The following is a 72,089-nucleotide window of genomic DNA, read 5'->3' on the forward strand; positions in this document are numbered from 1 at the left end:
ATCAATAAAAGAGGGATATTGGCCAAATGAGCAACATTTACATGTCCATGTCCTTAAAAACAGCCTTTAACAAATTACAAAAACACTATTCCTTGTGTTTCGATGTGTAGCATATACAAAATTTTATAGCCTATTTTTTATTGGTTTTTACTTTCATAAAACAATAATTGTCCACCTCACGGTTCAGCTGTCAGAGATTGAGCACTAAATGCATTAGGGCATTGCATGCATAGGCCACTGTATGATATTAATATTTTAAAATATACAGTATATATATAAAGGAAGAGAAGCTTAGGCCTAGCCCCAGAGAGATAGAGAGAGAAATAGAGATATGCCGGCAGCATGCTATGACACCGACATGAATTTCTTTATGTCAGATGGCTACTGCATCTGCTATACAGATAGAGGCATACAGAAGGAGGCTAATTCGTTAATTTTCTATACGAATATTTTGTATAAAGATAAGCATTATATTGTTAGATTATAGGAGTAACTCTGGTAGGCCTGAAACATTCTTCCTCACCTCAAGTTCAACTGTCAGAGTCAGTTGGAGAGCCGGGGCACACTGCCTTCATATCATAGGCCTGCAGTAGCTAAAGGTTAATAATAGCCACACCATACTAAACCTTCACAAATGTTTCTAAACTTTATTAGAGTAATATCAAAAGTAAGGCCAAACATTTCTCAAAATGAATTCAAAGGCACTGTAGACTAAGCCTAATAAGGCATTGTTCATTTAATTTGTATTTAATTCTAAGTAAGTCACAGCCTATATGCTCAATGTATAGACTATAATGATTTAATACAACAAAATGTTGTTTAAATGCTGAGCGTTTTATGTCCCTACCAGCCTAGTGTCACACTCGCAAATGCATCGCAATGTATTTTTTTGTAGGCTAAAGCCTTAATATATATAATAGCCTAATATAGCCTATAATATAGCCTAAATAATTGATTTTTGTTCCTTCTTAGGCTCCCTGTCTGGCTGCTGACCTATTTAGAGTTTATATATGCTGTTTAATGACATATAAGCTATTTGAAATGATGAACGCTTCTTACCTAACCAATTCATGTTTATTTTCATTCAAATCGTATGGTTAGGTTTCAATACTTCAAAACCAAATGGTAGGTCCAGGTAGTCAGAAAAATAGATGGGTGTTAGTTAAATTCTGATTTTAATGAATGGAGCAAATTCAGAGCTGCAGTTTTTTTCCTGTGAGCGCAGAGTGGTTTCTTAGCAGAGCGGTAAGAATGTGAAGCACCTCTCCATGATTGATGAGCGGGATTTCCGACAGCTCAACTCCACTCACATACTCTGGTTGAGAGCTATTCAAAATCATGAACAACATAGCAACAAATAAAACATAGCCAGCTAAAATGTTGTAAAACACAAAACACTTGTTATCCATACCTGAAAGTTTCTCCTCCTGTGTCTAACATTTAGTCTCAGAAATCCTAGCCCAAGATGTCAAGGGAAGACAGTTTGGATTTGGCTTCAGGCCAATCACATGACATCAGAAGCCAAACATCATTAATATATAAAAAAACTATAATTTTTGCATCTCGTGTTATTGTCCTCCGGTGATTAGCTAGCGAGCTAAAATCGTCCCTTTCCTAAATTAGCCATTGATGGCGGTAGGGATTTGGACTTGTGGTTTTACTTCTCTGTACTGGCCAATGATTATAATGGTGATTCTGATCCAAGCATAAATTAATACATTGTGCCCCTGGCCTGAGAGAATGGAAGTTCAACATGTAACTAGATGTATGTAGTATGCTAATGTTAACTAGCTGGCCTGGTGCATCGTTGCCCATGAAAGGAAGTTAGGCTAGCGAGCAAGCATTTTAGCCAGGTAGCCTAGAACAACAAAAGCTAAAAGCGTGTACTGTATGACAGAGTCATAGACCGTTTAGGCAACATGAAAGAGGAGGATGGTATTGGTGATTCTCTACAAGTAGGGCAAGTCAACATGGTTTTTCTACTTGCATGCACACATACACCAAACACAAACTGAAATCAGTACCATGGACAGCCACATCATATTTAGCTTACGTTGATTGGACTAAATAGTTTTGGGTATATTTTAGTTGTCACTGTATTAGACTAAGCATAGGTGATTAGATTATGCTGAAATGTTGCAGTTGAAATGGTGATGGAATAGTGGAGGCAGCTCCTGTTTTCTTTGCGACTTGCGGTAACTCTCTGTGGTTCTAAATCAATAGTTGTTTAGTAGTCTGAAAATGTCGGAAACATTACCTTGCTTGACCATGCTGTAGGTCATGTAACAGTTTGTTACATGCAATATGTTTTGTGGACTTCACCAGAGAGATACAGGACTATTAAAGGCCCAATGCACTGCTTTTGTGAAAAAATATTTTTTGCAAAATATATGTATATATATTTTTTATTATGATTTTTCAGGGGGTGCTGCAGCACCCTCTGCACCCATACTTCCTGCTGCTATGGGTCAATGGATACCTGCCGATTGATGCTGGTGAGCATTGCACAAGTGGAGTGTCCTCTCACGAGATAGGGTGTAGTGTCTTTTTTTTGGCGCACAAATACACCAGATTATAATATATTGTTATCTTTGTACAGTTTTTAGAATAGGTTTCACTTAATTAGTTACCAGTTAAACTTTTCCTGTAGTCGCTGTGTTCCGTTGTTTTTGTACTGTAATTATGTTGTATTGCCAACAGATGGCGCTAATAGCACAGTATATAATATATGACCACCTGCCGGCCTTACTGGAAAGAACCAGAGGACCAAAGCCTCACAAGAGCAAAACTCTAGATAGGGCCATTGGGTCATTCATTATGCAAATATGGTATGAGTACCAATATGCAAATGCATGTACATCATAGATAGACAGCATGTCACCTTTACACTATAGTTGACTTCTAGAGCATCGGGATACACCAGTTCCCCTCTTCTTCAACATTCACTTATCTTCTGTTTAGGTGAGTAACCTTCTCCCTATGAACACTCTGAGGGGAGTGCCAATGTGTGAAAGAACAGCACAGTCTGTAACAGACTCAGATCAAAACCTCAGATTAGATTAGATCAGGCTGGGGTACAAAGACGCCAGTGTGAGGCAGTGTATGGGTTTTTGCATGTGTTTCAGCCAGGAAGTTCATGTCAGGGAGAAGTGGCTCCTCTACCCCACACACTCACTTTGATCTGGAGATGAGTCATACATATGACTGACAGCAGGATGGCCATGAGACAACCCCTCCCAACCCAGAGAGAGACAATCTCTATTACATACACTCCAGGTAGATGCAGTGGTGTGTATTCATTGATGCCAAGGGAAGCCAGGCTTCCACAAAAAATGGACTAAGAAAAAAACACAAAATAATGTTTATTTTGTCTCTCTGTGTTTCATAAATGTCCTTCAATTTGCAAGAGGCTGAATGTATCTCACCGGAGAAAGCATCCGAGCGAATGAAACAGCACACCTCTGTCTCAGTATGTGTAGCGTATCAATCTGATACTGTCTGGTCAAAAAAGTATGAAATTGTTGCCGCCCGTAGCATTGAATGCAAGGGAACCCAGCGAGCATTTGGCCTCCCTTGATAAAAAAATTAAAGAATAATAGCCAATCAGTGTTGAGCTAAACTGAGCGAGCTCAGCTGTGAAAGGTCCTGGTGCACCAAAAGAAAGTGTCAAGGGAAGCCAGTTCGGATTTGGCTTCAGACCAATCACATCAGAAGCCAAATGTCATTGACAGAAAATAATTTTTGCATCTCGTGTCATTGTCCTCCGGTGACTAGCTAGCGAGCTAAAATCGGCCCTTTCCTAAATTAGCCATTGATGGCGGTAGGGATTTGGACTTGTGGTTTTACTTCTCTGTACTGGCCAATGATTATAATGGCGATTCTGATCCAACCATAAATTAATACATTGTGCCCGTGGCCTGAGAGAATGGAAGTTCAACATGTAACTAGATGTATGTAGTATGCTAATGTTAACTAGCTGGCCTGGTGCATCGTTGCCCATGAAAGGAAGTTAGGCTAGCGAGCAGGCATTTTAGCCAGGTAGCCTAGAACAACAAAAGCTAAAAGCGTGTACTGTATGACAGAGTCATAGACCGTTTAGGCAACATGAAAGAGGAGGATGGTATTGGTGTTTCTCTACAAGTAGGGTGAGTCAACGTTTTTTCATACTTGCACGCACACACACACGCACGCACAGAAATCAGTACCATGGACAGCCACATCATATTTAGCTTACGTTGATTGGACTAAATGGTTTTGGGTATATTTTAGTTGTCACTGTATTAGACTAAGCAGAGGTGATTAGATTATGTTGAAATGTTGCAGTTGAAATGGTGATGGAATAGTGGAGGCAGCTCCTGTTTTCTTTGCGACATGCGGTAACTCTCTGTGGTTCTAAATCAATAGTTGTTTAGTAGTTCGAAAATGTCGGAAACCTTACCTTGCTTGACCATGCTGTAGGTCATGTAACTGTTTGTTACATGCGATATGTTTTGTGGACTTCACCAGACAGATCTTGCTCTCCGGTTTTGTGATGAAACAAAGGTGTGGTTGAATTTATTCTGCCACTTTGTCTTCTTATTGTCTCGGCCTTAGGCCTATATATCACGGTCGCAAGGTATATGAACTAAGAGGTTATAGAGCAAACAACGCAATTATCACAACACATTGGTTTAATACGAAAAATGTTTAAGAAATGTTTAATACGGCTATTGTTTTTTCTTGGCTTGACTTCCCCAGTGATTTTATCCACTCAACGCTACTGGGTAGAGGGAGCCTATGGGCCTGTATTTATAAAGCGTCTCAGCGTTGGAGTGCTGATCTAGGATCAGGTCCCCCCACTGTCCATATAATCATATTAATTATCTAAAAGGCTAAACTGATCCTATATCAGCAATCTTACTCTTGAGACTGTCTGGGCTGTGAGCACAGATCTAGGATAAGACTTAACATACCCTGTTTCTAATAGTAACCATTAGTGGGTACATGTCAAACTGACCTTAGATCAGGACTTGGGCATATTATCTGACTACTTATGTCACCCAGTTAATCAGCATCTTTCTCTTTTGAAACATTGTGTCAGTGTGCAGTGTTGAGTGTAACCCAAGCATGACCCTTGATAAGGGCCCAATCTGCTACATTGTGCCTCCATGCTCTGTGTAGGAACTCTCTCTGTTGTGCTACAGTGGTGAAATAGTTAGAGGAGTAACCATAGAGATACAGGGCCAGTTTCCCAAATGAAGTCTTGGACTAAAAAAGCATTCTCAATGGAGAATCTACATTGAAAGCGTTTAGAATTTAATGACTAGGCTTAATCTGTGTCTGGGGTACTGGCCCATAATGTTCTAATTTCTATGCGTAGAACTTCCTCCAAAAAACATTTGATTGTTCTAATCTGAAACATACAGTACCCGCGACAACAGGAAGTAACCAAGGTCACAACAGTAGCTTTTCCATAGTGATTGTTTTATTATTCTGTCTATCTACGATCAAAGGAAATCAAATGCTGTGACAGACATCAGGGGTGATCATCATCCTCCCGTTTGAAAAATTAAATGTTTTTTTTCTTCTCCAAATACACACACATCGTGAAATGACATCGTAAAGCAACCATGTCAGATAGATATACATACAAAGACTTTCCAGCATAATGTAAACAATCACATCATCTTAGGTGTCAACCACTGTCTGATACCACTCTGGAATAATACGAGTCAGACGGCTGCAATTGAGTGAACGAGGAAATAAACCATAGAATGATACCTGTAGACTGGTTAAACCAGACTGGAGACTATTGTCACTGAAGTGAATCAATAGTGAGTGCTGAGTGCAGCGTTACGTATTATTTAACTAGGCTTAATGAATGGTTCACTTGCTGGCGACCTTCGCACTGTAATGAATGACTGACTGACCGAGGAGAGAGTAAATATTGACAATGGGAGAGTGCAAGGCTGTCCAGGAACCTAGAGACAGCGTAATTAGACATCAAAATTTTGGACTGGGTCCTATTTATCAGCCCCTTGAGAGCAGCTAAATCTACAGTCTGGTAGAAGACTGAATGCAGCGTTCAATCTGGTTTAACCAGGCAAAGAGTCAACCAGTAGGGTACCAGTCTCAACTCTAAACCTGCAGAAACATTGACCTCTGCAATCACATAAAGTCAAGGGCCAGGAATTTTTCTTGAACACGTGACATGACTAGGAAATACTCCAGATCAGATGGGCAGGAAAATTTCAGGGTCATACATGTCATATGATTGGCTGAGAATTGAGACACACCTGAAGTATATACACAAGTCTCGTACAGACAATACATACACACGTCACATTTTCGTGCTTTTTTTGACATAGTGTGACATACTGAACTTTGAATGGGGGGGGGGGCTTTGCAACAACAGCAAGATGACACATAGCAGGCTACAGTTCATACCGGATCCACATAAGCAAGGTCTCCCCTGCCCTTGCATTCTCAAACACCTGCAAGTCAATCGGAGTATCAGTTCATTGGATTGGCTCATTGCAGTTCATTGCAGGCTAGAAATAACATTGAAAAACTTGCATGGTCCACTCCCTGCATATTCCCTTCAGACCTGCCTCTTCGTGTATTTCAACCATTTCACTTCAAATGACTAAAATGTAAGAAACCAAAAGCATAAGTGTAGATGGGGAATAACAAGCAGAGTGAAGGAGAGATAAGATGGAATTTCTTGCATTTGAGGTCCTCTTCAAGATTCTCAAAAGGTCCAAAGTAGAGAGTTGTGGACACAGAGTTCAATAGAGGTCAATGACCCACCCGTTGCGCTTGTCGTCCTGATGTAGAGTCAGCATCGTTGGTCCTTTAATCTCTTTATCAAGATGGAGGATTCCATTCTGCCTCCGTCACAAGCAGACACTGACTGAAGGATAAATAGTTAAGATGTTGCCCAGATCAAGCACTTATATTGGTCTTCATGACAATTCATGTCCCCTCTTTCAGGAAATGCTAAAACTATATTTTCTGTGACTTCTTTTCACCCGCTGTCACAAATGTCCCCCTTTCGACACAAACAAATCGACAGAGAATGTCATTGCATCTAATGTCATAGAATTCCAAAAGCCCTTTTGATACGTTCCATAATCAGAGATACAGACTGGGGATTCCATAAGGTAGCCCCTAACCAATGGCAGGCATGTGTGGAAAATGGAGACATTTCATTGGTCCCCATATCTCTGCGATCTGCCGCTTAAAACCGCTCATTGGTCAACCTGGAGAGACAGAAAACACTAGAGATGGAAAAGGCACAATCCAACTTCAACAGACGCAGGGTGAAATCAGTGACTGTAGCGCTCTCATCTGTACACTATTCAATCCCTTCTTTCATAGAACTGATGATTATAAGGATACTGCCGTTTCACTAGCAATCTCCATACAGAACCCTTACAAGATGATTTAGCTACGTTTAGGTCACATTGAATCAGCCCCATCATCAGTTAAGTCTATTGTTTGCGGGTGGACATAAAACTCTATACCATTGTCTCTGATTTTATTGAGAAAGATGGCTACATTTAAGAATGCAGAAAGCCCCTAAATGTCTAAACGGGTTAAAAAGAAATGACAATTTGTTCCAGCTGATAGCCGAGCTTCCGCTTTCACACCAGAACAAAGTAGAAATCCGGACATTTTCCAAATTAGATTTCCACCTTAAATATGGTTGAAATATTATTCCTGTCTTGAGCGTATTGAATAACTCCCGATCACATGAAAACCATTTAGCTTCTTGTCTCAGAGCCTCTGTGCATGATCTGGGTCATATTCATTAGTGCACAGTTTCAAAACGTAGCAAAACGTTTTGCTACGGAAAACAAAAAACAAGTGTTTCTTATTCAGTTCAGATAGTTCCTCCCTGTTTCGGTCTGTTTCCTTCCATTTGGTACCAAATGAATGTGACAATATTTAGGCCTACAAATAGAGAAGAAATCAAGTAAATGAATGAAAAAAACACACACTAAAACAGGCTCAAACTACAAATATTTATAGATATACATACACATCGAAAACAATAGAATTTCTCTCCAGTCCATGGTCCTTCTCTGAGAGCCCAAAGCTGGGTTGATATCAATAACACACTAGACTAGAGTCTTTGGTCTCTGACATCTTTTTCATTGTCTTTGTCTAATAGACTGAAACATAGGGTGGTGATGTCATGCATAAAAGAAAGAAAACAAAGAACGTATAGGCAGGGAGGCCGTTGCCGGAGTCTAGCTATATCCCTTGTGTTCCTTTGCAATGCTTCTCTGTTCCGTGCGTCTCCCTCATTGCATCAAAGAATCCACAGAGTCAACTGTAGAGTCTAAGTAATGAAATCTGCCCCTCTCTCTCTCTCTCTCTCTCTCTGTGTCTTTGCAGGGTTTATGCTCCTCTTCCCATTCCTCCATTCCTCATTTAGGTCTGTGTTTCTGAAGAGTCCCTCAGAAAGTCCTGAGGGGGTGTAAATGGGCCAATGGGGGACCATGTCATTATTCACTTAGCCAATCAAATGTTTTGGTTGACGGGCGTGACGTAATCACATGTTTTGGTTGACGGGCGTGACGTAGTTGCGCGGGAACATGCCCGTCTGGCCGTGGCACGCCCCTTTCCACCAGTTGGGGTCGGAGTTGTCCAGGACCTGGATGAAGTCGCCGCGTCGGAAGCCCAGCTCGCCATCCTCCTGAGGGTCGAAGTCGAACAGCGCCTGCACATACGTTGAATGCTGGAGAGACAAGAGAGGAGAAACACATTGGTTAGAATATGTGGCGTGTGTAGTCGGGCAGGTCACTTAGAAATGTCCTTGTTTTCCATGAAAACATACATGAAATGAGTTGGAATAGGAAATATATCAAATGCAGTCATTGACAAGGTTAGAAATAATGATTTTTAATTGAAATAATAATTGTGTCCTTCAAACTTTGCTTTCGTCAAAGAATCTTCCATTTGCAGCAATTACAGCCTTGCAGACCTTTGGCATTCTAGTTGTCAATTTGTTGAGGTAATCTGAAGAGATTTCACCCCATGCTTCCTGAAGCACCTCCCACAAGTTGGATTGGCTTGATGGGCACTTCTTACGTACCATACGGTCAAGCTGCTCCCACAACAGCTGAATAGGGTTGAGATCCGGTGACAGTGCTGGCCACTCCATTATAGACAGAACCCCAGCTGACTGGTTCTTCCCTAAATAGTTCTTGCATAGTTTGGAGCTGTGCTTTGGGTCATTGTCCTGTTGTAGGAGGAAATTGGCTCCAATCAAGTGCCGTCCACAGGGTATGGCATGGCATTGCAAAATGGACTGATACCCTTCCACTTCTACCCTGTACAAATCTCCCACTTTACCACCACCAAAGCACCCCCAGACCATCACATTGCCTCCACCATGCTTGACAGATGGCATCAAGCACTCCTCCAGCATCTTTTCATTTGGTCTGTGTCTCAAAAATGTTTTTCTTTGTGATTCCGAACACCTCAAACCTCGATTCGTCTGTCCATAACACTTTTTTCCAGTCTTCATCTGTCCAGTGTCTGTGTTCTTTTGCCTATCTTAATCTTTTCTTTTTATTGGCCAGTCTGAGATATGGCTTTTTCTTTGCAACTCTGCCTAGAAGGTCAGCATCCCGGAGTCGCCTCTTCACTGTTGACGTTGAGACTGGTGTTTTGCGGGTACTATTTAATGAAGCTGCCAGTTGAGGACCTGTGGGGCGTCTGTTTCTCAAACTAGACACTCTCAATGTATTTGTCCTCTTGCTCAGTTGTGCACCGGGGCCTCCCACTCCTCTTTTTATTCTGGTTAGAGCCAGTTTGCGCTGTTCACTGAAGGGAGTAGTACACAGCGTTGTACGAGATCTTCAGTTTCTTGGCAATTTCTCGCATAGAATAGCCTTCATTTCTCAGAACAAGAATAGACTGACGAGTTACAGAAGAAAGTTATTTGTTTCTGGACATTTTGAGCCTGTAATCGAACCCACAATTGCTGATGCTCCAGATACTCAACTAGTCTCAAGAAGGCCAGTTTTATTGCTTATTTAATCAGCACAACAGTTTTCAGCTGTGCTAACATAATTGCAAAAGGGTTTTCAATTAGCCTTTTAAAATGATAAACTTGGATTAGCAAACACAACGTGCCATTGGAACACAGGACTGATGGTTGCTGATAATGGGCCTCTGTACGCCTATGTAGATATTCCATTAAAAATCAGCCGTTTCCAGCTACAATAGCCATTTACAACATTAACAATGTCTACACTGTATTTCTGATCAATTTGATGTTATTTTAATGGCCAAAAAAATAGCTTTTCTTTCAAAAACAGGGACATTTCTAAGTGAACAGTAGTGTATTTGTCTGCAAAATTGCTTAGTGAACTGTCGTTGACTGATAATCGGCTAAGCTGTGTTTTTGCATGATTGCTTAGATGAGATTACGTGATGCAATCTCATTAAATGATTGTCGGAGATGAGGATTTCCCTGGTATTCCGTATGATGTGCAGCGCTGTGTATACATACAGTGCCTTCAGAACAAGTAATCACACCCCTCAACTTTTTCCACATTTTGTTGTGTTACAGTCTGAATTTTAAATTGATTAAATTGATATGTTTTCTTTGTCCTTGGCCTACACACAGACACAATACTCCATAATGTCAAAGTGGAATTATGTTTTCGAAATTTTAACAAATTCATTAAATAAATGAAAAGCTGAAATGTCTTGAGTGAATAAGTATTCAACCCCTTTGTTATGGCAAGCCTAAATAAGTTCAGGAGTACAAATGTGCTTAAGAAGTCACATAATAAGTTGAATGTACTCACTCTGGGTGCAATAATAGTTTTTTTTTTAATGACTACCTCATCTCTGTACCCCACACATACAGATAATTGTAAGGTCCCTGAGTCGAGTGGTGAATTTCAAACAGATTCAACCACAGAGACCAGGGAGGTTTTCCAATGCCTCGCAAAGGGTATCTATTGGTAGATGGGTAGAAAATTAAATAAAAGCAGACATTGAATATCCCTTTGAGCACGGTGAAGTTTTTTTTTACACTTTGGATGGTGTACCAGTCACTACAAAGATACAGGCATCCTTCCTAACTCAGTTGCCGGAGAGGAAGGAAACCGCTCAGGAATTTCACCATGAGGCCAATGGTGACTTTAAAACAGTTAGACTTTAATGGTTCTGATAGCAGAAAACTGAGGATGGATCAACAACATTGTAGTTACTCCACAATACTAACCTAATTGACAGAGTGAAAAGAAGGAAGCCTGTATAGATTTTTAAAAATTCCAAAACATGTATCCTGTTTGCAACAAGGTACTAAATACTGCAAAGAAAAGGTGGCAAAGAAATTAACTTTTTGTCCTGAATACAAAGTGTTATGTTTCGGGCAAATCCAATACAACACATTACTGAGTACCACTCTCCATATTTTCAAGCATAGTGGTGGCTGCGTCATGTTATGGATATGCTTGTTATCGTTAAGGACTGGGGAGTTTTTCAGGATAAAAAATTAACTCAATGGAGCTAAGAACAGGCAAAATATTAGAGATAAACCTGGTTCAGTCTGCTTTCCACCAGACACTGGGAGAGGAATTCACCTTTCAGCAAAAAAAACTGAACAAATATACACTAGTTGCTTACCAAGAAGACAGTGAATGTTCCTGAGTGGCCGAGTTACAGTTGACTTAAATCTACTTGGAAAATCTATGGCAAGACCTGAAAATGGTTGTCTAGCAATGATCAACCACCAATTTGACAGAGCTTGAAGGATTTTGAAAAGAATAATGGGTAAATGTTGCACAGTCCAGGTGTGGAAAGCTCTTAGAGACTTACCCAGAAAGACTCACAGCTGTAATCGTTCCCAAAAGGTGATTCTACAAAGTATTGACTCAGGGGTGTGAATACGTACAATACCAGTCAAAAGTTTGGACACACCTACTCATTCAAAGGTTTTTCTTTTCAAGAGTGTGCAAAGCTGTCATCAAGGCAAAGGGTGGCTATTTTAAGAATCTCAAATATAAAATATATTTTGATTTGTTTAACACTTTTTTCGTTACTACATGATTCCATATGTGTTATTTCATAGTTTTGAAGTCTTCACTGTTATTCTACAATGTAAAAATTGTACAAAATAAAGAAAAACCCTTGAATGAGTAAGTGTCCAACCTTTTGACTGGTACTGTATTTACATGAGATATTTCTGTATTTCATTTTGAATACATTTGCAAACATTTCTAAAAACATGTTTTTGTTTTGTCATTATGGGGTATTGTGTGTAGATGGGTGAGGAAAAAAATAAATGTAATACATTTTTAATTCAGGCTGTAACACAACAAAATGTGGAATAAGTCAATGGGTGTGAATACTTTCTGAAGGCACTGTACATGTATTTGTGTGTGTGCGTGTGTGTCCCTATGTGTGTGTGTCCGTCTGTGTGTGTGTGTCCCTCTGTGTGTGTGTGTCCCCTGTGTGTGTGTCCCTCTGTGTCCCCCTGTGTGTGTGTCCCTCTGTGTGTGTGTCCCTCTGTGTGTGTGTCTCTGTGTGTGTGTGTGTGTCCCTCTGTGTGTGTGTGTGTGTGTGTGTGTGTCCCTCTGTGTTTGTGCGTGTCCCTCTGTGTCCCTGGGTGTGTGTCCCTGGGTGTGTGTCCCTGTGTGTCCCTGTGTGTGTTCCTGTGTGTGTGTGTGTTTGTCCCTGTGTGTGTGTGTGTGTCCCTGTGTGTGTGTGTGTCCCTCCCTGTGTGTGTGTCCCTCCCTCCTCACCTGTGGGACCTGCTCGATGTCTCTGAGGAAGATGGGCTGGTTGCGGGACACAGAGGTGGAACGGTGGTAGTCCACCAGGGAGTTGAGAGAGTTGAACTTGACCACCCACAGGAAGTACTTCCCAGCCCCGTCACGCAGGACCTTGAAGTGCTGCACGTCATTACCAAACCTGGGGAGAAGAAGCATAGATCTATAAGTGATTGGTTCACTTTAAACAAGGTGACCACCCTACTACTTCTATCAATCCAACCATTCCAGATCTGTGATTACCAAACCTGTGGCGGAGGAGGAGGAAGAGGAGGAGGAGGAGGAGGAGGAGGAAAGAAGAAGAAGAAGAGGGAGAGAAGGATAGAATAAACAGAAAGTGAGTGATGACATTTACCATGGTAACCATCTGGGGACAGCAGTGAAAACACTGTTAAATCTACATGACGTGGAAGAGAAGGCGGCCTGTTTTTTGTGTGCACTAGTTTCATAACCATCTGTGTCAGCGCTTCCATTAATGATTTAAGCCCAGTTGGCCCAGTTTCTTTCTCCCCGCATGATAACATGAGTTTGGGATTTTTAGAGAAATACAACGCAGAAGACACACTTGTATAGCCTACTTCATTAGATTGCATTACAAATGCATTAGACAGGGATGGTTGTTTGGTACACAGCTGTGACACTAGGACAACGCAATTGTAGCAGTAGCGACACACACACACACACACACACACACACAGAGAGACAGAGAGCCTGGGACTAGGGAAAGTGACAGCTTGCAAAGCTTTGATAACAGGCAGCAGTGCCCACACCGGAGCTATCTGACAGAGACCAAAGTGCTGTAGTAGCGGATGACTGTTGGTTAGCCCCAGGTGAGTCAGAGATGACACAGCCAATTAACTTGATATGGATCTGTGGATCTGCACAGCGACTTTCCATAAAGACTAGAGTGGGAACAGGGTGGCCAGACACTGCTAGACTTAGAACAGTCAGTACTTCCCAGGTCAAGCTGGCTAGACGCCACCCTGGCAAACCAAGATGGGAGCTGTGCATGAGAAAGCAAGCACTTAGCACAGAGTTGGAACAATGATTTAAACAGAGGACTGATATTGGAGAGAAATGTATGTAATAAAAAGGGAAAATGGATATGATGGGTCGATCAGTGATACAATGATTGAACTGAGTGTGTGCGTGTGACATACTTGACAGAGAGTGAGAAGTCTCCCGGTGCGCTCTCTGACTCTCGGATGAGGAAGGCCCCATCGTGCCTCTGTTTGTTCAGCATCTCCTCTGCCTTCGCCCGGGGGATCTTACCATAGAACCACCTGGGACACAACAACAACAACAAATCATTACAAACCACTAATAACTCATTCAAAATAATATAAAAACAAGTTGCAAGTAACAGTGATAAGTGCTGTTTAACTGCAAATTAAGAAGAAAATACACCCTGCGGGCAAAACTGGTTGAAATAAGGTTATTACATGGTTGTCATTTGATTGTAATGACATTGTTTCAACCAGCTCTACCACACTGGGTGTTTTTTCTTCTTCTTAATTTGTAGGAAAAGCAGCACTTACCAGAATTTGATTGTGGTGTGGTTGTGACAGGTCTCTAGTTAGCGTTGACCTTTGAGTAACCTCAAAGCGTAGGGTCATTGGTATGACTCAATGTCATAGGAACATGGCCTTAAGCAGAGCTTGACCTCAAACCTGACCCCTGTTATTGACCGTTGTAGTGGTTGTTGTGTCTGTTGGGGAAGTGCATAGCGACCAATAACACTACTAAACAATTATATCAAAATCATAATATCACATCTATTTTGCATGCCAAATAGAATGAAATCAATGCAGTAAGTGAGTACCGGTGGGCCATTTAATTTGTCTCTTTGCATTTGTCCTAGTAGGTTGTAATTACAGGGAGGTTCCTGGTCTGATAAAAGAGCTGGTGGAGCCTTGGGTCAAGACAATGACAACTCTGTGTGGTGCCATGCCAAACGCACCTGCTACCTACTCCTCTGGCTCTGACTGGTGCCCAATACCAGCGGTCAGTCACCAACCCCCACAGATACTCCATACAGAGGTGTGTGTGTGTGTGTGTGTGTGTGTGTGTGTGTGTGTGTGTGTGTGTGTTTGCGCACGCGTGTACATTGTGTGGTGGTGTATGGGACCTCCCTTTCCTTCTGTGACTAGTCAGGTGTGGAATTTTACTGTCCAGATAAAGGTGTTATGTCACAATGTGCCAACAAAGGTGTTGCAACACACAATGTTTGCCTCCTCTATCTCCAGTGAAAGCATACACACGCTGAGCTTTATCTATATAGCTTAATTTAGCAATATAGCTTAGCATTACCATATACTGTAGCTTATCTGAGCGATAGCATACCCTTGACTTACGCTTTGAACACACTGACTGCGTCATTGCGCAAAATAGTATGCAGCAGCATCATCTAGATATGTGTGCAACAAAACTTCAACATTCACCTTCTGCTACCATTTCTGTCAACCCGTTTATGCATTCAGTTTGACGCATACGTTCGATAAATCCAACGTATGCACAACACAGAACGCACTGCAACTGCCTCTGCAACACAATGCTGCAAGGCAAACGCAGCGTTCCATTGGAAATGAATGTACTAGTGGTGTACCAAAACGCAATGATGCAGTCGGTGTGTTCAAAGCGTTAGGCAATAGCCATAGCATCTGCACTAGGGCATGGCAGTGCAGGTGAACGCTAGCTCTAAGCCTCTTAGCTTGTTCGTTTGTGAACTCAGACAACATGACAAGACCTGATCAACTCCAGCTGTTCCTCATAAGGGAATGATAATTCAGCCAGGTCTCCCATCCAGTATCACCATCGGGGCAGAGTCCTCAAACAGTGTCACAAGCCGATAGTCATATAAAGATGGCAGATATGAGTAGAACAAGTTATCCGTTTATTACATGTGTATACACATATTGACCTGTTAGGTAACACTAGCATCTCTAAGCCATCGGTTTCAGACCCATATAGGTTTCAACCCACAAGCCTTTAGCATTTAGCAATGCTATTCTTTGTGCCTGGTGTTCACACACAAACAGGCTTAGGGATGACAGAAGTCCAACCCCCTCATCCACAGTGCTCTGATCTCCCTGAGGTAACACCCTGAGGTAACAGTAACACTGTGGGTAGAGAGATAATGTGGATATCCTCCTATTATCCTGGTCCTTCCTGCTTTGTGGTCGAGTGCTGCTCTTTGATGTGGTAGCACTGACAACCACGGCTACAAGGCTTCCATAAGGGAGTCAAAGCCCTTTCCACAACATCGAGCCGAACCAAACCATACTGTGCTGACTTGGATATCTTCTCCTCACATGATCCTTTCCAGCATGATAACAGCAACCATGGTGGATGTAACCAGGCCAAGGCCAGCCCCATAGTGAAGTGAGTACTGTTTTTTTCCTATCCAGCGCCACCATCTGCCTGCTTGCTATCCTGGACCCTCCTCCACCATCTGCCTGCTTGCTATCCTGGACCCTCCTCCACCATCTGCTCCTCCATAGAGCAGGTGATTCCCTCCCTCCTGTATTTAGGCCCAGCTGACCAATCAGTCATAGGAACTTTAAGGCGAATGGACAGTTTCTTCCTGACTGCTATAATAGGGCCCTCTGTCTCTGATTGGTTGCAGTGTGTAATGGGCCTTTCATGTGAGAGCCCTCGCAGCCCTGAGAGCAGGTGGCGATGGTGGGGAAGGCGTTCTCACACAGCTGACGCTATTCAGGACAAAGCCCCTCTTTGCTACTGTGTGCGTCTGTAGAATATAAAGTACAATCCATCTCTATTTAGTGGCTACCTCAGAATAGGATCCATTTAGTAACCTTTAAGAACAGTTTATGTAGAAAGAGCTTCTGTAGGACAGTTACAGTACAATCCATCTCCTATCTGACAGTTACACAAAAGCCCTGTGGCTCTTTACAAAATATAGCATGTTACAAACGGTGCCCCATATTGATACAATAGGGCCTACAGTGCATTTGGAAAGTATTCAGACCCCTTCACTTTATCCACATTTTGTTATGTTACAGCCTTATTCAAAAATGTATTAAAATTATTTTTTCCCCCTCATCAATCTACACACTTCCCCATAACGACAAAACGAAAACAGGTTTTAAGACATTTTTGCAAATGTATTAAAGGCACATGACAGCCCGCTTGGAGTTTGCCAAAAGACTCTCAGACCATGAGAAACAATATTTTCTGGTCTGATGAAACCAAGATTGAACTCTTTGGCCTGAATGCCAAGCGTCACGTCTGCAGGAAACCTGGCACCATCCCTACGGTGAAGCATGGTGGTGAAGCATTATGATTTTCAGCGGCAGGGACTGGGAGACTAGTCAGGATCGAGGGAAAGATGAACAGAGCAAAGTACAGAGAGATATTTGATGAAAAAGTGCTCCAAAGTGCCCAGGACCTCAGACTGAGGCGAAGGTTCACCTTCTAACAAGACAACGTCCCTAAGCACACATCCAAGACAACGCAGGAGTAGCTTCGGGACAAGTCTCTGAATGTCCTTGAGTGGCCCAGCCAGAGCCCGGACTTGAACCCGATCGAACATCTCTGGAGAGACCTGAAAATAGCTGTGCAGCGACGCTCCCCATCCAACCTGACAGAGCTTGTGAGGATCTGCAGAGAAGAATGGGAGAAACTCCCCAAATACAGGTGTGCCAAGCTTGTAGCGTCATACCCAAGAAGACTCGAGGCTGTAATCGCTGCCAAAGGTGCTTCAACAAACTACTGAGTAAAAGGTCTGAATTCTTGTAAATGTGATATTTCCGTTTTTTTATTCTTTATAAAATTTGCAAAAATTTCTAAAAACCTGTTTTTGCTTTGTCATTATGGGGTATTGTGTGTAGATTGATTAGGGAAAAAAACAAGTTCATCAATTTTAGAATCAGGCTGAAACGTAACAAAATGTGGAAAGAGTCAAGGGGTCTGACTACTTTCCGACTGCACTGTATGTTAAGTGGAGAGTATGTAGAAATATCCAAATAGACTAAATTGGGCCAGAGGGCGATTGTGGAGGTCTGACGCAGCAGAAACAGACTCAGGAGTCAAGACTGACGATGCCACTTGATGAGGGATTCTGGGATGCCAAACCGACAACCCAGCGACCACATGGATCTCAGAGACCTATAACCCACAAATCAGCTCTAGAAAGCAGGGCCGCTTCCAGGCTAGCTTCCAGACCACAGCAGCAGCATGAGGAGTCCTTTATCCACCTTATCTTCAGACCAGAGGAGCATTTATCCTAGCCACAGGATTTAGCTAGACTCTGGCTCAAGAGTCTTCCGAATGGTTCTAACCATGGGAACTAGGGAAGCAAAACTGTCTATGAAGTTACTTTTCATCTGATATTTAGCACAATACATTTGACAAACTAGTACTGGAACCTTCCAACATTAAAACCTCACGTTTGATACCCCAATTTTGAGCTCCAGGTTAAACATGAGGTAATTTGGGGGAGGTGAACGTCACCATTTTGGCTCTCCAGTTTCATGTGGACTTGTGGCAGGCTCATATAAGGCAACTGGTATTTAAGGCTGGCTCATACTTACGGGTGTCCCTTCATTTCTATGTAGTTCTTGGGGATGAAGCCTTCCTTCCCATTCAGCTCCGCCTTGTACCAGTTCTGGTCGCATTCTTCATTCAAAACCTGAAGACACAAAACAGAGGGAAGAGAGTTGAGTCAAATAGTCACAAATGGTTTTAAGCATGGTCGTGACAAACATAAGACAACAAGACTACACTACAAAAACCCACTGACATTAGAGTGGGTACATGAAAGCCAACATAATGATGTGGAAACCATTGGAAGAGCTTACCACAAATATTGTTTAAGGAAGTATCATGCAAATCCTTTATATTCATGTATTGCCATGTACATCCACTGACTGTACAAACATTAGGAACACCTACTCTTTCCATGACATAACCTGACCAGGTGAATCCAGGTGAACGCTATGATCCCTTATTGATGTCATTTGTTAAATCCACTTCAATCAGTATAGATGAAGGAGAGGAGACAGGTTAAATAATTATTTTTAAGCCTTGAGACAATTGAAACATGGATTGTGTAAAACAAAAGATTTAAGTATGGTAGTAAGTGCCAGGCGCACTGGTTTGAGTGTGTCAAGAACTGCAACGCTGCTGGGTTTTTCACGCTCAACAGTTTCCCGTGTGTATCAAGAATGGTCCACCACCCAAAGGACATTGTATCACGGTTTTTGTGGCCGAGGCTGCCTCTCTTCCTTGCTCAAGCTTGATTAAGCCGTTCGTTGTCTCAGGAATACTAGCCTGCCACCGTTGCATGTTTCTATGTTCGTTTGCTTTTGTCTAATTGTTGTCACACACTGTTTTGATTTAGTGAATTAGTGTCCTATAAATTTCTCCTTTAGGTTTGTGTTAGTGTTGTGTGTGTGATTGTTTTCACTGTCATTGCTTTGTTGCTGGATGTTTTGACTATTTGCTCGGTAGAGCTGTCCCTCCATAGTTTGGAGGATTTTGTCGCACCTGTCTGTGCGCCCCGTTTTGTTTCGCCCTGCTGAGTTTAAGCCTTCGGAGCCTATTTGGTACTTGCACGGTTAGAATTTCACTAAAGTCTTTGGAACTATACTTCTGCGTCCTGCGCCTGATTCCACCACCACACCCTTACAACATCATGACCAGAATCACACACCGTTAAATGGAATCAGCAGGAGCGAAGCTTAGCGCCAGAAGCGGCAGCTGGAGGACAGGGTCGCCAGCTAGATGACCAGATCCCTGCCGGATGGGGTCCGCATTGCAGAGGTGATCACCACCATCAGAGGCTGGGAGACCGGCCTCCACTACCATCGTCCCTGCCGCGCCATCGGTAAGTCAGCCTCTTCCCGCTCCGGAACCCGGAGGAGTTCGGCTCTGGCTCGAGGGCCTACGATGGGAACACATTTGCCGGGTGTCAGGGATTCCTTCTCCAGGTGGAGCTTTACCTGGCCACCGTGCCAGCCCTCGGGCGTGCAGGCGTGTCCGCCCTGATCTCCCTGCCTTTTCGGTAAAGCGTTGGAATGGGCCCGCGCAGAGTGGAGGAGAATGAACGCTAACACCATCACCTACAGCCTTGAGTTCTCCCTTTCAGGGCGGTGTTTGACCACTCCCCGGAGGCAGGCGACCCGAGGCGTCTGTTCGGCCTCCCGGCACGGAGGAGGAGTGCCCAGGAGTTCGCCTTGGGAATTCCGCCTCTGGCGGCCCAGTGGAAATTGAATGACGGGCCCTCATCGATCACTATCGATGTAGTCTCTGCAATGAGGGCGTCCGTGAGGAGCCGGCTGTAAGGACACCAGTCTCTCGTTCGACCAGTTGGTCGACATGTCCATCAGGCTGGATACCCCTGCTAGCTACCGCGGGCGTCCCGAGGGTCCGTCCATTTCACCCTCCAGCGCTTCCCGAGCCGTGCCCCATGGAGCTCAGTAGGCGCTGGCGCTAGAGAGGAGGGGGGTCGGAATACGAGGGTCCATCTCCTGCACCAACTGTGGTTGGGAGGACACACAGCGGCAAGTGCTGGGACCAGCCTCTAGAGAAAGACGACAGGTCCGCACTGAGAGTCCTTCCAGGTTAGTAGGCGCCCCACTCACCCCAGAGCTCTCTGTTGCACACTTTTGTATACCTGTGCGTTTTCCACAGGTAGCACCTCATTCCTAGCATAAAGAGCGCTGGTAGATTCAGGCGCGGCTGGGAATTTTGTTGATAAGCTTAATTTAGTTTAGCCCTTAGGGATTCCCCTTCTACCTGTTAGCGTTCCTTTTCCCGTTCATGCCCTAGATAGCCGTCCGTTGGAGTGCGAGGCGTCAGGAAATTTACAGCGCCACTTAGGATGTGTGCGCAGGGGGTCATCGGGAAATTGATACAACTATTTCTGATCGGCTTCGCCTGCGTATCCGGTGGTGCTGGGCATGCCCTGGTCCAGTACCCTGTATCTATTCAGTGGCAGGAAAGGCTCAGTGGAGTGGTCTGCTCAGTGTGTGGAGTCGATGTTTGGGCGTTCGTGAGGCTACCTCGGTGGAGAGTCCAAACCAGGTGCCGCGGTGCGTTTCCCCTGAGTATGGGGATTTATTTCAATGCGTTTTAGTAAGTCGAGAGGCGGCGTGATTTGCCAGCCCCATAGGCGGGAGATTGTGCGATAGACCTCCAGGCTTGGAGCTGCGCTCCCACGGAGCCATGTGTATCCTCTGTCTCAGGAGGAGAAAAAAGCTATGGAGACTTGCATAGGCAGTCTGAGACAAGGATACATCACTGACCTCCCACTTCCCCTGCGTCCTCGAGTTTCTTTTTGTGAAGAAAAAGGATGGTGGGTTGCGCCGTGCATCGATACCGTGGTCTCAATCAGATCACCGGTGAAGTACAGTTATCCCACTCCCGCTGATTGCGACCATGACTGAGTCATTGCATGGGCGCGTTTCTTCACTAATTAGATCTCAGGAGCGCGTTACAACAATTAAGCGCATCAGGGAGGGCGATGAATGGAAGACAGCCTTTTAGTACCACCTCGGGCCATTACAGTATCTTGTCATGCCTGCATACGGGTTGATGAACGCTCCGTCAGTTTTCCAATCATTCGTGGATGAAATGCTTCAGGGACATGCAGGGGCAGGGGTGGTTTGTGTACATAGATGACATTTTCGTGTACTCGCCTACCCGAGTCGAAGCATGTGGCCCTGGTGCGCAGAGTGTTAGCGGAGGCTGGTGGAGCACGACCTGTATGTCAAAACAGAGAAAGTGTCTGTTTTTTCAGAGTGGGGTCTCTCCCTTTTTGGGGTATCAGTTGTCTGCGTCAGGGAGTGAAGATGAGATGGGCCGGGTGTCAGCTTCGATGCGTAATTATGCATACCAACCACTGTGAAAGGAGGTGCAGCAGTTTTGGGGTTTGCGTGCTACGTTTATCCGGGGAGTTTTGGACAGGTGGCAGCTCCCATCCGTCTCTTTTGAAGGTCCGGTGCGTCTGCAGTGGTCTGCCGAGGCGGACAGGGCGTTTGGGAGGCTGAAGGACCTGTTTACCTCGGCCCAGTGCTGGCGCATCCGGATCCCTCTTTGCCATTTCAGGTAGAGGTGGACGCGTCAGAGGCGGTATAGAACCGTGCTTTACGCCCGGTCCAGCGGCATACCTAAACTCCGCCCTGTGCATTTTATTCCAGAAGCTCAGTCAATGGAGTGAAACTATGGCGTGAGACAGGAGCTGTTAGCCGTGGTACCCAGGCCCTAAAGGTGTGGAGGCACTGGCTTGAGGGGCTCAACACCTTTCCTCATTTTGACGGACCACCGTAACCTGGGGTACATCCGGGCAGCGGAGGCTGAACCCTCGCCAGAGCGAGGTGGGAATATGGTTTTGACCGGTTCACATTCAAGATCACGTGCATCCCTGGGTCACAGAATGGTAAGGCAGGCACAGCACTGTCTCGGCGGTATGAAACGGAGGAGAGGTCGTGGAGGCCTCCCATACTGCCGGAGTCGTGTCTGAGTGGCACCGGTAGTGTGGGAGAATCAAATGCTGAACTCTGGCGACTGTGCAAAACCCTGGTCCACCTCAATGCCGGAGGAGTCGGAGAGATGCGTTCCCGCTCTCGGAGTTGAGGATCGAATTGATCTGTGGGCTCACCGTCACCCTCCTCATGGACACCCTGGTATCGGCCGGACAGTGCACTGTCTTAGTGTTAAGTACTGGTGGCCCACGTTGCTTGAGGATGTGAGGGTTTATGTTTCCTCCTGCTCGAGTGTGCGCCCAGTGTAAGGCGCCTGGACATCTGCCACAGGGTAAGTTTTTTCACCCTGCCCGTTCCCCAACGACCATGGTCTCACCTCTCGGTGGATTTCTAACTGACCTTCCTCCTTCACACGGAATACCACTATACTGATCGTTGTGGACCGGTTTCTCTAAGGCTTCCTGTCGTTTGCTCCCATGCCAGGCTTCCTACTGCCTGCAAACACGCTGACATATTCACCCATGTGTTCCGGCACTACGAAGTACCGAGATATTGTCTGATCGAGGTCCCCAATTTACCTCCAGAAGTCTGGAAAGCACGTGGCGAGGGTCTCGGTGAGCCTCACCTCGGGTTACCACCGAAGTAATGGGCAGGTGGAGCGTGTGAACCAGGATGTGGGTAGGTTTCTTAGAACATGCACCGCCAGGACCGGCCAGAGGAGTGGGCAAGAATCGTTCCCTGGGCGAAAATGCCCAGAATTCCCGCCATTCCTTCACTAATCTAACCCCTTTTCAATGTGTGTTAGGTTGCCAGCCGGTTCTGGCACCTTGGCAGCAGGGAGCCAGATCGAGGCTCCCTGCGGTGGATGAGTGGGTGCGCGCTCGGGAAACATGGGGGACGCTGCACCGCGTCCACCTGCAGCGTGCCCTCGAGTCATAAAGCGGCGCCGATCTCCGCAGTGAGGACCGGTGTACGCACCTGGTGATAGTCTGGCTCTTACAGAAACCTGCCTCACGCCCCACCTGTCGGAAACTGAGTCGCGGCCCGGCGGTTTGTAGAGACCATTTAAAGTCATGAGAAGAAGGTTGAAACGAGGTGTGTTACAAATTACAACTACCTGTTGAATATAAAAGTATTAACCCCTCGTTCCATGTGTCTCTTCTCAAGGCCGGTGTGCTAGCCACTCCAAGAAAATGAGATCACGGAGGCTCCTCAGCCCCCATTGGACATCGAAGGGCACCGGCGTACTCCGTGCGGTCCATCTTGGATTCGAGGCGTCGGATGGGGGGTCTCCAATATCTAGTGGAGTGGGAGAGTGCGGCCGGAGGGCGGTCATTGGAGTGCCAAGGAGGGACATTTTGGTTCGTCTCTCTGAATTCCATCGTGGGCACCAGGCGCATCTACTCGCGTCCTCCCTGAAATGGCGTCCCGAGGCGGGTGTCAGCGCCGTACGAAACCCGCTGGCGTCAAGAAGTACTGTCCGCAGTTCGGCGAGGCTGCCTCTTCACTTGCTCAGGCAAACCCGGCGTTTGTCTCGGAATACTAGCTGCCACCGTTGCATGTTTCTATATTCGTTTGCTTTTGTCTAATAATTGTTGTCACACCTGTTTTTCGTTGAAACAATTAGTGTCCTAAGTTCTCCTTAGGTTTGTGTTAGTGTTTGTGTGTGATTGTTTTCACTGTCGGTGCTTTTGTTGCTGGATGTTTTGACTATTTGCTCGGTTGAGCTGTCCTCCTATAGTTTGGAGGATTTTATCATGCACCTGTCTGTGCGCCCGTTTTGTTTCGCCTGCGCGGGGATTTCTTAGGGCTATTTAGTGCTTAACGGTTAGAATTTCACTAAAGTCTTTGGAACTATACTTCTGCGTCCTGCGCCTGATTCCTCCCTACACCCACTTACAACATCCTTGACAGACATCCAGCCAACCTGACACAACTGTGGGAAGCATTGGAGTCAACATGTGCCAGCATCCCTGTGGAACGCTTTCGACATCTTGTAAAGTCCATGCCACGGTGGATTGAGGCTGCTCTGAGGGCAAAAAAGGGTGCAACTCAATATTAGGATGGTGTTCCTAATGTTTTGTACACTCAGTGTATTTCCCCCATATGCAATGGGGAAAATACTGCTTAGAATACACCATACATCTCATAACTGCCATGTACCATACATATTTCCCCCCTAACCTCCCATACGTCCATTCACAAAGCCAGGTGAAAGGATATTCCAGACAGACTGCCCCAACCCAGGCCCAATGCGTCCTAGTCTAGGTCAGTCAACCTGAACGTGATCATCTGGAGGCTCCACAGTAGGACCTGACCAGACTGCCACCACACCACACCAGCACTACACCAGACCCAGACCCCCTCCTGTCCCCACAGAGACACCATCTGTCACAACCACTCTGTTTCCGGATCCATCAACATCAATGGCTGGCACTAACACTCCGTAACCCGGGCCTTTGAGAGCTCCCTGGAGACAACGACCAAACACTCAGTGGAGTTAAATGGGTTTTTAGGTTGGATGGAAGAGGATTCGGTTGATATGAATTGGATTTTAGGTGTGGTGGGGAGAAGTTGTGTATGAGTCTTGGTGGAATTGCTCTTTCTGGATGAAGGTTTGTTTTGGAGTGAAAAATTGCTTATATTGTCTATAAAGGCAATCTACCTGGACAGATTAGTTCAAACATATGAACTTACACCTCCACTCTTTATTTCCTTGTCTATGTCTGATGCCAAACCAACTCAGCTTCCGGAGTGGGGCACCTGCTCGTACTCCTACAGTGTCTCCACACTCTATGGTGGATAACCCGTCATCTTAGTGGAGAGAAATGACCTGGCTCAAGCTCTTAGCCTTCACTGGTCTCAGTAAACACCCATTAATCTTAGCTTTCTCTCGTTCTCTCTCTGTCTCTGCCATGGGGCTATGCGGGCCACTCTTCCCCAGGCCACAAAGTGAAATGGACTGCCACTGTAAACACGGGAAACAATGTGCACCGCTAGGGGAAGAAAAGACATGGGTTAGTATTTTAGGCTTACTAATTGTAAAATAAGTAGTGGGTTATAAATGTATAACTTGCAGTTTGATATGTCACATATTGGCCAATTTTTTAAATGGAGCTAACCGCGCTAGTGATTATCTTCATCAACTCTACTCTGGGCAATTTGCGGTAACAGAATGACTCGGGAGACTCAGAATTTTCACTTTAAAATGCGTCAAAGCAAAACCAATGATTGCTAGTTAAACAAACCCTACAACTCTATTCACAAGGAGGGGACTTCTAACAATTTCCACTGAAAATGTTACAAAAAACACATTTACTTGAAGAACAGTGGATGCAAAGTTTGGTAACAGAATGATGAGTTTGTAGTCATCATTCTGTTACCAAACTTTGAATCTGCACTGTTCTTCAAGTAAATGTGTTTTGTCAAATGTTCTGGAATTAAAAAAGCTGTCCTTGTGCAAAGAGTTGAATGCTTTTGTTTGACACATTTCTAAAAGTGAAAAATCGGGCGTCTCAGCATCATTCTGTTACCGGGAATTGCCCACTGTATACCATAGATAGTTTGTTCCAAAAATATCTATAACCTGGAACCAGTGTTGTACTGGCTGACCTCCTTTTCCTGTGGAGGAAATCTGCATATATGCAAAATATGCCCCAATTTCTGTTCTATTGAATTCAAATCCCCCATTGGCAGAGAGAGGGTTTGAGAGAGATAAGCAAGCATACAACACACACCACAGAAAGGCACAGATTATGAGGAGGTGGATACCCCTATTTGTTCTGAGAGGCTTGGTGTGTGTGTCTCTACTGTTGGCCTCTGACTGCGTTCCCAATCTGCCTCACCAATTACCAGCTGTCCCTCAGTCAGTACCTCCCTAGCATGTGGCTACAATGTGTGGCATGCCTCTTTCGAATACTACGGCTGTCCCTCATAAACTCTGCATGACCTCACACTCCAAAACACGGTAATATCCACTCACACAGGTTGGAGAGCGCAGAAGATCACACATACACACACAGAGAGAGAGAGAACACCACACACACACACAGTTCCCACCCCCTCCCCCTTCAAACACACACGCCAGCTGCTCAGTCTGGTGACTCACACAGTGCTCCGTCACAGCCAGTCTGTACCCTGGGGGGCTGTGTTGGCCTGAGGCAGGATTCTAACGTGATAGCTACTGCTAGTGATAAAGAGAGAGTGGTGCTATAAGACCCTGAAGAGTCAGCCTGTGGTATGACTCACTGTGGGCCAAGTGGCTATGACTGCATGCTGCTCATACATGAATCTCTGAGGGAGAGGGAGAGCTAATGTCTCTGTGCCAGTGTAGTGTGTGTGTGTGGTGTGTGTGTGTCTGTGGGAGTGAGTACATCCATTGTGTGTGTGCCTGTCTGTACACTCCATGTCTGTGTGGAAATGTGCAACAGTGTCTCTGTGTGTCTCTCTGTGTGTGTGTGTGTGTGTGTGTGTAATGCCTGTCTATGTGTGTGTGTGTGTGTGTCTGTCTCTCTGTGTGTGTGTGTGTCTGTCTCTGTGTATGTGTGTGTGTGTGTGTCTGTCTCTGTGTGTGTTTTTGTGTCTGTCTCTGTGTGTGTTTGTGTCTGTCTCTGGGTCTGTGTGTGTCCGACTCTCTCTGTGTGTGTGTGTGTGTGTGTGTGTCTGTGTCTGTGTGTGTATGTCTCTCTGTGTGTGTGTCTGTCTGTCTGTCTGTCTGTCTGTGTGTGTGTGTGTGTGTGTGTCTCTTTGTGTGTGTGTCTGTCTGTCTGTCTCTCTGTGTGTGTGTGTGTGTGTGTGTGTGTGTGTGTGTGTGTGTGCGTCTGTGCGTGCGTGCGTTCTGTCTCTCTCTGTGTGTGTGTGTGTGCGTCTGTCTTCCTGTGTGTGTGTGTGTGTTCGTCTGTCTCTCTGTGTGTGTGTGGCCGTCTGTCTCTCTGTGTGTGTGTGTGTGTGTGTGTCGTCTGTCTCTCTGTGTGTGTGTGTGCGCGTCTGTCTCTCTGTGTGTGTGTGTGTGTGTCTGTCTCTGTGTGTGTGTGTGTGTGTGCGTGTCTCTGTGTGTGTGTGCATGTATCTATACGCGGTGTGTGCGTCTGTCTCAGTCTCTGTGTGTGTGTGTGTGTATGTGCAACAGTGTCTCTGTGTGTCTCTGTGTGTGTGTGTCTGTCTCTGTGTCTGTAGGAGGCTGGTGGGAAGGAAATGAGGGAGATAATGACTCCTCTGCGAGACAGGAGCTCCGGCTGCTGATAAAAGTAATTAAGCTAATGCTAGGAAACAAGGAGCTAGTGCTTTGACGAAGAGAGAGAGAGAGAGAGAGAGAGAGAGAGAGAGAGAGAGAGAGAGAGAGAGAGAGAGAAAGAGGAAGAGGAAGAGGAAGAGAAGGATAAGTAGAGAGAGGAAACGACAGAGGGGGAAAGAGAGAGACATGTACACAGAAGTAGAGGGTGTGTCCTGTATGTGAGTGTGTGTGGTTTGGGGGGCTGTATGAGGGTCATAACAGGTGGAACAACAGTAGAGTACTGGACTCTATACTGGAAGCAATGTGGACGCTCTCCCCCTTCATATTAACCCTTCCAACCCAACCATAAGAGTAAGACGTAAGAGAGAGAGTTTCTCTTAAGACACATCTAATCCATGGTCTGGAAGGCTATAACTTTGTTATCATTGTTTTTCATTCCTATAAAGACTTTGAGAGCATGTTATGAAAAAATCAAGGCCATGCATTTGGCACTATAGCAAAGTGAATTTGAGCCAGGGATTTGTAAAAGCCAAATAAAGACAAGCGCACTTCAAAGAATGAGACAATCAAAACAGACTAGTAAAACCTATCTGACACTGCATTGGGACAGTGTCAGTCAATGTCTGTTTTCTGGCTACCATTAACAGTACATTTTGTTGTACAGTACATTGTTTCATCAGTGGCTGTCTAATTCAGTTTGGACTTCCCATAACAGAGGCCGGTAATGTATTTTCAAGCTGGAAAAACATAAAACTGTCGACTTGAAATTAAATGAGACCACACCACTCAGTGCTATAATAGCATCTGCTAGTTTGATCATATCAGGCCTAGGGGCAGAAACAGAGAGGTAGCCTAGCTGTCACAATAGGCTGACTGGCTGGGGCAAAGACATGCACACACATCTGTCTCTCTTAGCTCTTTCTTCCTGTCTCACACATTGATGCATTCTCTCTCTCTGTCTCCACCTTTCTTGATACCTCTCTGTATCCCGATTCATCGCAATCTCTCCCTTTTCTCCTTGTACTACCTCTCCTTTTCTCTCTGTACTACCTCTCCTTTTCCCTTCAGTCTCCACTGCTCTCTCTCTATTTTCTATACAGAAGCACAATGACATGTATAGGCTATGTTATCAGCAACCATATCACAGTGCTAACGGAGGGTGAAGCTATAAGCTCCTGCTTCCCATTCAGCATGCAGAACCATAGACAGTGGCTGTATTGAATTATATATATATATATCAGTATGGTAATCGCCTCACAGAGTGTTAGTGGTCGTGGCTGAGGCACATTCTTCTGGACTGATGTCGTTGCCTTGTTGTAAACCTCTGTAAGGGCATTGAGGCTGTTACATTTACAAAATCAGGCCCCGGAGTCATCTCGTTCACAGCTGCCACACACACACACACACAGACACACACACACAGACACCATCATGATCATCCCAAATCCTCATTCTGCCATCTCCTAAACCAGACGTGATAGTCTTGTGATGGCCCCATTACTGCTGCAGCCACCGTGCCCTGAGGAACTAAGTGTGTGTGTGTGTGTGTGTGGTGTGTGTGTGTGTGTGTGTGAAGAACCACTGTGGTTTTTCAGGAGGAAAGGACACCAGATAGGGCTGTACGTGACATGAGATAAAATGACCTGGGAGGAAGGTCCCTGTTAACACGCTTCACCATGGGAGTGGAACACTCCTGTCAATGGCTGTGGGTGGCAAAACCACATGCATGGATGCATACTAACACACATAGAGACACAAACACACTCCCACAGGCATGCACACGCACGGTTTCGCATTGAATTCACACACACACACACACACACCTTGCACGCCTATCCACATCTAAATATAGGACACCAATGCTACTGCACCATGTTCTCTCATATTTAAATAAAAGAAGGTCTCATACAAGAGCATGAGAGAGGAGGGGTAGAAGGAAGAGAAGAAGACTGAGGGCAGTAGAGAAGAAGGATGGAAGAGAGGGAGGGAGGGAGATGGAAGAGGGGTATTTTGCCACTGCAGAGTGTAGTCCAGAGGGGATTGGGAAGGAATCAAACTACAGGATTATAACCACGGGTGTGAATTCAATCTAGGCAAGAACTCAGCAGACACCATGCTCTTAAATCTAAAGCATATCCACAGGGGGTTCCTCTCCTCGATTCCTCTGCTCCTTCACTCCGTCGACACACTTACTGCCTTCTGCCTCCTAATTGCCCGCACTGGCAAAAACAAGAGAGACTTGTGTGTGGTGTGTGAGTGTGGAGAATTTGTGTGTGTGTGTGTTTCAGTGTGTGTGTGTATGTATACATGTGTTTCAGTGTATGTGTGTGAGTGTGTTCTGTATCCACAACCAGCCAGGAAACAAGGCATTCAGGGCGAATACTGGTTGCTGGTGCGTCATGAATATACATGAGATGGGAGACGAGAAGGAAGGAGAGAAAAAAATAGAGCATAATGAAAGAGAGAAATACAGAGAGAGAGAGAGAGAGAAAGCAAGAGAGAGAGAAATACAGAGAGAGAGAGAGAGAGAGAAAGCAAGAGAGAGAGAAATACAGAGAGAGAGAGAGAGAGAGAGAAAGCAAGAGAGCAAGAGAGAGAGAAACACAGAGAGAGAGAGAGAGAGAAAGCAAGAGAGAGAGAAACACAGAGAGAGAGAGAGAGAGAAAGCAAGAGAGAGAGAAACACAGAGAGAGAGAGAGAGAAAGCAAGAGAGAGAGAAACACAGAGAGAGAGAGAGAGAGAGAGAGAGAGAGAGAGAGAGAAGAGACACACACACAGGAGGCAGGCTTATCTTTCTCCCTGAGAGGTAAACAGGCGAGGTGTCTGTGGAGGCGTGTGGGGAAACAGACGGGCGATACCTGACAGAAAACTTAATGAACTATGTGAGGGGAATCAGAGTGTGTGTGTGTGTGTGTGTGTTGGGAATCAGAGCAGACAACAACATTGATCAACTGCAGAGGGGAACGTGCAAAAGGAATTCATTTATATCTACACTGAACAAAAATATAAACGCAGCAATCAACAATTTCAAAGATTTTACTGAGTTACAGTTCATATAAGGAAATCAGTCAATTGAAATAAATTCATTAGGCCCTAATCTATGGATTTCACATGACTGGGAATAAAGATATGCATCTGTTGGTCACATATACCTTAAAAAAAAAAAGGTAGGGCCGTGGATCAGAAAACTAGTCAGTATCTGGTGACTACCATTTGCCTCATGCAGCGCGACACATCTCCTTCGCATAGAGTTGATCAGGCTGTTGATTGTGGCCTGTGGAATGTTGTCCCACTCCTCTTCAATGGCTCTGCGAAAGTTGCTGGATATTGGCAGGAACTGGAACACGCTGTCGTACACGTCGATCCAGAGCATCCCAAACATGCTCAATGGGTGACATGTCGGGTGAGTATGCAGGCCATGGAAGAACTGGGATATTTTCAGCTTCCAGGAATTGTGTACAGATCCTTGCGACATGGGGCTGTGCATTATCATGCTGAAACATGAGGTGATGGCGGCGGATGAATGGCATGACAATGGGCCTCAGGATCTCATCACGGGTATCTCTGTGCATTCAAATTGCCATTGATAAAATGCAATTGTGTTCGTTGTCCATAGCTTATGCCTGCCCATATCATAACCCCACTGCCACCAAGGAGCACTCTGTTCACAATGTTCCGCAAACCGCTCGCTCACACATAGCCATCTGCCCGGCACAGTTGAAACCATGATTCATCCGTGAAGAGCACACTTCTCCAGCATGCCAGTGGCCATCGAAGGTGAGCATTTTCCCTACAAAAGTCGGTTACTGGGCAGCTGAACTGCAGTCAGGTAGAGACCTGGTGAAATGACAGCATACGCCCAGATGAGCTTCCCTGAGAGAGCATGCAGATGAGCTTTCCTGAGAGAGCATGCAGATGAGCTTCCCTGAGAAGGCACGCAGATGAGCCTACATGAAAAAGCATGCAGATGAGCTTCCTGAGAAAACACGCAGATGAGCTTCCCACTGAGAGAGCATGCAGATGAGCTTCTGAAAAACACGCAGATGAGCTTCCCTGGAGGCCTGCAGATGAGCTTTCCTGAGAGAGCATGCAGATGAGACTTCCTGAGAGAGCATGCAGATAGGCTTTCCTGAAAGGGCTGCCAGATGAGCTTCCCTGAGAGAGCACGCAGATGAGCTTCCCTGAGAGAGCATGCAGATGATTCGCTAGCCTGCCAGATGAAACCCTGAGTCAGTGACTTCCCTGGTGAGCATGCAGATAAGCTTCCCTGAGAGAGCATGCAGATGAGCTTCCGTGAGACGGTTTCTGCCAATTTGTGCAGAAATTATTCGGTTGTGCAAACCCACAGCTTCATCAGCTGTCCGGGTGGCTGGTCTCAGACGATCCCCCAGGTGAAGAAGCCGGATGTGGAGGTCCTGGGCTGGCGTGGTTACACGTGATCTACAGTTGTGAGGCCGGTTGGACGTACTGCCAAATTCTCTAAAATGACGTTGGAGGCAGCTTATGGTAGAGAAATGAACATTCAATTCTCTGGCAACAGCTCTTGTGGACATTCCTGCAGTCAGCATGCCAATTGTACACTCCCTCAAAACTTGAGACGTCTGTGGCATTGTGTTGTGTGACAAAACTGCACATTTGAGTGTGGCCTTTTATTGTCCCCAAGGTGACCTATGTAATGATCATGCTGTTTAATCAGCTTCTTGATATGCCACACCTGTCAGGTGGATGGATTATCTTGGCAAAGGATAAATACTTACCAAAAGGGATGTAAATATATTTGTGCACAACATTTTAGAGAAATAAGCTTTTTGTGCGTTTGGAACATTTCTGGGATCTTTTATTTTTGTTCAGTATATTTCCGAATTTCACGAAGAAGCTCTACATAAACGCACAAGCATCTGCTTTGTCTCCATAACAACTTACAAATAGTTCTTTAAGCTCCGATTTATAGTAGCATACTGTAGGAATTGGTATTGTGAACAAAGTGGTGCATTTCCATGTACAGTACAGTGATTTGCATCCATTTAGACCTCTGAAACAAACAACTATGACATGTCTACAACATTATCCAACCCACTGCTTTATGAAAATAGCAACATTAAGCATTGATGCATACTTTGCATAGTAACATGGTACCTAGCGTGTCTACAACATCATCCAAACTACTGCTTTACATAAATAGCAACACTAAACATTGATGCATAGTATAATAGCATGGTGTACAAAGCAGCGGTGTATGCCCCTTACATCACAGTCACACTACAACATTACACAATCCTCTAGTTGGAATTAATCTTGCATTGCCAGTTGCCACACTTCCAAGACATTCAAGACTTCACTTGGATAAAGTCAGTGGTAATCGAGGTTCATTACGCAACCCTCTAGTTTTCTGGGATTTTGGATGGTGCCAAGAGCCTAGCATGTAGCAGCTGGGGCCTTGCTATCCTGGAGAGATGTGTGCTGTTGTGTCCCTCTCTGCCACTGTCCTGGTCCTGCCCAGTTGGCCCCGGTTCCAGCCTCTGTTTTTGTAGGGCTAATCCATGAAGTCTATTTATCCTGTGTCGGAGGAAGGGATAAAGGGTGCGACAGCTAAACCGCTAATCCAGCTTCAGCCCTGGGACACTTTTAACGATATCCCAGATTGGGGCTGTCTGGATTAGAAAGGAGAGAGAGTCTGTCTGATGTCTAGTCAAACACAATCTGGACTGCAGGAACTCCAGGGAGAGAGAGAGAGAAATAGAACGAGTGTGTGAAAGAGCAGGCCCGCTAGGTTCAGACAGGCAGTCACAACAGAGCCCACTCAGACTAGACTGGAGAGAGGCTCAGTGTAGGGGACAGGGCTCTGAGGGCCTAGTCTGCCCAGATGGCCCCTCTCAGACACTCTCTCTCCCTGGGAGGGCTTTCTATCTATGTCTGCAAACTGTCAACAACAGTAGAGTTTCAGGGTCAGCGCAGAGAGAGAGAGAGAGAGAGAGAGACACACAGAGAGGCGAGAGACAGAGAGGCGAGTGAGAGAGAGAAAGAGAGGCAGGAAGAAGAGAGAGAGAGACAGAGAGGCGAGAGAGAGAGAGAGAAGAGAAAGAGAGAGAGAGAGAGAGAGAGAGAGAGAGAGAGAGAGAGAGAGAGAGGCAAGAGAGGGAAGAATCAACAGGAGCTTTTAGTGCAGGAGAAGAAAGCATACACGAACAAACACATGCACGTCACAAGCTAACCCCTCTACCCTGCTCTCTGCCTGCTTCACTGACAGGTGTAGTGAGTGGTATGACATCTTCTGCTTGTGAAGGAGCGCATGGGTTACTTAGTGGAGGAATGAGTCACTCTGATACTCTGGCTGGGAAGATGAAGAGAAGATGAGTGTCCCTGGTGTATCGCTAACTCTAACTATGTCTCTCGCCTCACAGGAGACACAGTGGGCAGCCGGGCCTGGGCACGTTAGCGCTAACGTAAACAAGTTAGCGCGGTAATGCTAACTGACAAGCAGACGCTACAGAGGTAATTGCAACTGATCCTATTTTGAGGAGAACTATTGAACTAGGCTATGCTTTAGTGCAGGAGAAAGCACACATATCACGATCTGGCCCTGCTCTGCTGTGAGGTATGACATCTTCTGTGGTACTATGCTCAGTGTTTTCCACTAGCGCTGTCTATCGGCTATACAGCCGATTACTGACACATTTTCAGCCGGCTAGCTTAAACTAGTTAGGCTACTTTCAATTCACTAGTCAGAAAAAAAAAGTATGCAGCGCCCTCTCTCGCTACAATGAACGATATGCATCTTCTAGCGATCTATTGATAAGACAGGCAACTGTCAGTCACAAAGTGAGCGATGACGCTGAAACACTGCTGATTTGACAGTCTGCGGTCTGTCCCGCCTCTCGGTACTTGGGTGTGTGTGTTGTGTGCGCTGTGGTTGCAGTCATATTTCTTTACACGGAGGGAGAGCATGAATTTGCATGTCCCATATAATGTGAGTGAATTTGCACATCCTATATAATGTGCTAACGATGAGTCTAAATCCACTTAGCCTATTGTTTTCTTTTAGTGAAAGTGATTTACAAAAGTAAACCTTCAATAGTGAACATACTAGCAATATGCTGGCTACTGTTGATAGTCTGTAAAAAGAAAGCTACAAAAAGAAAACTAGCATTAGCCTTGGCTAGCCTACTGTAGCCATGTCGATATGTCTTTTGGAACATTTGTCTTAAAGGGACAGTGTCCCTCTTCTCAAAATGACACACTTTAGAAACAAAAATGTATGCAATTAATACAATGCAATTCTAAGGAATAGCTTAACGACTTGCATTGCCAAATTATATTACACAGCTTTTTAATACATATAATAACCAAACGTATCCTATTAATAGCTGAATATAAAGAGAAAGCATGCCAACCTATAGGCCCTGCATGACCCCAGTGCATTTAAAGGGATACTTCGGGGTTTTGGCAATGAAGGAAGATGGAGTTAGTTTTGCAAGCTAATGCTAGGTACCAACTAGCATGCTAGCAGTTACCATTAGACATTCCAGCCATTGTACTAATGCTAGTTAGCAATTGCGCTAATGCTAGTTACCAACTTCCTTCAAACTTCAAAAATCTTGAAATATCCCTTTAAGAACTACACCATGTCTGGGCCAGTAGAAATTCTGTTCGGGCCAGTAGATTTTTTGCTAACTGGCACGACTGGGACAGTGAGAAAAAAAGTTAATGTTGGACCCTGGCATGTTTGATATGCAGCCACGGAGTGGTGGCGCATTGGCTATTTACTTTGCTTTGACTGACGAACAGCAAGCTTGACTTGTTTATAAAAGGTGTCCAACTGACTGAATAAATGTGATCTCATATATCCTTGCTAGTCATAAATGATACAACGTAGTTACTGTATATGTCCATGGTATCGGGACAAGTAAACTAAAGATCTCGTTTGTATTTTTGATCTGAAGTCCATCAGGACTGGCAAGACAGTGACGTTAAAGTGAGCGACTCGTCAGTAGTCTACCGAATTGCATCTGTAAGGCCCTCCTGTAGCTCCGTTGGTAGAGCATGGCGCTTGCAACGCCAGGGTTGTGGGTTCGATTCCCACGGGGGGCCAGTATGAAAAATGTATGCACTCACTAACTGCAAGTTGCTCTGGATAAGAGCGTCTGCTAAATGACTAAAAATGTAAATGTAAGCGAGCCATTCATTTGGCTCCCTAATTTCCATACTGATAGGCTTTGAATTGTTTAAAAAGATAATTATACTTATTTTCAAAGATATTGATATACAGTAGGTTTACTGATTTAATCTAAGTATTGACAATGGAGTAGTCAACTGCTGCTTTCTGTGTGGCAAAGCCTATGTTTAACACCTGCTTCATTCTTCAATCATACCTGAAGCCTATGGAAGTCATCAGACTCTTACAGGATTTTTTAAAGGCCCAGTGTAGCCAAAATTAAGTTGTTCCTGTGTTTTGTATCATATTGCACAACAGCTGATTAAACTAACAACGTAAAAGTGTGACAATATTTGATCAGTGTTATTTCCGGATACATTGTATTTTCAGCCAGAAACTATTAGAATGTACCAGTGGCCACCAAAATAGAGCTTGTTCAGCAAAAATGTTTTAACCCGATCCTGGCTTGCTACATTTTTCAATTAGCACTATGCTGTTGTTTAGTGTGAAGGAGCACAGGGGTAACTTAGGGGAATGAGTCACTCTGATCGGGAAGATGAGCAGAAGATGAGAGTCCTGCAGGTTGGGGCTGGTGCCTGCCTAGCATGTTGGCACTCTAACGCCAACTGACTCACCCACGGTGATGACAGAGGCCAGCTGGGGATGAGTCAGCATGAGGCAACAGAGGGTCTACATCGTCCATCATATTTTTGTCCCAACTAGGCAACAAACCTAACCAACTGAGCTAATTGATCAGTTCAGTGATTGACTGAATTTAACACAGCTGGTCTTCCAGGTCAGTTCAATCAAAAACTTGGCACTCAAGGACTAGGGTTGAGAGTCCTGTATGTTGGCACTCAAGGACTAGGGTTATCCCAGAGAGGAAGGCTTATTCCCAATACCTCCCCTTAGCCCTCCCCCTCGTTTTAGAGGGTCGCTCGGTGGAGGAGTGGCACTCGAAAATGGAGCAACGAGTGGTAGGGAGAGCCTAGGGAATGGGACATCACTACATAACTTGCGCACATCAGAAACTGCAAATGGATACCATGCAATTCATTGACGACGAGCCTTGTGTTTTTCACAATGCCTGTACTAGCGGCAATAATAGCTTTCCTTATATTTCTCATGCAACAAATACGTACTTACCATATGAGCAACAAATGAGAACAGCAGAACAACAATATGCACGTAATGTCCCCATCCTCTGGTTGTGGTTCAATGTGGACTACTACTGAAGCAGGACTTTCATTCCTTAGCAGTTTGACATATAACAGTCACATTTCCTTCACTCAGTCATTACCAGTGGAAGTATTGTAACTAGAACAATTAAAACCACTGTTCTGAACTAGTATTTATACCAAACGTTTTAGAGTCCATACACAGATCGTTTACATAGCTACGCTACCTGCATTGGCAAATATTTTCAATCTCTAACGTTAATGTTAAGTTTAGGGGATGTGAAAAAAAAATGAGTAACTTTTAAATGCCAATTTTTGTATCGGTTTTCCGTTAAAACTATTAGAAATTAATACAAAATTCCATGTGAATTCACAATGCAGATGGTCTACATCACACTTCCTGCTTATTGAGAAAATTGGCGCGTGTAGCTTGTGGCACGTGTAGCTTGTTGTTGTCCAATGACAAGTCATCAAACCGGCACTAGGCTACAGTCATAGCTAGAGGCTCCGTGTGGAAGATATCTAGGCTAATCAATGGAAGATGGAATAAAAATGACAGAACTAAAAGTTAAATGAGAAGGACAGGCTACAACACTGAGAGCCAACAGGTAGGCTGCTACTTAATAATCTGAATGGAGTTGTTATTTGCTATAGAAAGGAATGGAAAGCGCACAGTTAAAGTTATGTATAGTCACTTTACCCCTACCCTGCCTGGCTGCTGCCTCTCTCTCCCTCGTGCAGCTCCGGTAAATAAAGTAGCAAAAAATTTGGCTTTTTTCCCCTCCTACTAAATGTTACAGAATTGTTGCGTTAGGTATTTGTTTAAAACAAAAAAATCCCTTTATGGTGATGATCGGGACTTGTTTGTGGTAGCACTGTGAGAAAAAAGCTTGTGAGAAAAGAATTTCGGTTAGGGATATTTTCTTAACATTAACAATCCCAATTTCATTTCAACATTTTAAAGTTTAAACGTTCACACCCCTAGTTAAGTTACTACAATAAAGAACAACGACAAGTGAAATATTTTTTTATGAACAGCAAAACAAGCTTACAAAATTGTACAATCAATTTGCAGTAAATGCTTTAGCTAGCTAGCTAAGCTAGATTCTTTACATCAAGATGACAGCCTGGTTTCCTGGTTTATTCAGGAGTCCCTAAAACATGAAACAACACAAATCACAATTCATACAAATGTCACGCCCATATAGCAAGCTAAATGTATGGCTAGTTGGCTAATGTTAGCTAGTCAGCTTGTTAAATAGCGATTTTTGTAAATTAACTTTATGACCAAAAAATATGCATAATCCTTTTCTGCATTAACATATTCCTCTTAACTGTACATTGTTTTGCATTATTTGTTATGACGTTATAATTACTTACGTTTGCTTCCATCATAGTATTTTTGCCAGCCATCTTCCTGAAGCAACTTTACAGACTTGGGTCGCAGAGCTTCATGGCAGTTCTGATAACCACTCGATAGGAAGTCTGCATGCCAATTCGCTTCGTTTGGAGGGCCAACTACAGGGCTAAAAGGCACTACCCCTCGCTCAAAGTTGAATTGGAACACCACTCCGACTCAATGCGACTCGAGGGATGGTGCAAAATGGAGGGGGAGGACTAAAGGGGAGGTACTGGGATTAAGCCCGAAGAGGTGAAGCAAGTGGGTTTGCTCCACCCAAAATCTGTCCACATTTAGCAGCTCATTAATTCTTAAGTAAGTGAGGAGTTTTTGTATGGGGGGCAATGAGAGAGTGTCGAATTTAGTCAAGATAAAAATGTATTGCTATTGTGATATCTAATAGACATTTTGTAATGCTTAGGTTGTTACGAGTGTACTGACATAAGTGTGATGCACGTGACCACCCGGCAACTTGGAGAAAAAAACACTTTATATCAGTTGTCCCTGTTGGAATTCGTGACAGTCTATGCATATTCATAAGGCTAGCATAGCATCTCTCTACATTGAATACAGGCAGTTGACGTCAACACCCCTCATCGAATATTCAAAAAAGTATTCAATAACGAGATGTATACACCAATCACCAGAGAGGAATAGGCAGGAGCCTGCCATTCCGCTCTGTGGGCAACGAATCCCATTGTTAGGGCGGACACACGCATCCCGTCATTATATCCAGTATCTCTGGTTATACCCAAACTCTAGTCTATACCCAGAGTTTCTGTTGAGGGTTTCTGATGAGTTTTGTGACACCACTGCCTCTTCTGAGAAGTAACAGTTACAATATTGTAACAATCCCATTACAATCGTTTCTATGCCCATTCAAGCCATATGGAAATGACACTTTGGGAACCACATAAGCAAAAGTTATGGGTGTTTTCATGCACATTAAGTTGATGATATTGTGTTCCATCACGACGGCCAAATTACAGGATGGGAGAGAATAGGGAGAGAGGAGATTGGGAGATAAATGAAGCAATCACACACACACACACACACACACACGCGGTTCCTGAAACAATTACGCTTTTCCTGGAGTTGAAGGAAACCAGTAAATAATCCTGAAGTGAGCATTTAGCCTATTCTCTCCATTCCCCTGAAGTATATTTATTGAGCGAGAACGATCAATATCAGGAAGTGGATCTATTGGCATCACAGTAAAGACAACTGAGGTGTGAGAAGGCAACTTGTGCATCCGAAATGGAACCCTATCTTCCTATATAGCGGCGCACTACTTTTGATTGGGCCCATAAGGCTCTGGTCAAAAGTAGTGCACTATTTAGGGAATAGGGAGCCATTTCAGGGTGTTGCAATAAAAAACCCAAAGATTAGGGAGGGAAAACAAAGCTTATAGTTAGAAAGCCATCCGTTTTAAGCTAACAGGCCAGGGTATTGTATTATATGGTTGGTCCACATGGGAGAAGGTCGGTTTAGGTTTAATCAATGGTTAAAGCATTTGACTGGACTTAAGAGATGGATCTTGGAAACAGCACTGGAGAGAGGGTGAGAGGCTGTGTGTGTGTGTGTGTGTGTGTGTGTGTGTGTGTGTGTGTGTGTGTGTGTGTGTGTGTGTGTGTGTGTGTGTGAGAGTGTGGGTGTGAGAGTGAGAGAGAGAGAGTGTGTGAGAGGGTGAGAGGATTGCACTGGGAGAGGGTGAGAGGGTTGCACTGGGAGAGGGGGAGAGGGGGAGAGGGTTACACTGGGAGAGGGTGAGAGGGTTGTTTCCGAGGCATTAGGCAGAGCTGTGTTGGAGATCGCAGCTTTGAGGAAAAACATCATGTTGAAGAGCCCACGCTAGTCCCACTGCGGATTCGTTTTGTGTGTGTGTCTGCGTGCGTGTATGTTTTCCAGGGTGGGCTTCACACAGTTTTGTGTGTCACACACTGTGCATGTGTATCTGCTTGCACCTTTTTGTTATTTGTGTGGGTGAGAGTCAAGAAAAACATTAGCTGTGACAGGAAACCATGTCTTGCTTTTCACACTGTCGGGCCAATGATCACGCTCTTAGCTAAAGAGCGATCTGATACAGGACAGAATAAGTAGCAGTAGGTAGCGTGTTGTGGTGAGCCTCAACTACTGTAGCCCTGGAGCGAATTAAGACTGGGTGAAGTCAACCCATGCAAAATGAAACTCTCTGGCAAGTTGTGAAGTCTGGAAAGTTTTGAGCACACCTGAAAGACAGACACTCTTTCCTCTTCTCCCTCGTTCCTTAGATTTTGTGAAATCTCAGGACATTCCCAACAGAAATGGAGCGAACTCGGCATCTACCATCCCAAACGACACAGGAGGACAAGCAGGAAAACAAGGCTCCAGGATGGCTTCAAAGCGAAGGTCTCTGAACACAGGGCTAATAAGAACAGCCTTTGGCCTTATGACTGGGGACAGTAGCAGTAGTTTTGAAAGCTACAGCTCTCTCTCTGAGAGAGAGAGAGAGAGAGAGAGAGAGAGAGAGAGAGAGAGAGAGAGAGAGAGAGAGAGAGAGAGAGAGAGAGAGAGAGAGAGAGAGAGAGAGAGAGAGAGAGAGAGAGAGAGAGAGAGAGAGAGAGAGAAGGGAAAAAAAAAAAAGGAGTGCAGCCAGCCGCATCTCTCACCTTCATTTCCTCCTTCTGGAGGACAAAGAGAAGGACAAGAGCTGTGACAGAGAGGGGCAGATGGATTAATGATTGTTCTGTTCTTCTCTCAATGGGGATAATCACTTTGGGTCTGTTATTGTCTTTCCTTCCATCGCCCTTGTCTTGACACTCTCTGCATAGGGTGGTGATTTCACCTTGTAATGGGAGAGTTTATATACTGTACATTCGCCCTGTCAAAGGAGTCAGTGTCACCCACACACGCACGCATACACACACTCATAAGTAGACATATAGAAAGGCTATGTTCTAATGGCCTAGCATGCATGACATAAGTGATCCATAGGACGCAGCTTCTGGTGTATAAGGTCCTAAGAAACCTAGCCAGGTTAGCATCTGCCATGGGAATGAGTTCAGTTCACTAGCTAGCGTTGGCAGACGCTGCCTGTCCTTTACTGTACATTCACAGTACATCCCGTTTTAGCTCACGAGTGAGTGAGTCACACTCAAGACATCTTGGTTTTTCTCATGCATTTAGAAGGGCAGGAGAGGAGTCCTCAGTTTTTGCCAAACGGCATTGAAAATGGCCATAGGATTTGGCTATACAGCAAAAAACTAATCTGGGACCAGGCTAAGGTGCTGCCACTTCCCTGAAAACTATTTAACCAGACACAATCAGGTGACTTGAGACCAAAGCTGTTTGTTGTTTCCTTCTTTTCCTTTGTTTGACCAGAGTGATGCTCTATTCTCTTTTCGACTTTTCTGTCAGACACGCAGCCCTTGGCCAGGTTCCTGTCACAGTCTCAGATGGTTTTTCTTTCCACTCCTTGCTTGCAGGCTAAATTTAGACCTGATGCTGCCCGGCTTTTGTGCTGCGGCCTCAGTTGACAGAAAAAATAAAGACAGAGAGAGAGAGAGAGAGAGACGTTGCGTGCCCCAGAGGCATCGTCTGTCCTTCAACAACAAAAACTCCCTAAATAAAAACGGAGGTCTCCTCTCCTACCCTTCTAAATGCATGAGAAAAACCAAGATGTCTTGATGTCTTGAGTAACACAAAAAACAAGACAAGACAAAACTTCTGGCAGTAAGCGTTATTTCTGACATGCTTCTCTTCCTGACAACTCAATTCCAGAGAATAAACTCCTCCACCCTTTGTAAAGTGGGGGATGGGGGAGTTAGCCTACGTATTCAGAGGAAATAATCTCTCATCTTTACAGATTTCTAAAAAATATCCATGAGGACTTAATATCCTCTGTATTGTAAGGGTATCTCAAGAACTTAGCTAAATCGATCATGGACATGGCACGTCACGCATCAGATTTATTCTAATTATCAGCAATTCACCAAGACAGTAGGCTTATTCCATGAGAGCTCAGTTCATCAAGAGAGTAGACCTATTTCATAAGAGCCACTTGACTGAACAGTGCCAGGCCTGAAGCTTTGAAGTGTGTGGTTAAGAAGAGCAGGCCCATGGGCTCCAAGAACCCTGTCAAAGAGCCCCATCCTCCCTCCATCCTCCGTGGTCAGAATTCAATTAGGAACGGGGGGATAGGATCACTGCCGACGTTCCTGAATCCCCTCCAGATTATCCCTCTCTCCTTCCCGCTCTCTCCGAACTCGGAAGAGCCAAGACTGCGTTAATAGCGTTCCCGGCAAGTTAAAAGAACGGAACTCAACAGAAACCTTGCGCAACTCCAGGCGGAGTTCATGCATGCTGCGTTACGCAGAAAGAACCGAGCAGGGAGAAAAAGAGAATAGCCTCGGGGTGTAGTGGGGTTTTTACCGGCAAGCTGTTGCCACACACCACATACCCCATCACACTCTTGGACGATTCATATTTATGTGGTGCCCGCCGAGCGAGCACAGCCTAAGGCCCAGGGGATGGAGCAAGCTGCTTGGCATACTCCCCATCCCCTTCTAGAGGGCTGAGTTTGCTCTCCATTGAGCTTTATTCCGTCCAGAGGCTGTGAACAAATCAGCTAACACAAGAAAGAAATCTATTGATTTGGCTGTTAGAATATAGCCTGGTCCCAGATCTGTTTGTGCTGTCTTGCCAACTCCTATGGTCATTGTCAAGCTTGGCTAATATAGGAGGGACATCCATTGGTTTGGTTGATAGAATGTACTTTATGGATAGTAAAAGGAACTTAGACTAGTGTATACTGTACGCAGTACAGCCTGCACTCACATACCTCCTATCACTGATCGGCAATCGTCCTTCAGATGCTCCTCTTGGAAAATTGCAGACTTGTTAAGTCCATAGGTGCCGTCAGAAATGGCGTGACGAACACTGCCTCACTTTGAAGCGTGAAAGCCGCTGCATGATGAACTGAGGTTGACTCAGGCAACAAATTGACTGATAGCTTTGTTCACCGTTTTCACAGCTCGCGGTCATGTGTTGAAACTGAATCAAAGAGCAGTTTGTTTCAAGACAACAACTGAAAATGGATATTTGACTGATAACTTTGTTTGCTGTTTTTCCTGTCATGTGTTGTATCAGAGAATGTTTTGCTTTCGTTGTGAACTAAGTGATATTTCTCGAGGCCACATGAATGTCCCTGGTCAGATATGTTCCTGTCTCTGGTTTGAACATCTACAACTGATGTTTCTCTTGAGGAGATATGAATATGTGTGTCCTGTCCTGGTTTGCCGGATCTGTTTCTGCCTCTGAACGTGGCGTTGCTGGGGTACATTGCCGGGGTAGAGGAGAACAGAGGGAGGTCAGCCAAGCCCAGGGCCAGACCGTTATCAAAACACCAGCGGAGAGAGGGAGCTAGAAAGACTGCACACAACCAAAACTAGCCGTTTACCTCAGACACACACACTTCACTCTCAATCCTCTTTTTACTGCTTTTTTTTTTTGCATATGGTTTTAACCCGAACTGACACCAGTATCAGAGGATTGCTGGCCATCATGTGTCAGTGTGCAGTTCAGCTATAATATAGCTTTTATAACCATTATAGCATGTCTTGAAGCAGAGCTGTTAAAGTAGAGTTCTGACACTGAAATGAAGGAGCTGTCATAATCCCAGCAAGGGAAGGGGTGTGGTTGTAAACAAACTGCCAGCTCATCCTCTGACTCTCTGCTCTCTTTCCTTCTCCCTCTCCGTTTCTGACTCTCTCTCTCTCTCTCTCTCTCTGAGTGAGAAAAAATGCATAGAAGCCAAGGATAATACTGGAGACTTCCTGTTTCAGCATTATCACATAACCACAGAAGAAGTCCAATATTGCTGAAATACTGAGGATAATGAAAGGATTCAATGGAAGAGCTTAAGCTTAGTTTTTAGCAAACTAGGGGGAGGGTTACTTACTGTAGCATTCTGTCTCCTCTTGTAGCATTTCTTTGACTCTAAAAAGACTTCTCATATAGGCTACAAAGACTAATTTTGGGGTTGCTCATTCTGGTTCTCCACACAAAATGACGACTACGTGTAATATATGTGGCGTACAGTATAGGATGCTTGTTATAGGATATGAGAAAGACAGAATCGTGCCTGCCAAAGGTTACCGGTGCTATCCTTTTCCATATCTGCACGGAAATAATCGCTGAACTTTTCCTTGAAAACATGACACCGATTTCCATATGACTTGCCAGTGGCAAAGACATTAGCTGCCCCTCATTCAAATGTGTTGGAACCAAAGGTCAACACCCCTAAAACATTTTTTAAATTTCTATTATAACAGTTCTATTCCCTCTCATTCTGTAGGCCTATCATAATAAATTGACCTTTGAAAATACTTTTTAATTGAATATCAACCAATTAAAGTGAATTAGAGGACTTATTGTTTACTTAAGCAATAAGGCCCAGGAAGTGTGGTATATGGCCAATATACCACGGCTAAGGGCTGTTCTTAAGCACGACGCAACGCAGAGTGCCTGTACACAGCCCTTAGCCGTGGTATATTGGTCATATACCACAAACCCCCGAGGTGCCTTATTGCTATTATAAACTGGTTACCAACGTAATTAGAGCAGTACAAATAAATGTTTTGTCATACCGTGGTATAAGGTCTGATATACCACGGCTGTCAGCCAATCAGCATTCAGGGCTTGAACCACCCAGTTTATAAAAGTTTTCAGATCATGTCCTCAAAACCAGTTAGTGTGCAGGAGTGTCTAATATGAAGACACAAAATGACACAAAAAAGGTAACAGGCTATTACAAATAGTGTAATAACTAGGCCTAATAATAGCTACAACGGGAAATTATCGTTACTCAGTCAAGAACGTGCTGTCCCTGGCAAATTTCTTAAGAATGGATATAGTGAAACAATGGGCTGCTTACCTTCAACGTCTCTCCACGTTTAAAACTCAACTCATCATCTGCAGTGGCTTTGAAATCGTATTTGGCAATGGCCTCCATGGTGAGGATTGTTGGAACACCTGTATGCGGTGTTGATGAACGCACAAGGACCCTTCTGGAGTCTTTCAATTGAGTTTATTCCTCCAAGGAATGTTGAAAATTATGAACAATGTCAGAAACAAAAACCCAGAAAAGCTCTGGTCCCGTTTTTTCCCTGGTCTGACCAGTCACTCCGAGTAGCGCAAAGACCCTCACTCACTACCCGCCGCTACAAACCAGTGAATAAGAACGCAGATAGAGAACATGAGACTATGTCGCAGCAATGCAACATTAACCAACACCGAAAAACAATTCACTAATATGATAGCGTGTGATGTGATGCCGCGCCCATAGACAATACTAACATTCTGAGGCTCGCGCAACCAGGGGAGGAAGGATATCATCTGATTGACTTTTCCTGAGGCCAACTAGAGCACACCATCTCCACAAGTGACCAATCGGATGTGAGAATATGGTCATATCCAATAGGTGTACTGTAGCTGTGCAAAACCAATGGGATTGCACATTTACACGCCTTGTAGAGGATTTTTGACAGGCAGATGTGGTTGTGGCTGATGACTCAAAACTCGAGCTAAATGTAGAATTTCGACTCAAAATCCTTTTACATTTTAGTCATTTAGCAGACGCTCTTATCCAGAGCGACTTACAGTTAGTGGGTGCATAATTTTTTCATACCCCCGTGGAAACGAACCCACAACCCTGGCGTTGCAAGCGCCATGCTCTACCAACTGAGCTACATTTACTGTCCTCTTTTCTAGCCTTGACATTAGCCTACATCATTATTTTGTATCAACTGCCAGCTCATTTTGTGAAACATTAGGGAGTAAAAACAAAGAGAGCTGCGAGAGTTGTAACAATGTAGCAGATTATTGTTTCCAAGTTTGACACGCGACAGTTAGTTACAAAGTTAAAAAGTAGCCTAGTTGTCACAATAGCTACAAATTACGAAAGGAGACGTGTAGGCCTACTTTAGCTCCGACAGAAGAAAGATGACGAAGATACGACTATTAGGCTATGTTGTGCTAGTCCTACAATTGGCTAATTACACAAGAATATAGGCTACATAATTTCACAAAAGCAAACGATGGTCCACCAGAACTTGCTTGAAGCTGAAGTGCAACTATTCAGGTCTCCGAAGTAGGCTAAGCCTAGTCCACTACATATTTGTAATGTTATCTTGTTTTCTACTTTCTATATCTTGGAATTCTACAAAAAACGTGTTATTAGTCAACTGTGTAGATCGACATTTCGGGAATAGTCTAGTTTGCGCAGAAATGAGCCCACTCCCCTCTTCCACTGCCCCGCCCTCTCTCCCTCTCCCTCTCCCTCTCGTTCTCTCTCTCTCTCTCTCTCTCTCTCTCTCTCTCTCTCTCTCTCTCTCTCTCTCTCTCTCTCTCTCTCTCTCTCTCTCTCTCTCTATCGATCTCTCTCACTTTCTCGTATCTCTTTCTCCCTCTCTCAATTCAATTCAAAGGGCATTTATTGGCATGGGTAACATGTTTAGATTGCCAATGTAAGTGGAATAGATAATAAACAAAAGTGAAATAAACAATCAGAAATTAACAGTAAACATTACACTCAAAGAAGTTTCAAAAGAATAGAGACATTTAAAATGTTATATTTCTGGCTATGCACAGTGTTGTAACAATGTGTAAATAGTTTAAGTATGAAAGGGAAAATAAATAGTTGAATGAATATAGATGAATATAGTTTGTATTCAAAATTGCTTTTTTGCTTCACTGGTTGCCCTTTTGTGGCAACAGGTCACACATATTGCTGCTGTGATGGCACACTGGTATTTCACCTAATAGATATGGGAGTTTATCAAAATTGGATTTGTTATCAAATTCTTTGTGGGTCTGTGTAATCTGAGGGAAATATGTGTCTCTAATTTGGTCATACATTTGGCAGAAGGTTAGGAAGTGCAGCTCAGTTTCCACCTCATTTTGTGGAAACTGAGCATTTCTTAATTTTGGATCAGTCACAATGGTCAGTTATTCTGCCACTGTGTACTACTCTCTGTTTAGGGCCAAATAGCATTCCAGTTTGCTTTGTTCTTTGGTTAGTTCTTTCCAATGTGTCAAGTAATTATCTTTTTGTTTTCTCCTGATCTCTCTCTCTAACACACACACAAACACACACTTCTTTCTGTATGAATATGCATGTGTGAAGAGTAGAAGACAACATTTAGTTTGGCTCTAGACCTCACCTGTTGTAGATGTGTCATAAGGTTTAGGATATACAGTATGTCTGTAGGACTAATAGATGTGTACCTATCCATACAGGGACTACCGCGCCATCTAGTGGTACAAAAGTAGAATATATTGTGAAACGATATAGGATTAAAAAAATATATGCATATCACTTGATAGGCTAAATACAGGTAATTGCCAAAATAATGGAAACATTTGAGTAAATGTGGGATACAAAGTATATCGAAAGCAGGTGCTTCCACACAGGTGTGGTTCCTGAGTGAACATCCCATCATGCTTACGACCCTACTACACTATAGACATCGGGCGTCCAGCATTGCCATCAGCAATCAGCAGTTGAGGAAATGCTTCCTTTGAAATCAATAAAAGTTGCTTCACTGCCTGTGTTGCTCACGTTGCGTCACATCCAATGGCAGCGTCCAAGCTCAATAATCGCCAAGGTTTAATTAAAATCAAATCTAATTTTATTGGTCACATACACATATTTAGCAGATGTTATTGCGGGTGTAGCGAAATGCTTGTGTTCCTAGCTCCAACAGTGCAGTAGTATCTAACAATTCACAACAATACACACAAATCTAAAAGTAAAATAATGGAATTAAGAAATATATAAATATTAGGACGAGCAACGTCGGAGTGGCATTGACTAAAATACAGTAGAATAGAATACAGTATACATATGAAATGAATAAAGCAGTATGCAAACATTTACATTTAACATTAACATTTAAGTCATTTAGCAGACGAGAGCGACTTACAGTTAGTGAGTGCATACATTGTTATTTTATTTTTCATACTGGAATCGAACTCACAACCCTGGCGTTGCAAACGCCATGCTCTACCAAACATTATTAAAGTGACTAGTGTTCCATTATTAAAGTGACCAGTGATTCCAGTCTATGTATATGAGCATCAGCCTCTAAGGTGCAGGGTTGAGTAACCAGGTGGTAGCTGGCTAGTGATGGCTATTTAACAGTCTGATGGCCTTGAGATAGAAGCTGTTTTTCAGTCTCTCGGTCCCATCTTTGATGCACCTGTACTTACCTCGCCTTCTGGATGGTAGTGGGGTGAACAGGCCGTGGCTCGGGTGGTTGATGTCCTTGATTATCTTTTTGGCCTTCCTGTGACATTGGGTGCTGTAGGTGTGCCCCCGGTGATGCATTGGGCAGACCGCACCACCCTCTGGAGAGCCCTGCGGTTGCGGGCGGTGCAGTTGCCGTAGCAGGCGGTGATACAGCCCGACTGGATGCTCTCAATTGTGCATCTGTAAAAGTTTGTGAGGGTCTTAGGGGCCAAGCCAAATTTCTTCAGCCTCCTGAGTTTGAAGAGGAGCTGTTGCGCCTTCTTCAACACACTGTCTGTGTGGGTGGACCATTTCAGATTGTCAGTGATGTGTACGCCGAGAAACTTGAAGCTTTCCACTGCGTTCCCGTCGATGTGGATAGAGGCGTGCTCCCTCTGCTGTTTCCTGAAGTCCACGATCAGCTCCTTTTATTTGTTGATGTTGAGGGAGAGGTTATTTATTTTTCTGGCTCCACTCCGCCAGGGCCCTCACCTCCTCCCTGTAGGCTATCCCGTCATTGTTGGTAATCAGTCCTACTACTGTTGTGTCGTCTGCAAACTTGATGATTGAGTTGGAGGTGTGCGTGGCCACGCAGTCATGGGTGAACAGGGAGTACATGAGGGGGCTGAGCATGCACCCTTGTGGGGCCCCTGTGTTGAGGATCAGCGAAGTGGAGGTGTTGTTTCCTACCTTCACCACCTGGGGGCGACCAGGACACAGGAAGTCCAGGACCCAGTTGCATAGGGCGGGGTTCAGACCCAGGGCCCGAGCTTAATGATGAGCTTGGAGGGTACTATGGTGTTGAAGGCTGAGCTATAGTCAATGAACAGGATTCTTACATAGGTATTCCTCTTGTCCAGATGGGATAGGGCAGTGTGCAGTGCAATGGCGATTGCATCGTCTGTGGATATATTGGGGCGGTATGCAAATTGAAGTGGGTCTAGGGTGACAGGTAAGGTAGAGGTGATATGATCCTTAACTAGCCTCTCAAAATACTTAATGATGACAGAAGTGAGTGCTATGGGGCGCGTGATCAAAAGAATCTCGAAGCATGGATTCCGATTGGTCAGACCAGCGTTGAATAGACCTTAGCATGTGTACTTCCTGTTTGAGTTTCTGCCTATAAGAAGGGAGGAGCAAAATTTAGTTGTGATCTGATTTGCAGAAGGGAGGGCGGGGGAGGGCCTTGTAGGCATCCCGGAAGGTGGAGTAGCATTGGTCGAGTGTTTTTCTAGCCCGATTACAACAGTCAATGTGTTGATAGAACTTCGGTAGAGTTTTCCTCAAATTTGCTTTGTTAAAATCCCCAGCTACAATAAATGCAGCCTCAGGATATGTGGTTTCCAGTTTGCACAAAGTCCAGTGTAGTTCCTTGAGGGCCATCGTGGCAGTGGCAACGCATCATACAGGGCAGGTGGGGCAGAGCCCCACATGTTTAGCTAACAAAAAAGTTTGCAAACAATGTAAAAAAAAGCAATTGCTTTTTTCTGGCCACTCTTCCGTAAAGCCCAGCTCTGTGGAGTGTACGGCTTAAAGTGGTCCTATGGACAGATACTCCAATCTCCGCTGTGGAGCTTTGCAGCTCCTTCAGGGTTATCTTTGGTCTCTTTGTTGCCTCTGATTAATGCCCTCCTTGCCTGGTCCATGAGTTTTGGTAGGCGGCCCTCTCTTGGCAGGTTTGTTGTGGTGCCATATTCTTTCAATTTTTTAATAATGGATTTAATGGTACTCCGTGGGATGTTCAAAGTTTTTGATATTTTTTTATAACCCAACCATGATCTGTACTTCTCCACAACCTGACCTGTTTGGAGAGATCCTTGGTCTTCATGGTGTCACTTGCTTGGTGGTGCCCCTTGCTTAGTGGTGGTGCAGACTCTGGGGCATTTCAGAACAGGTGTATATATACTGAGATCATGTGACATTTAGATTGCACACAAGTGGACATTATTTAACTATGTGACTTCTGAAGGTAATTGGTTGCACCAGATCTTATTTATGGGCTTCATAAGTACATTCTTTATTTCACTTCACAAATTTGGACTATTTTGTATGTCCATTACATGAAATCCAAATAAAAATCCATTTAAATTACAGGTTGTAATGCAACAAAATAGGAAAAACGCCAAGGGAGATGAATACTTTTGCAAGGCACTGTAGGTGTTAATTAAATAAGAACAAACATTGTGGATTTACTGAACATAAATGTAATAATGTTTGTGTATGGTTCAAAACTCAAAACTCATGTCGACGTTCATTATTATTGAAGGAGAATGTGGTTCTTATCCAGTTACATAAATCCACAAGGAGTCAGTAGAAACCATATTTATTTAAGCAAGTCAGCCATAAGCTCCACTGTCGGGACAGTTTTATGTAGACCCTAAAAGTTTGTGGGCACCGTTTGTCACCGTTATAGTGCATTTAATGTATTGTTTAGAGTTGTGTAGTGTCTTCGCTGGCATGCATCAAAAAAATAAAATGGTTTGCCCCACCAAGACTGACATGCTAAAATCGCCACTGCGTCGTGGTATCGGCTTGAGGGGGAATATGCACGACTGTGACTATAACCGAAGAGAATTATCTTGGGAGGTAATACGGTCTGCATTTGATTGTGAGGTTTTCTAGGTCGGGTGAACAAAAGGACTTGAGTTTCTGTACGTTATCACAATCACACCATGAGTAGTTAATCATGAAACATACACCACCGCCTTTCTTCCTCCCAGAGAGTTCTTCATTCCTGTCTGCGCGATGTACTGAGAACCCAGCTGGCTGTATGGATGGGGACAGTATATCCAGAGAAAGCCATAATTCTGTGAAACAGAGTATGTTACAGTCCCTGATGTCTCTCTGGAAGGAGATCCTCACCCTGAGCTTGTCTACTTTATTGTCCAGTGACTGAACATTAGCAAGTAATATACTCGGAAGCGGTGGATGGTGTGCACGCCTCCTGAGTCGGACTAGAAGTCCACTCCGAATACCTCTTATCCGCCGGCGGCGTCTTGGAGCAGCTTCTGGGATAAGTTAAATTGCCAGAACAAAGGATCCAATTCGGGAAAGTCGTATTCCTGGTCGTAAAGCTGGTGAATTACCGCCACTCTGATATCCACCCGATGACTGACGGGCACGTTCATTCTATCTTGTGAATTGAAATAATTTGAAATAAAGTTGATTTTGGTTGCATATGGCCTCGACTATACACCACTGGTTATTTTAGTGAGATTTATGAAGTCAAGAAGCTACTACTATTACTAGCTAGCTACATTGACTAGCTAGGTGCACAATGTAAACAAAAGCAACTTGTGCAATTAGAGGATAATTTAGTACAACCACTAGCAACAATTTAATGAGTACTTGCGAAAAAACTGTACCAAAGCTATTGTACTTATGCATAATCAATGAATATGGTACAGTACAGTAGGCGAAATAGAATAAAGAAGCTCCTCCCCCTCTGCTCCTCTCCGCTCTCAAAACAACGTGCTCTGTGTCAAACGTCACATTGATGCAAAGCTGATGGCAAAGCAATGTGAAGCATATAGTGGAGCTGAAGAGTTAAACATTTGGTGCTTTCAAGACAACTGAGAACTCGAGAAAAAACTAGGTCAAATCATGACATCAGTGATCTTCAGGTTGGAAAAAGTTGGAGCTCTAGAAAGATGCCTGAGTTTCAGACTTGTAATTCCGAGCTGGATGACCAAAAGATTTTTCCCAGTCGGAGCTCATCTTTTTCAGAGTTCCCAGTTGTCTTGAGGGCACTGAAGTCGAAAGTCTGAGATTTACGAGTTCCCAGTTCCAAGTTCCCAGTTGTTTTTAACGCGGCATTAGTGAGGAAGTATGTGATGATTTTAAAAAAGGCTGTGTTTTGTGTAGGTTTACCCTGACGTGACGTTTTGATAACTGTGTAAATCTCTCTAGGACAAGGTGACTTTTATCAATCTATTTGCCTGTATTTACCCCCACAAAATGAAATACTAATTAGCTGTCTACTTTGATGCTAATTAGCATTTTCGATTCTGAGAGTAAATAGAGCCGAATATATTGATAAAAGTCCTTGTCCGAGAGAGATTGACATGGTTAAATTGGGACAACTTGATTGGCAAAGTGGGACACTTAGTTATTTATTGTAAAGAAGGATACATTAGAGAGTATATTAGTAATTTCAATATTTTCATGATAAACTTCAATTATTCATACAAATGAAATGGATTAAAACATTCTTTAGATATTTGTATTATTATTTCTTATTATTATCATTATTGTGATTGTTTATATTATTCTGATTATACTTATTATCATCATACTTGATTATATGATGTAGCCTATATGTAATTGTATAGCCTATAAATAAAATAAAATGAACTTCATCTAGGCCTATCAGCTCAACATTCTCAGCACTCCCCTCTAGTGGACATTTTGTAGATTGCAACCAGAAAGACCTTAGCCCTCAACAATTTCAATGGCTGTTTTATTGTGGCCAGAGTCAAATACAACAACATAAAAATAAATAGTAATAATTTACCTGTATGGTTATTAATATTGCTAGCTAGGATGTTTTATGTTGTTGAGGTAATATATTTTTAAGCAAAATGCAGCTATATTAGCTTTGCTCGCTGATAGCAGATTTGAGGAAATTTTGATTGAACATTTGATCCTATTTAGAAAATGGATCTGTTAAGAAAACATGTATTTCATAATCTCCCAAAATATGTTTTCTGCATTAAAATGGCCTAGAGGAGTGTCGCAGTTTGACAGTCACATGGTATCCCAGTTTGACAGTAGGCGATTGGCATACTGAGACACTGTCAACCGAAAACTTTTTTTCAGTCATTTTGATTTACAATTACATCCCATTACAAAATATGTTGTAATGATACACTGAATATCCTTCATTTTTTATAACCTTTACATTATTTATATGCCATTTTACTTACCATTATGCCTCTAGAGACACGTGTCATTACACGGGATGCCACGCTCACAATGATGACGTCATACCCATTGAACCCATTTTTTATTATCATTTTACATTTAAAGTAATTTAGCAGACGCTCTTATCCAGAGCGACTTACAGTTAGGTGAGTGCATAAATTTTTATTTTTTATTACTGGCCCCCCGTGGGAATCGAACCCACAACCCTTAACTAATACTCACCCTACTCATGAAATTGTTGCTAGTGGTTGTACTAAATTATCCTCTAATTACACAAGTTGCTTTTGTTTACATTGTCAACCTAGCTAGTCTATGTAGCTAGCTAGTAGTATTAGCTTCTTTGACTTCATAAATCTTAGTAAAATAAGCAGTGATGTATAGTCGAGGCCATATTAAACCAAAATCAACTTTATTTCTCATTATTTCATTTCACAAAATAGAATGAACACTCGCGTCAGGCGTCAAGAATTGAGTCTAGGCGATTATTGAGTTTGGACGCTGCCATTGGACATGACGCAACGCAAGCGCAAAATGGGCAGTGAAGCATTTTTCATTGATTTTAAAGGAAGCATTTCCTCAATGGCTGATGGCAATGCCGAACGCCCAATGGCTATAGTGTAGCAGGGCCGTTAGGGTCATGTATAAAAATGCTGGGCAGGCCATTATTTTGTCTACCATGGCTATGCCCCCATAGGATGACAATGTCCCCATCCACAGGGCACGAGTGGTTACTGAATGGTTTTATGAGCATGAAAGCGATGAAACCCATATGCCATGACCAACTCAGTCACCAGATCTCAACCCAATTGAACACCTATGGTAGATTCTGGAGCGATGCCTGAGACAGCGTTTTCCACAACCAGAATGCGAATTACGGGGCCCAGGGCGGTCTTAGACCCGCTGAATCAGACATAAGTCCCCCTAAATGCAACAAAGTCAAACTTAATGTCCCTAACTAATGCTAATTTAATTATTATTCAATTTGTTTAAAATGCCATTTGTACTGCTACAGTGGTAAATATTAAAATTGAAAGCTTATTCCAAATTAAACGAACAAATTAAACAAAAATGGTTTAAACATTTTTGTTCCATTTGGCTGGGCTTATCATTCCCGGACAGTCCCGTATCTCAGCCCCTTTTCAGGTGTTCCAACTTTTCTTTCTACCCAAAAAAATATTTTGTCAGCAAGACGCATCAATTATTTCAGGCTACAAGAGTGTAGTGTAGACCCAATGACAATCTGAATGTCATTACACTTTTTGGTGTTTTGTAACAAATGTCTCTTTCCATTCTCCCGAGTGGCGCAGTGGTCTAGCTGTGCCACTAGAGATTCTGGTTCGAATCCAGGCTCTGTCGTAGCCGGCCGCGACCGGGAGACCCATGGAGCGGCGCACAATTGGCCCAGCGTCGTCCAGGGTAGGGGAGGGAATGGCCGGCAGGGATGTAGCTCAGTTGGTAGAGCATGGCTCTTTGCAACGCCAGGGTTGTGGGTTCGATTCCCACGGGGGGCCAATATAAAAAAATGATGTATGCACTCACTATCTGTAAGTCGCTCTGGATAAGAGCGTCTGCTAAATGACTTAAATGTAAATTTGGACGCTGGAATTATTTTGGAGTGGGTGAACGTAGCCTACTTTTTGAAGTGATATATATATATTTTTTTATAATATTTTATGTTGCTATTTTGACAATACAAAATCATACATAGACAAAAACAATAGACAACTTAACATTTACATACATACATAAAAATAAAAAAATACATTACATCACACTTGTTTTGTAACAAATGTCTCTTTCCATTCATCAAATGACATGAGTGCACAGTGCACTATATGGATGCTGGAATTATTTTGGAGTGGATGAATGTGCGAAGGTAGCCTACTTTTTGAAGTGATATATATATATATTTTTAATAATATTTTATTTAGCTATTTTGACAATACAAAATCATACATAGACAAAAACAATAGGGTGACATCAGCTAAATTGGGCCACTTTTTGGTAAATCGTTTGGGACAATAATACAATACCATATATGCCTTTTCCATGTGTTTTTATGATTAATAATGACTGTTTTTGATAATTTTGTGTTGAAATTATTTAATAAAATATAATTATTTAGGCCCTACAGTTCTTGAAACATCAGCTCTGCCAACATTTGTTGCATGAGCAGTTTCAGGTAAAATGGGCCACAGCTTCAGGTAAAATGGGCCAGTCAAACTCCAAAGGGAAATAGTCATTTATCATCAATTTTAATTTTAAAACACAGTTGCTTATACAGCCACATAACATTTAAACTGCATTAAACAAAAATTCATATGTGCCATTCAAAAAACATTTTGGGTGCAAACCCACATATTCAAATGTGCAATTAAAAAAATCCATTTTGGAACAGCATAGATCAGTGAACTGTCAGTGGTGTGTGTGTGTGTGTGTGTGTGTGTGTGTGTGTGTGTGTGTGTGTGTGTGTGTGTGTGTGTGAACAACACATTTAGAACAAAATGTGCATTCACAAAAATACAAAAATTCACATTCCAAATTATTAACTGATATGTTTGTGTGAAAACTTTTCAAACACAGTCTTTGCAAATGAAACCATCGTCAGCACAGATACCATTGTCTTCACCACAGCTCTCATGAAACCAGGCAGAACATGGAACACATTTTAACCATTCCTCAGTAGCCTTAGGGTCATTTGGGTCACCATAGTGGGTGTTGCAGACTTTGCAAGGTGATTTGCTTCTCTTGCCCTGCTTTTTTTTCCCTTTCGGTTGCTTGCTGCCCGGGTACCAGCTGGCTTGCTTGGCTGGATGCTTGCTGGATGATTTTTTTGTTTGAATATATTCAATGTGTTGCTCACTTGTTAGGTTATACGATGGTGGCTTCACTCTCTTTCTGATGGCCCTCTCCCTTTGCGGCATTGAGATCAAGTCATTGAATGTGACCGATCTCACAGACTGAACAGAAAGAAAATAACAAAAAGAGCCTATATTATTGCAAGAAATAGAATAATTATTTGGTGTACATTTTATATGATTAGGGACTAAATTGTGTGTATGTATGTGTGTGTGCGTGTGTGTGTGTGTATGCACGTACATACACATACAAACACAAACACACACCCTTACACACAAACTCACTCACACACACTCAAACACATGTGTATGTGTGTTTGTGAGTGACACAAATGATGGCCCATTTTAGCTGAAACCATGTGGCCCATTTTACCTCAAGGGGTTAAGGTAAATTGGGCCCCCCAAAAAAGCATCACTTTTTCAAAAAATATGTTCATATACCAAACTAACAACATTATTTCTGATTGATGCCATCAAGACAGATATTATGCATAGTTTTTATGGGCATGTTGTTGTTTTTTACAGATTTATCATCCTTATAATAGTTTAGTTAGATTTGGTATGCCAGGCTACTCACCATGCAGCTTTCTGGTGCAGTCTTGATTTGAATTATTGCACTGCCCACCATAGCAACCATGAACCAATCAAATCACCTGTTACTTGTCAAGTACAGTTATGACAACAGTTTGAAATCCTTTGCAGTCATTGGCTCTAAATTCCAGAGGGGCTGGGACCCCCAAACCTTAAATGGCCCATTTTACCTGATGGCCCATTTTACCTGATATCACCCTACACAACTTAACATTTGCATGCATAAAAATAAATAAATAAATTACATCACACTTGCTCAGACCTGAGCAAGTGTGATGTAATTTATTTATTTATTTATTTTTATCCTTCCCGTTTCACAATAACATTTTATCTTATTCCTCATTCTTCGGATATCTCCAGTACCTGCAATACTTTATGCCATATGGCTTCAAATTGTACCCTCCCCCCATCTCTCCAGCATTGCACTAATTTATTTCCTTATAGAGCCTCGCAAAGGGGTTTGGAGAAGCTGCAGCACGCCTGATAAATTGAAATACATTTGCCAAAGTTATAGAGTTCCTGCTGTCTGTTCAGAAAGAAATTAAATAATTCAGAATATACACCAAGAGAAAGCCTAACATTTTGCATTGGATGATAAATAGCTTATTTTAAAAATAGCCTAGCTGTGGAGTGTAGCCCAATAACAAGCCATAATATACAGTCGGGAACGTGCGGCAAATCTGTCAGTGAACAAACAGCACGCAGACAAAAGTGGCCTTTCGCAATATTTCAAATAGTTTACAATCGCAGGAAAGCACAGGTTGGAAAGCAAATGGCTCCTGCTGAAAAGAGTAGACCAATCTGTCAGCTGTAGGCTACCAAAATATTTGATCAACATCCAAATGTTGTTTTACAAAGTAAAACGAGAGAGAGAGAAAGAGAGAGAGCGAGCGAGAGAGAGAGGCTTTTGGCAGGAGCTCATATGCCATCACCAGCAAGTGAGCTGTGCATCATAGGGTGAGTCAGTGAAACTGGAAAGCATTTTTAGGACTATAATTTCCTCCTCATATTGTAGCATACAATATGTCTCAACACACCTAGGCCTAGGCTATTGATGGAGCTATTGATGGATTCAAGACAAGGTCGTTTTCATTGATCTCAGATTCTCGGTTTGTCAGTGTCAAAATAGCCTATCATTTCGATCATTTGTGCTGTATTATGGTGCTTTCAAGACAACTCGGAACTCGGAAAATGAGGTCGAATCATGACGTCAGTGATCTTCAGGTCGGAAAGTCGGACCTCTAGAAAGAGGCCAGGGTTCCCCACTTGGAATTCCGAGTTGGATGACGGTTCAAAACGAATTTTCACAGTCGGAACTCGTTTTTCCCACTTGTCTTGAACACGCTGAAGTCGGAAGTCGGAGATTTCCCAGCTCCCAGTTCCCAGTTGTTTGGGATAGTGGGATAACCCCCCCCCCAATTGTAAAGTGGTTATCCCACTGGCTATAGGGTGAACGCACCAATTTGTGAGTCGCTCTGGCTAAGAGCGTCTGCTAAATGACGTTAATGTGCCCTTGAGCAAGGCACTTAACCCTAATTGCTCCTGTAAGTCGCTCTGGATAAGAGCGTCTGCTAAATGACTAAAATGTAAAAATGTAAATTATGCCAACGTCTCCAGTCATGTAAAATGATGTGGAATTGCATTAAATGCGTTCATAAACGGCCCAACATTTCCCGGACACTAGGCAACAAACATTTTTTCCCATGTGTGCAAATTCTGTAATGGCCTCTACTCTACTACTCTATGCCACTACGCAAGTGTGATGCTACGCATGCAATACTTTATTATAAAGGTGATATTTTTTTCATGCGTTGCGGTACCTCAGAGCTCCCCAGGTCACCCCCCTCTCGCACTCACTTTTTGTTCCGGCACCTCCCGAGTTACAAATTAAGCACTGGATTTGATTTCCAGTTTTTAAGTAAACGTAAATGATACAGTCCAACCCATTGGGCATCTCACCGCACCCTCATATGCCATTTCTTGAAATATGCAGATAGACAGACTAAAAGTACATTTATATTGTAAAACATCTGACAGCCAACTTTCTAACTCCACCCATAACCTTTGGACATTATAGCACTGCAGAAGGCATGAATCATTGAGTCACTGTTAGTTTTACACTGAAGACATGACTCTGCTGTTGTGCTGTAGAATTTGTGAATTTTGTCTATTGTATAATACATTCTGTACATTAGTTTATACTGGATTAAGCGTACATTTAGTTAGTTACAACTGGGCCGGCTCCAGGCATAAGCGATATAAACGGTCGCTTAGGGTCTCTGGCCGCTTAGGGTCTCTGGTCCAACAAATACAAAACTGTTTATTTATTTATTTTATTTTTAGGAACTCAGTCGAGAATAGTAGAATACGTAAGGTGCAAGTTCGACATTTTGTTGTGCATCAGCAGTTTTTCTCTTGTTTTGTCAGTCACTGACAATCACTCAATTAGCCATGTCAGCTAACAAGTTTTTGATAGGTAAGTTAGTCTAGCCAGTTATCTAAAATTCATGGCCGAATATGGACCGGGTATGCATGACATGTGCCCAGGGGCTCTGACCTCCAGGGAGCCCCCATTGATTTTGTTAGTCACTCTCACTCAGATATCATTAACATGGCAGAAGACATGGCAAAATGTGTAGAATTGCATAACATTTGTTATAAAATTGCTACATTTGTTCTCCGCCCCATGGCAAAAATGTGTAGAACTGCAGAAAACGTTATCTAAAACTGCAAAAATGTCTCTCTGCACCATGGCAAAATGAGTAGAATTGCATGAAATTTGTTATAAAATTGCAACATTTTCTTTCCGCCCCATGGCAAAATGTGTACAACTGCAGAAAACTTGCTTTAAAACCGCAACATTTTCTCTACGCACCATTGCAAAATGTGTAGAATTGCAAGGGAAAAAAACGTTAAAACTGACATTTTTCTCCCCGCCGTCAAGACGGGGGTCACATTTATTTTTGCCCACTTGGAGAGGGGGCCCCTAAACCAAATCTCACTTAGGGCCCCCAAAAGGCTAGCACCGGCCATGGTTGGTTATGTTGGTTAAAACTCCCTTCATCTTGTGCCAATATCAGTTCTTTTTAAGTCTTCGTTCCAATAGTTTATATTTTTTTCTAAGAGATTGTCTGTTGGATAGGCTTTCTGTAAGGTTTTGTATATCTTACCTATCATATGAGTATCATTTTCTGACTTAAATAGAATTCCCTCATATTGTTAAAGTGTTAACTGTGAAGTTGTTACATTTACATTTTAGTCATTTAGCAGACGCTCTTATCCAGAGCGACTTACAGTTAGTGAGTGCATACATTATTATTCTTTTTTTTCCCCCAAAAAATGTCATACTGGCCCCCCGTGGGAAACGAACCCACAACCCTGGCATTGCAAACGCCATGCTCTACCAACTGAGCTACATCCCTGCCGGCCATTCCCTCCCCTACCCTGGACGACTTGTGCGCCACCCCATGGGTCTCCCGGTCGCGGCCGGCTACGACAGAGCCTGGATACGAACCAGGATCTCTAGTGGCACAGCTAGCACTGCGATGCCTTAGACCACTGCGCCACTCGGGAGACACATTGTTAATGTTCTTAGCTCCATCCTTTGAAAACAGACATGTGAAAAGATTCTGGGGATGAGTATGCACATCTTCAATATCTACCCATTGTTTCCCTTTAGTGCATTTAACAATATGTCGCAAGTAAAAGCCTTGGGTGGCGAGTTGATACAATTCCAAGTCTGGAAGGTGAAAACCTGTAACGATCCCGGCAGTCTGAGTCGGGTCCTGTCTGTGGACTAGTTGTTATGTTCGTGATCTCCAGTTTCCCGAGGGTTCTGGAACGCTCCGGGGAGCTCTCTTGATTTCCGCACCTGCATCCCATCAGCAATCTGCACACCTGGTCCTGATCATCACCCTTCTTAGGCTCTGGCCTAACATCCATTCCCTGCCGGATCGTTAGCCATGAACAGTAGGTTTACCAGAGTATCAGTCTTAGAGCCTAGCGTTAGTTTTGTTGTTTTTGCACCTTGTTGGTTTGTTGCTTACTTACCCCCGTTTTGTTCCATCTGCAGTCACCCGTCCGGAACCTTCATCCAACCTCTGCCTGGTGGTCGGCGGCTGCCGACCCAGGATGGGATCAACCACTGCACCCCCAACAACTAATCAACGCCGCCCGCTCTGTTCCCTGGATTATTCAGCATCACTCTTGAACTTGTAAATAAACACTCACCTTCGTTTCAACTTACCTTGTCCTGGTCTGCTTCTGGGTTCTGGCTTAGCAACTCGTGACAGAACGATCCGGCCAGTAATGAACCCAGCGGACCTGGACTCTGTTCGCCATGCCATTACCCAGCAGGAGAAGATGTTGGGCCATCATAGCACGGTACTACAGGAGATCGCGTTGTCAGTTCGGAACCTTTCTACCGGTCTGACGGAGGTCCAGAACCAACGCAAGTGTCCGGTGGAAGATCCACTACCGGTTTCACCCATCTCGCCTGCCGCTTCTGAAGCTGTGTCCTTCCGTGAGCCCAAGGTTCCGACACCGGATAAATATGAGGGGGAGCTGGGAAGATGCCGTTCCTTCCTTATGCAGTGTGGATTAGTGTTCGATCTACAGCCCTACTCTTATGCCACAGACAAGGCTAGGATAGCCTTTGTGATTGAGTTGCTGCGTGGTCGAGCGCTGGAGTGGGCTTCAGCCGTTTGGGAACGACAGGATCCCTGCATGGCTTCATACCAGGGGTTCACGGCCGAGATGAGGAAGCTCTTCGACCATTCCGTCCGAGGGAGGGACGCAGCTAGGCGCCTGTTTTCGCTCGCCAAGGAACTCGCAGCGTGGCCGACTTCGTGATCGAGTTCAAGACGTTGGCTGTGGAGAGTGGGTGGAATGAGGAGGCTCTGCAAGCGGCCTTTTACCAGGGTCTGTCGGAGCAGCTCAAGGATGAGTTGATCTCCTATCCGAGTCTAGTGACCTGGACAGCTTGGTAGCCTTGTCTATTCGGGTGGATAATCGAGTCCGAGAGCGAAGGAGGGAGAAGCAATGGGCTCCGTCCAACCGATCAGCTTCTCAGGTTCCAGTCGGGTCGTCAAACTGCGCGGCTCGCTAAAGTTGGGAGGACTTTTAGCGAGCCAGTTTCGACCTCTCAATACCTCTGTCAGACCCCGTTTCCCGGCTACCCTTATGAACAGGAATCAGAGCTTAGCGATTAACGCTTTTATCGATTCAGGTGCCGATGGAAGCTTTCTAGATGCCGAGTTGGTGGAACAGCTGGGGCTTTCCAAGGAGCAATTGCCGGAAGCCATTGAAGCTACCACTCTGGACGGCAGTAGTCTGGCACGTATCACGATGAGGACTGAACCGGTTAAGATGCGGTTGTCGGGGAATCATTCTGAGATGATTTCATTCTTCATTCTGCCGTCTTCCCAGGTTCCTCTGGTCCTTGGATACCCCTGGCTGAAGGAACACAATCCCACGTTCGATTGGGTGACGGGCAAGGTAACGAGTTGGAGCCTTGATTGTCATGCTAACTGTCTCAAGACTGCCTGCCCCCATTCGGTTCCCAGTCAGGTGATTGAGGCTAAAACCCCAGATTTGTCCCTGGTTCCCGAGACATATCACGATTTGGGGGAAGTTTTCAGTAAGCAGAAGGCTCTGTCACTCCCTCCCCACCGACCATATGATTGTGCCATCAACCTGTTCCCTGGAGCTGTCTACCCCAAGGGAAGGTTATACAGTATCTCCCGACCTGAACGTGAGGCTTTGGAGACCTACATCAAGGAGTCCCTAGCTGCTGGTCTCGTTCGTCCTCGTCATCACCCCCTGGGGGGCAGGATTCTTCTTTGTGGGTAAGAAGGATGGCTCTCTTCGACCGTGTATTGATTATCGGGGTTGAATGACATCACGGTCAAGAACAAGTATCCCCTGCCCTTGATGAGTTCTGCCTTCGACTCCTTACAGGGTGCTACGGTGTTCACCAAGCTAGACCTACGCAATGCGTATCACATGGTCCGGATCAGAGAGGGGGACGAGTGGTTGACGGGTTTCAATACACCGATGGGTCACTTCGAGTATCAGGTGATGCCGTTTGGACTGACCAATGCTCCAGCGGTATTCCAGAGTATGGTGAACGACGTCCTGAGAGATATGATCGGTCTCTTTGTGTTTGTTTACCTGGATGACATTCTGATCTTCTCGAAGGAACCTTCCGACCACGTCCAGCATGTCCGGCAGGTTCTGCAGCGATTGTTGGAGAATCGCCTGTTCGTGAAGGCCGAGAAGTGCGAGTTTCACGCCCACACGACATCCTTTCTCGGGTACATCATCTCCAGGGGAGAGATTAGGATGGACCAGGAGAAGGTTAGAGCGGTTCTGGAATGGGCCCAGCCCGGTACGAGATTGCAGCTCCAGAGATTTTTGGGGTTTGCGAATTTCTACCGCAGATTCATCCGGGATTACAGCCGTGTGGCCGCTCCGTTAACTGCCTTGACTTCCAGTATCAGGACCTTCAAGTGGAATCCGGAGGCGGATCGAGCGTTTCTGGATTTGAAGAGGCGATTCACCAACGCACCGATTCTCTCTCAACCGGACACGGCCCGTCAGTTCGTCGTTGAAGTGGACGCGTCTGATGTGGGAGTTGGCGCCATCCTGTCGCAGCGATGCTCCACGGACAGTAAACTCCATCCCTGCGCCTACTACTCTCGTCGCCTTTCGCCTGCGGAGAGGAATTACGATGTGGGTAACCGGGAGCTTCTCGCGGTGAAACTTGCCTTGGAGGAGTGGCGCCACTGGTTGGAGGGGGCGGAGCAACCGTTTATTGTCTGGACTGACCACAAGAATCTTGCTTACGTGCAATCGGCTAAACGTCTCAACTCCCCGTCAGGCCAGGTGGGCGTTGTTTTTCGGACGATTCAAGTTTTCCCCTGACGTTCCGACCTGGATCTAAGAACGGCAAGGCGGACGCCTTGTCCCGGATGTTCTCCAAGACGGAGGAGAGTGGGTCCAAGACCGAGACAATTCTCCCCCGGAACTGCGTCGTGGGAGCAGTTATGTGGAGGATTGAGGAGGAGGTGCTGGCGGCCCTTCGGACTCAGCCCGGTCCCGGTAACGGTCCACCCGGTCGGTTGTTTGTGCCTGAGTCGGTTCGTCCTGCTGTCCTCAAATGGTCCCACGCCAGCAAGATGGCTTGTCACCCTGGCGTGGCTCGGACAATGGCGTTTCTTCGCAGACGTTTTTGGTGGCCTGCCATGGCCGAGGATACTCGGGGTTATGTTGCTGCCTGTCCAGTGTGTGCGCAGAATAAGAGTACCAATCGGCCCAGCTCTGGACTACTTCACCCCCTTCCTATTCCCCGGCGACCATGGTCGCATCTGGCCCTGGACTTTGTCACTGGGTTGCCCGCTTCTGAGGGGAACACGGTCGTTCTGACTATCGTGGACAGATTCAGCAAGTTCGCCCACTTTGTGCCTATTGCCAAGCTTCCCTCTGCCTCGGAGACGTCCGAGATCCTGGTTAGGGAGGTTTTCAGGGTCCACGGGTTGCCCAGTGATATCGTTTCCGACCGTGGCCCTCAGTTTACCTCTGCTGTCTGGAAGTCCTTCTGTTTGGCCATTGGAGCTACAGTCAGTCTCACATCTGGTTTTCACCCCCAATCTAATGGTCAGGCGGAGAGAGCCAACCAGAAGATGGAATCCACGCTACGCTGTCTGGCCTCTTCCAACCCCACCTCCTGGGTCTCTCAGTTGCCTTGGGTTGAGTATGCCCACAATACTCTCCCTACATCTGCCACTGGGATGTCTCCCTTCCAGTGCCTGTATGGCTACCAACCTCCCTTGTTCCCTTCTCAGGAGAAGGAGCTCTCAGTGCCTTCTGTTCAGGTCCATATTCGCCGTTGCCACCGGACCTGGCATCGGGCCAGAAAAGCACTCCTTAGAGTTTCGGACCGGTATCAGCTCCAGGCGAATCGTCGCCGGATCCCCGCTCCCACCTACACCATCGGAGATAGGGTCTGGTTGGCCACACGGGATCTTCCTTTACGGACTGAGTCTAGGAAGTTGTTACCGAAGTTCATTGGTCCGTTTGTGGTGGAGAAGGTGATCAATCCGGTGGCAGTTCGACTCAAACTCCCGAGGACGCTCAGAGTCCATCCCACCTTTCATGTCTCCTGCCTCAAGCCTGTTTTCCTCAGTCCTCTGTTGCCTCCTCCGCCTCCTCCTCCTCCTCCTCGGATGATCGGAGGTGGTCCTGCCTACACGGTGCGTCGCATCATGGATTCCAGACGGCGGGGCCGGGGTTTCCAGTATCTCGTGGACTGGGAGGGGTATGGTCCTGAAGAGAGGAGTTGGATTCCGCGGCGACAGGTCCTAGATGCTGACCTCATCAGTGACTTCTACCGCCTCCATCCTGGCGCTCCGGGGAGTCCGCCCGGTGGCGTTTGGTCGGAGGGGGGGTACTGTAACGATCCCGGCAGTCTGAGTCGGGTCCTGTCTGTGGACTAGTTGTTATGTTCGTGATCTCCAGTTTCCCGAGGGTTCTGGAACGCTCCGGGGAGCTCTCTTGATTTCCGCACCTGCATCCCATCAGCAATCTGCACACCTGGTCCTGATCATCACCCTTCTTAGGCTCTGGCCTAACATCCATTCCCTGCCGGATCGTTAGCCATGAACAGTAGGTTTACCAGAGTATCAGTCTTAGAGCCTAGCGTTAGTTTTGTTGTTTTTGCACCTTGTTGGTTTGTTGCTTACTTACCCCCGTTTTGTTCCATCTGCAGTCACCCGTCCGGAACCTTCATCCAACCTCTGCCTGGTGGTCGGCGGCTGCCGACCCAGGATGGGATCAACCACTGCACCCCCAACAACTAATCAACGCCGCCCGCTCTGTTCCCTGGATTATTCAGCATCACTCTTGAACTTGTAAATAAACACTCACCTTCGTTTCAACTTACCTTGTCCTGGTCTGCTTCTGGGTTCTGGCTTAGCAACTCGTGACAAAACCACCCTCAGACTTAGGGAAATGTTAAACTTTCCTATTTATTCTATGAGTTTTATTTGCCCATATAAAGTCTGTTATTGCCAACTATACTTTTTTAAATAGTGTCTTCCGTGGGGTAATTATTATTACCGAAAACAAATATACAAACTTTGGGAGCCTTGCCATTCTGAAGAGGTTTATTATACCTGTATGATTTATGGGAAAATTGTTCAATTTAATCAGATCTGCTTTCATGTTTTTGAGTAATGGGATAAAGTTATCTTTATATATTTGTTGTTTGTCATCACTTATTAAGCATTCTAAGTATGTCATATTTTTTGTGGTCCACTTAAAGGATTGCTGTAGATCATGAGTTATTCCTTTTCTTTTTCCTATTGCCATTTTTTCAGTTTTCCCACATTGATTTTATATCCTGAAATTTTAGAGTATTCTGAAAATATTTGTAACAAGATTGCATTGAGTTTTCAATATTAGTCAGGTATACAGTGAGGAAAAAAAGTATTTAGTCAGCCACCAATTGTGCAAGTTCTCCCACTTAAAAAGATGAGAGAGGCCTGTAATTTTCATCATAGGTACACAAATATGTTTAGTTTCTACTCATGTTTACCAAAACTGATACCTGTTATGTTTGGGTCCTGTCTAATTATTTCTGCAAGCGGTTCAATTGCCAGTGCAAACAGGAGGGCAGAGAATGAACATCCCTGTCTCGTGCCTCTTTCTAAAGCAATTTCATCAGATATTGTATTATTTGTGTATATTTTTGATTTAGGATATTTATATAATATATTTATGAAATGTATTATTTCAGATGGAGAGTTGAAGTCTTCCAAAGTTTTTAATATAAAAGGCTATTCAAGATGGTCTGGCATCAACAGCCATTATTGATAAATCTACATCTTGTTTTTTAGCATATTGTATTATACTGAAACATCATGTTCTTTAATTTTTTTGTAAATTTCTATTTTTAATAAACCCTGCTTGATTCATATGTATAAAGTCTGGTAAGACTTTTGCCATTCTGTTATGAGTTTAGTGTTGCAATGTATTACATTTATGGAGCTGTAATCTGCAGGGGACTAGCCAAATCTTCCTGGTTTTAATATAACTGAAATAACTGTTTGATCCATGGAACGTGGAAGCACTGAATTGAGTGACATGTGTGTTGTCATTTGAGTAAATAGGGGAACTACTTTGTCCCAGAATGTCAAATAAAATGATATCTTCTCCACACAAATGTTTTAACAGTGTCTAATATTTATTTTTGGGTGATTTCTATTTTTAGTGATTATTGTTTTGTCTGCTGACTTTTTGAGGTGATTAGTTTGACAATAAGATTAAAACATCATGATTGGTTGTTTTCATGCCAAATTAAAAGGTATATATTTTTTCTTCTTAAAGTTAAATGACATGTCTTTACTATTAGGCCCATAGAAATGTTTGTGCACAGGAGGTCCCGTGAAAAAAATAGAGACCCCCGAAACTCATGGTATAATTAGCACTCTGTCCACCACCATCAACAAAACACCAAATGGAATCCGTGGAAGAATGGTGTTGCATCCATAGAATTAGCAATTAGAATACTTAAGATCTCAATGGTTGCATCCCTCCAATAGAGTTCCAGACACTTGTAGGCATTGTCTGGCGTTAGATGGCGTCACTTCTATGAGACGCAATGATGCCAACCAAGGTGCATTGAAGCTGTTCTGGCTCTTGGTAACCCAACGTCCTAGTAAGATGCTTTATGTTGGTGTTTCCTTTATTTAGGTAGTTAGGCTACCTGTAAGTTCCCAATTTGTAAAAAATTGGGTGGAAAATGTTAGCTTTCATTTTGTCACAAAAAAGAACGAAGGGAAGCAATAGGGTCCGGGATTGGATATGCTAGAGCTTAAAAAATGTACAGTATGTTGGTGAAGGTACTCTTTCGGGTTAGGCTATTGGTCATCAAAGAACAAGGAGGACCAATCACTCTACATGCTATTAAAATGCCTTTATTGTGGTGCCATGTTAAAATGGAATACAATCTTTATTACATTTGAAAGAGTTTTTAAGGCTTTCAATAGCACAAAAAGGTACCTTGGCCCTCCTTGTTCTTTGATGTGGCTGTCAAAATGCATTAAATAAACACATCGACATGTGAGTCAAGACAACAGATACAGCCGTATCTCAATGGTGCCAGTCCGCTAGACTTCTAAACAGAAGAGTTATCCTTGAAACTTCATCCTCAGCCAATGAAAGACGAAGAGCGCAGTCGCAAATAGACCATACAGTAGCGTCGTGCAGCTGCAGGAATTATCAGTCTCCTAGTAAAAAGCTTGAAGACTCATTGCGCGCCAGACTACACTCCATCCAGCTCGTGCAAAGGATGCTACTAATCAGTAAAGTACACAACAAGAGCGGGAACGTTTATTATATTTGATGGATTGCATGAATACAATTTAGTGGTATGCTTATTATATTTTGATGGATTGCATGAATACAATGGAGTGGTATGCTTGAAGGTATTTAATACTACTATAATACTACTATAATTTTAATGTGCAAGATGGAACTGTAAATATTATACTTTTTTATCAGTGAGTTCTAGCCACTACAATATTATTTAAAAACAGGAAGACAGTTGCATTATTAACTGCTTGAGAATTTTCCCTGAGCATAAACACTTTTCCTTCACCCAGATTTGATTGAGATTACTTCGGAAGTTATCAATGGATTTCTATAACGTGTCGGTCTTGTATTATAACACCTCCCTGGTTGCAGTGAACTCATCTGATGCTTCAACAGGTAAGCATTTATCATGGTTTAAAATAATTTTAAAGTAGGCTATTCAGTATAGCAATTAAACAACCAGAAAGTATAAACGTGCAATGGTCACTGGAGGAAATCTTTGCGCGTTCTTAAAATGATTAATAGCCTACAATGTCACAATGATTTCACATTATCTTATTGTGGCACACATAGGCTATAGTGTAAGCTACAGTCGTCTTCTTTTTGTTTTCATTCGTTTTTCCTTGAAGAAGTTAAATGGTTGGTTTCCTTCACTGCTCCGTCTAACACTTGTTATTCAGAGGGACATGAAAATCTATCTAGTAGCTTCATGAAGGCACAGCTAGTGCCAACCTTTTCCTTTTTGAGTGACATGTTTTTCGTGGGAATGGCTTATACTGTACCTTCATCTCAAAATATCCATTTCCTGTGAACTTTTAGTCACCATACACATACAGTAGCAGCTATGTTATTGGGTATTTGTCAAAGATACTGTATATAGAACATATCAAGGGCATTGAAATATCTATTACTAGGCACTGAAAGATCTTCACAGGTTTGGTGTATGGATAGCCTTAGTCTACTATACTGTATATCATACTTTACTTACTTTATTTATCCTCTGCTGCTCATAAATTATAGTCTGGATGATACCAAACTCGAAGTCCTGACTTCAGAGTCTGGAAAGGCTGTTTTAATGTTGTCGGCAAGATGCGTTGATAATGAAGGGGTCTGTTTTCAAAACAGTTAGAGATCTCAATGAGCAGCCTGATCCCCAAGTTTACATGAATCTGGTATATACAGTGCCTTCAGAAAGTATTCAGACCCCTTGAACTTTTCAACAGCGTTGTCTTGGCTGTGTGCTTAGGGTCGTTGTCCTGTTGAAAGGTGAACCTTCGCCCCAGTCTGAGGTCCTGAGCGCTTTGGAGCAGTTTTTCATCAAGGATCTTTCTGTACTTTGCTCCTTTCATCTTTCCCTCGATCCTGACTAGTCTCTCATCAAGGATCTCTTTGTTCATCGTTGTCCCGATTGTGACTAGTCTACCAGGCCCTGCTGCTGATATCCCTGCAGCATGATGCTGCCACCACCATGCTTCACTGTAGGGATAGTGCAAGATTTCCTCCAGACGTGACGCTTGGCATTAAGGCCAAAGAGTTAAATCTTGGTTTCATCAAACCAGAGAATCTTGTTTCTCATGGTCTGAGAGAGTTTAGGTGCCTTTTGGCAAACTCCAAGCGGGCTGTCATGTGCCTTTTACTGAGGAGTGGCTTCCGTCTGGCCACTCTACCATAAAGGCCTGATTGGTGGAGTGCTGCAGAGATGGTTGTTCTTCTGGAAGGTTCTCCCATCTCCACAGAGGAATTCTAGAGCTCTGTCAGAGTGACCATCGGGTTCTTAGTCACCTCCCTGACCAAGGCCCTTCTCCCCCGATTGCTCAGATTGGCTGGGCGGCCAGCTCTAGAAAGAGTGTTGGTGGTTCCAAACTTCTTCCATTTAAGAATGATGGAGGCCACTGTGTTCTTGGGGACCTTCAATGCTGCAGAAATGTTTTGGTACCCTTCCCCAGATCTGTACCTCGACACAATCCTGTCTCGGAGCTCTATGGACAATTCCTTCGACCTCATGGCTTGGTTTTTGCTCTGACGTGCACTGTCAACTGTGGGACCTTATATAGACAGGTGTGTGCCTTTCCAAATCATATCCAATCAATTGAATTTACCACAGGTGGAGTCCAATCAAGTTGTAGAAACATCTCAAGGTTGATCAATGGAAACAGGATGCACCTGAGCTCAATTTCGAGTCTCATAGCAAAGGGTCTGAATACTTTTTGTATTTTTTTTAACATATTGCCAAAATTTCTAAAAACCTGTTTTCACTTTGTCATTATGGGGTATTGTGTGTAGATTTTAGAATAAGACTGGAACGTAACATAATGTGGAAAAAGTCAAGGGGTCTGAATACTTTCCAGAAGAACAATACCTTCAGAAAGTATTCACACCACTTAACTTTTTCCACATTTTGTTGTGTTACAAAGTGGGATTAAAATGGATTTAATTGTAATTTTTTCGTCAACAACCTACACAAAACACTGTGTAATGTCAAAGCTGAAGAAAAATAAAACACTAATATATATTGATTACATAAGTATTCAAACACCTGAGTCAATACATGTTAGAATCACCTTTGGCAGCAATTACAGCTGTGAGTCTTTCTGGGTAAGTCTCTAAGAACTTTCCACACCTGGATTGTGCAACATTTGCTCATTATTCTTTTCAAAATTCTTCAACCTCTGTCAAATGGGTTGTTGATCATTGCTAGACAACCATTTTCAGGTCTTGCCATAGATTTTCAAGCAGATTTAAGTCAAAACTGTAACTCAGCCCCTCAGGAACATTCACTGTCTTCTTGGTAAGCAACTCCAGTGTAGATTTGGCCTTGTGTTTTAGGTTATTGTCCTGCTAAAAGGTGAATTCATCTCCCAGTGTCTGGTGGAAAGCAAACTGAACCAGGTTTTCCTCTAGGATTTTGCCTGTTCTTAGGTCCATTCCATTAATTTTTTATCCTGAAAAACTCCCCAGTCCTTAACGATTACAAGCATACCCATAACATGATGCAGCCACCACTATGCTTGAGAATATGGAGAGTGCTACTCAGTAATATGTTGTATTGGATTTGCCCCAAACATAACACTTTGTATTCAAGACAAGCCACATTTCTTGCAGTATTACTTTAGTGACTTGTTGCAAACAGGATGCATGTTTTGGACAGGCTTCTTTCTTTTCAGTCTGTCAATTAGGTTAGTATTGTGGAGTAACTACAATGTTGTTGATCCATGCTCAGTTTTCTCCTATCACAGCCATTAACCTCTGTGAAATCCCTGAGCGGTTTCCTTCCTCTCTGGCAACTGAGTTAGGAAGAACGCCTGTATCTTTGTAGTGACTGTGTGTATTGATACACCATCCAAAGTGTAATTAATAACTTCACCATGCTCAAAGGGATATTCAATGTCTTTTTTCCCCCATCTGCCAATAGGCACCCTTTTTTTGCGAGGCATTGGATAACCTCCCTGGTCTTTGTGGTTGAATCTGTGATTAACATTCACTGCTTGACTGAGGGACCTTACAGATCATTGTATGTGTGGGGTACGGAGATGAGGTAGTCATTCAAAAATCGTGTTAAACACTATTATTGCACACAGGGTGAGTCCATGCAATGTATTATGTGACTTGATAAGCACATTTTTACTCCTGAACTTATTTAGGCTAGCCATAACAAAGGGGTTGAATACTTATTGACTCAAGACATTTCAGGTTTTCATTTTTAATTAATTAGTAAACATTTCTAAAAACATAATTCCACTTTGACATCATGGGGTATTGTGTGTTGGCCAGTGACAACAAATCTCAATGTATTCCATTTTAAATTCAGGCTGTAACACAACAACATTTGGAAAAAGTCAAGGGTGGTGAATACTTTCTGAAGGCACCGTATGAGGCTAGGTCTCAACCCC

At 43.9% G+C, this 72,089-nt stretch overlaps 2 protein-coding genes and 1 long non-coding RNA gene across 3 annotated transcripts in view; 1 reads left to right on the plus strand and 2 right to left on the minus strand.

Annotated features, from left to right (window-relative positions):
• Positions 1-5,442: 5,442 nt before the first annotated feature.
• On the minus strand, positions 5,443-45,741 carry LOC121554074 (growth factor receptor-bound protein 2). The gene is made up of 5 exons (XM_041867526.2): positions 45,101-45,741; positions 18,332-18,429; positions 13,940-14,062; positions 12,753-12,921; positions 5,443-8,725 (listed from the first exon to the last, which is right to left on the minus strand). Exons 1-5 carry the CDS (start codon positions 45,176-45,178, stop codon positions 8,540-8,542), a joined length of 654 nt encoding a protein of 217 aa, XP_041723460.1. The 5' UTR covers positions 45,179-45,741; the 3' UTR covers positions 5,443-8,539.
• A 9,875-nt stretch (positions 45,742-55,616) lies between these two features.
• LOC123488229 lies at positions 55,617-57,019 on the minus strand. Its single transcript, XR_006659965.1, has 2 exons — positions 56,813-57,019; positions 55,617-56,337 (listed from the first exon to the last, which is right to left on the minus strand). It is a non-coding gene; the product is annotated as an uncharacterized LOC123488229 (long non-coding RNA).
• An 11,500-nt stretch (positions 57,020-68,519) lies between these two features.
• The window catches only part of LOC123488230 (melanin-concentrating hormone receptor 1-like), a 7,048-nt gene continuing 3,478 nt past the window's right edge, over positions 68,520-72,089 (plus strand). Inside the window, exon 1 of the mRNA XM_045219116.1 lies at positions 68,520-68,595. Within this exon, the coding sequence (XP_045075051.1) occupies positions 68,520-68,595 (76 nt within the window). The remainder of the gene's footprint in view (positions 68,596-72,089) is intronic.

The sequence above is a fragment of the Coregonus clupeaformis genome, unplaced genomic scaffold, assembly GCF_020615455.1.
Source record: "Coregonus clupeaformis isolate EN_2021a unplaced genomic scaffold, ASM2061545v1 scaf2076, whole genome shotgun sequence".
In the NCBI taxonomy this organism is placed as follows: domain Eukaryota; kingdom Metazoa; phylum Chordata; class Actinopteri; order Salmoniformes; family Salmonidae; genus Coregonus; species Coregonus clupeaformis.

Excerpts from the sequence above, each read along its gene's own strand:
- LOC121554074 (XM_041867526.2), bottom strand. The coding sequence starts at position 45,178 with ATGGAGGCCATTGCCAAATACGATTTCAAAGCCACTGCAGATGATGAG. Across the intron at positions 18,430-45,100 it reads AACGTGGAGAGACGTTGAAG|GTTTTGAATGAAGAATGCGA; the intron begins GTAAGCAGCCCA and ends TTGTGTCTTCAG. Across the intron at positions 14,063-18,331 it reads ATAGAAATGAAGGGACACCC|GTGGTTCTATGGTAAGATCC; the intron begins GTAAGTATGAGC and ends GTTGTGTCCCAG.